Source organism: Temnothorax americanus, unplaced genomic scaffold (genome assembly GCF_048541705.1).
Source record: "Temnothorax americanus isolate GAGA-0224 unplaced genomic scaffold, ASM4854170v1 Scaffold23, whole genome shotgun sequence".
NCBI classification, from domain to species: Eukaryota; Metazoa; Arthropoda; class Insecta; order Hymenoptera; family Formicidae; genus Temnothorax; species Temnothorax americanus.
This window is the reverse complement of record NW_027509371.1, coordinates 760354-832442: the sequence shown is the minus strand read 5'-3', so window position 1 is coordinate 832442 and position 72089 is coordinate 760354. Positions and strand designations below refer to the sequence as shown.

At 39.0% G+C, this 72089-nt stretch overlaps 1 long non-coding RNA gene across 1 annotated transcript; it reads right to left on the bottom strand.

Moving 5' to 3' along the window:
- Nucleotides 1-36865: 36865 nt before the first annotated feature.
- On the bottom strand, nt 36866-70947 carry LOC143898411 (uncharacterized). Its single transcript, XR_013257198.1, has 3 exons — nt 70474-70947; nt 69464-69554; nt 36866-37327 (listed from the first exon to the last, which is right to left on the bottom strand). It is a non-coding gene; the product is annotated as an uncharacterized LOC143898411 (long non-coding RNA).
- Nucleotides 70948-72089: the final 1142 nt, after the last annotated feature.

The following is a 72089-nucleotide window of genomic DNA, read 5'->3' as shown; positions in this document are numbered from 1 at the left end:
CCGTCAACCGATCACGTTGTACGAGTACTGTAGTTTTCGGGCAATGATTTCTCCGCTCGTAGAGTAGCGATACATTAATAACGAACGTGTCGATACGGATCAGACGACCGCTAATGACCGATAAAATTGCCTCCTTATATGTAAGGAACGTTTCCCAATTCGACAATCTGTTACGCGTATTGTTCGAACGGTCATTTCTCATCGCGAAATTAATTATAATAATTGAAGCGTGTTACACATTACGTCAAGAGTTATTTTAGCAAAACTTTATCTATATATATATATACATAGATCAACAGTAAAAAAATAAATAAAATAATAGATAAAAAAGATAAAATAAAATAGATAACATATATTTAAAAAAAGAAGAACTTAGATTTGATAACTTCATTAAGGAACAAAATAATTTTAACCCTCCATTTGTAAACGTTTTTTTTGCACTCTCGGAGTGTATACGTGAATCTTTCACGTTTGACGTTATTTTTCCCTACCTTAAAGTATTTAAAAAAATCAGAAAAAGTTCACAAAACATTTGTCTACGTTGTAGTTGACAATTTTATAGCCATTTTGATAAACATTGTTTATTTAATATTTTCTGACAGGCTTGTAAGTTTCATAGTTATAAGCAGATATCATTTTGGCTTAGCCGCCGTAGACCCACGTATACAGACGGAAAGTTAAGACGTTTGGTAAAGTTCGTTATATAATATATATCTTTATATATATATATATATATATATATATATATATATATCAAACTTAAATGGTAGAAAACATTCAAAATAAAATTGTATTATGAAATTCAAATAAACTGATAAAAGCTGTTCGCGATCGAACAAAAACCAGTCGGCGTCTCGAGAAATTAGTTTTACGTACGTCACGTTGAACTCGAGGCCGGCGACCGATCAGCTGTTTTGAAATATTATTTGCTCGCTTTGTCCCGGGGTATGCCTCGCGCACCGAGTCCCCGAGACAAAGGAGCGAGTAAATATAGGCCACCGTGGAACTCTGTTTTTCTGTCCTTCGAATGTATACTAGGAAATATACCGATATTTCCGCGAATTTGGTCGACTTTACTCTGAAGGGCAGAAAAACCGAAATTATTTCAAAACAGCGGATTGACTCAGCTGAATTTTCGGCTCGTTACCGGGGGTCCGGAAGATTCGAGAGAATTCGGAGGTCGTGGGTATAAAACTCCGGACCTTCGCGCGCGAGCCCGAAATCGTACGAAAGTTCTCGGAACGAGCGTGTTAAAGTTACTCGCATTTTCGAAGTCTTATTTTCACGCGCGGGAATAGCCGTCGTTCGTGTGTATTATACTCCTGTAAATACTGTACATTCTTGGATTATAGAAATTTCACAAAAGACAACTTGCTACGAATTCCTTCCTTCCTTCCCGCGACTCCTTCGACCATTCGCGCACAAAGCTCTATCATATATATCAGCAAGTATCATGTATCAAAATTTTTATTTCTAGTTTAATTTTTCTGTTAATATATTCTTGCGCACTTATTATTATTGGTTAAAGTAAGAACTGGATACATCTGTGACAGCCATTGGACGTAATTGAAACGGATTTCCGGGCGCGAAGTAATATTCTTTCTTTCTGCCGGCACGATGGTTCAGAAAACCAGATTCAGACGCGTTTGCCAGGAGCAATCCTACAATCGTGGTCATCGAAGCGTCATAATTGGATTCGATTGTCTGAGAAGCCAAGAATATGCAAATGAATCCATAGTTCGTGCCCGATGTCCCGGTACTTATTTCTGATCGACAACGTGAATGGGAAATAAAAGCTAAGAATTCTCTCGCTTTAAAAATCCTCGCGCAAAAGTATCACGAGTAGAAAAGTTACTCGGAATAATCCGCGCATAATGAAATTTTCACGAAATTACTCTTCGCGATTCCATATAACTTCGTTCCCTCTTCAATATTCTTTAGCTGTTATTCGGTATAAGATCTAAAAAAAAAAAAAAAAAATCACCGATTTCCGCACCTGCAACTATTTCTCCCTTTAATATACTGTCAGTATCGCTAAAAATGGAGATCCCGAGAATGCGCAGCGAATCGGAAGCGATTTAGAATTGTTACAAATCGCAAAATTATTTACGTCCACATAATGCAGCCGGCTCCCGCTCGAGTATTCGCGGCACGTTGGAATTTTGCTGGCAAAATGTGAATTTTGTTTTCTAAGCTCTCAAGAGCGATATTGTACGGAACGCTTTTCCGCGGCGTATATCGCCGCGCCGGCCATTTTACAAGCTTCCCCGTCTGAATGCAAACAAGTAAACCTGAATATTATCGATAAAACGCGTTCTCTGGTGCGCGTTCGCACGCGATAAAGGCGGATTGTCGCCGCTCGCTATAGCCTTCTCGACGATAAGACGTCGAGTAACATAATGGGTTTCGTCGGAAGAGGGGTTTGCTCCGGCAATTTAGATTAGATCGAGTCGTCAAAGTTGACGAGTTTAACGACGCACTTTCGCGATGTTCGACGCGAAGATAAACAGGTAGATGATGAATTGAGGGATGGAATAGGAACTTTAATAGCTCAATATATGTTAAGTTTATGCTCCCTACCCTACTTACAAATTCGCAAGTCTTTTTTTTTATATCCTAATATCCTTGCCTTTCGAGATATTGCATTTTAAAATACACAACTTTAATATTAAATTGATATAAAATTATAAAAAATCTCTCGTTCGCTCATCGCCCATTCCACTCATGCGCTTCTTCCTTCATTGTAGATGAAATGGTTTGTATTGCGGAAAGTCACTCAGAAATTCCATAAATGTATAATTCAGTAACGTCGTAAAAGCGAGTTTCTTTCTGGAGGGTTAAAACGCGAAAAGACTGGCAAGGGAAGAATGGCAAGAGGTGATAAGTTTACGATTCCGGTGAAAGAATAATTTTTTCGCACTCTTGGGGCATCATCAAAACTAGCTTAGGATCTCTCCGCCTCTCTCTCTCTCTTTTTTTTCTTCTACCTCTGTTTAGTCGCGTGCGGTCGATGAACCGCTTAATATTTAAGATACGTTCCTCTCGCCGAATGATACTCTCGCGTATCTCTCGCGCGCACACACCTAAATCCAGAACGCAGTTTGTGTACGTCGCGTTTTACGTTTGCGAACACGACGTGACCCGGGTGCGGAACAACGCTAACCGAAAGACGGAAACGTGTCTAATAGCGTTTTCGGCTCGCACTTAAGGCCAATTCCCACGGGATCGTGATTCATTCGAAGCGCATTTGGATTCCAATCAAGATCTAAGGAGTTAAATTCCGAACTAAAAACCAAACTAAAGTTAAACGTAAACTGGAATCCAAAATACTTAACAGTCGTTCTTTCGTATGTGGTATATAATAAATATGTGTTACCGTTAAACCTCACTCTTCTTCGCGTATTCTGATAAACTTAATAAAGAAACAATAAGATTAATAAATAATATAATTAATAATATAAAGCAACAAATATAAGGATGCGTGATATAATGTCAGAAACAATATAAATCGATAAACGTCAGGTTCTCTACCCGCGAGGAAAAAATATTGCCGTGCGACGAAGCTGACACACGTTATTTCAAATTAAAGGTTTTCGGGTATGTGTTTTATTGTAGTACGTGTGTTTCCACGTTTCGGCCAATATCTGTAATATCCGACCCTCGGGAAAGAGACTCGCACGCAACGCGCTGCGATTCCATTCGCCGCGCGGCTTACTCGAAACTTCGTTCATCGCGACAAAATAACACGCGACACACGTGTATCGGGGCCCACAGGCGCACGTGCATGACTGGCCGCAGAAGCAAAAAGTTAAAAAATGATCAACCACGCGCGCGAATCAGCCTTTCATCACGTCGGGCAACTGCGACGAGCAGCTCTCTCAAATTAACGAGCGTGTTAAAATGAACCGTGGTTACGGAAACGTAATGTGCAACGTTTTACGCCGCGTGTTTAAAAAGCTCTGAAAAATCCGAGAATTCAAAGATCTTGTCTCAAAATCTTGAAATATAAAAAGACCTCAACTTAGGAAGCATATATAAATTTTGAATCAAGTAAAATGGAATTTAAATTAGAGTCCGAATTAATTAAATTAAATTTTTTAGATCCATGATGTTAAAAAAAACTCATAAATCTAGCTCTTAGAGTTTAAATCTTTTTCTTAGAGTTTAAAAATCCGAGGATCTTTACGGATGTTATAAATAAAAATGAAGAAAGAGCACATTAGAAATTGAAATATAAAGGAAATATACAGAGATTCTTAGATACCAAGATAATCTAACAAAAATTAGTTGAATTCTATAAGATCGAAAGATACAATCAAGAATCTTAACAAGTTCAGAAATTTGAGCGTAAATCATCGATCTAAAAGAATTTATACCAAGAAACTAGATATTTGATTTGTATGAGATATCACGAGCGTTAACCGCCTTTCACGTTAATCGTCGCGACGGAATGAATGCCGACTGAAGGCAAAACTGCTCGTACGGACACAAGTGACCGCCGCCGCCGCCGCGAGTGAACGGTAATCCTATCGTTAATAGAATTGGTCGACCAGCGGGATTCCATTAGCAATATATAAAGGATCGGTGTTCTATTCCATCGCGATAACGTATACGCTCCTCTTTCTCCCTCCAACTCCTACCCTTGTCTCCTCTCTCGGACGCGGTCAGACCTAGGCACCTTCGGAGAAGCAATCGATTCGATCTCCTTCCCTTCTGCCGAATGGATCGGCCCTTTCGCCCACCCACCCTCTTTTGCGTTCGAGCTTTTAATGGGCCGGGAGAGCTTACGCAATTAAACCGGGACCTCGGGTTAAATGAATTAAATCCACTCGACGGTAAGGCACCTCCATGTACGGGTCGTCTCCGCGACGCAGTCCAAGTGGTCAACGAGAGATACGATAACGTAACTCAATCGAATTCACCGTTTAACTTTCCTATGCAAATACTAAAGAGGGAGGAAGGGGGAGAGAAACTGAGAGAGAGAGATTTCAGAAAGAGATAAAAGGCATGGGATGCAAGATAAAGTTCGCTCAGTTCTGAGAACAGTAGTTTCTCTCATTCTCTCTCTAACTCCTTAAAACTGAAAGCCATTTCGGACGATTTATATAGAATAATCCTAAATTCATGATAAGTAACATAAAAGTAATAGTATAAAAATTCGTGAAGAATCGAATAATTAAGTATTAATCGTAATTCACTATAATTATATTTATGACATAAGAATAATATAAATATAATATGCGTTATTATTATATGTATTTATCATCTAAAATTTTTTTAATATGCTCATAAAAATTTTTATTGCTAGAAGAATATAATTATCAATGAACGAATTATATATTCTCCAATTAAATATCGCAAATTATTCTTCACAAACTCGTGTCAGTTCAATAATCCTGTACACTTTTCTCGAGATGCTCATTATGATATAACAAATTATTAAAATCGATGTTTTACATTTACATCCGGATGCCAATTTAATTTTCCTTCTCTCGAGGTAACTAGGTCTCCGAGAATTGCGCGAGTTCCTATCCCCGGGCAGGTGGCATGAGGAGTAGCGCATAGTTCGAGTTAAGTGAATTAAATTCAGCCACACACACACACACACACACACACACACACACATACACACAAAACACGCAAATGTGAAGAAGCGAGAGAACAGAGTTGCTGGAGTTGGCCGCCGGTCGGTCTGTCGGCAATCGATGCCGCGTGTGGTCAAAGGAAGATATGATTACAAGATAACGGTAGACCGATCTCGCAGAAAGCTACGAGTTCTCCACAATTCGCGTTGCGTATGTAAATAGAACCACGCGCGGCCAAACACGAACAACGGTGGCATACCTATACTTGCGAAAAAGCGGCGGTTCAACCGCGAATCGACTCGAGCTCTTTTTCGATCGATAACGAGAAACAAGCGCTCCTTTCCTCTGTTTCTTATCTTGACGAGTAAGAATTGAATTCAAGTATTGCATAAGTGCGTCGATCGATTATACTAATTCACTTATTTTTACACTTCTACGTCCCTCGGCGTTCGCATTTCCATTTCGGTATCAAGAAAATTCGGACTACGCGAGATCTAAATTGAAAAGTAATTTCAAAAGAGAGAGAGAGAGAGAGAGAGAGAGAGAGAGAGAGAGAGAAAAAAACACCTTTTTCTATAAAATTCTTATAAAAATGTCCATCAATATTTTATAACTTTTCTACGTAAAGAAGAACTTCAATATCGTCTATTTTTTTCCTATAAGTTTCACATTTCTTCGTCGAACGTTTTTAATCTTTCAAAAATTATTTCATTATAATATATTTTTAATAAATTCGAAGATCTCCTAATTTTAGTTTTACCAAGATTTATCCACAAATATCTTAATTAAATAGTATCTTAATAAACCTTAATTAAAATATGATAAGATCTTTCTAGTAACCAAGTACCTATATACTATTCGTCGACTTGAGAAGATTGCGAAAAGTAGCGTTTCTCGGAAATTACTGGCAATCATGCCCCGTTTTTCATATTACACACATCACGTAAAATTACAAACAGAATTCTATCTTAGAATCTGACACAAATAATAAATCAACCACCACAATTGAGGTGGCTGCATGAATGACATTCAAAGGACTGCGGAGAAAAATTGGCTGCAGATAGCAGCAAACCGAGACTCATGGAAAAGGATGGAAGAGACCTCATCCAGAAATGGATGATGATGGGCTGAAGAAGAAGAAGAAGAAGAAAAAGAAGACGATCAACACGAATTATAGAGCAAGTTTGTAATTAAGACAATTTCGTTAAAATTTTAAAAAGAGATAGACGAGGCAGACATGAGTGAAAAAAATTGTTGCAGAAACGATGTATAATATCGTTAGTAATAATCGCAAATCAATTCCTCGCGAATGCCTGCTCCGTTCCTTCGTATATAGATTCGCGTATCAGTCTCGTCCCGCGACAAATGTAGCGGAACATGTAATTCGTGCATTCAATTGCAGAGACGGCTGAGTTAATTGCATCCGGCTGCTATGCACAAGCGTGTAAGCAACAAACGGCGTAGCCGTTACATCGTATTGACCCTCTCTCTGTGCGTAGCCCAATGTTTAGCCTCTGCCTATGCCTCTCTCTCTCTCTCTCTCTCTCTCTCTCTCTCTCTCTCTCTCTGCCTGTGCATTTACACATACCTACATACGGATGTAATATCCAGGTAGCCTAGTTCTAGAGAGCATGCAATTAATCACATACTCCAAAACGTGCTAAATACTAACAATAAGATTACAATCGTCGCTTATCTTGTTATAGTATAATAATAATTGTAGCAAAATCAATATTTCGTGTTCATATTTTGATCACGTGTGTATCCTATGTAAATATTAAATAAAAATTTAAATATTTAACCAGTGCCATTATTGTCTTGTTATATTATTTGACTTTACCCGTTTTATTATTTAGTTACATACTCGTAATGGCTTTGTAATGGTCTCGTTCTCCTGGCTATCGCGGGTGAGTTTTACAATATCATTTAAAACGATTTGAATTACAGTTAACATTTTTACAGACATCAATTCGATAGTCAATGTCGTTTTTGGATCTTCCAATCGTGAAACTCACTCTAAGAATGGAGAAGAGAAGCAATCACTAATTAATTTTTGTATATTTCGCTGAAGATGGCTCAATCCCGAGCCGAAACGTTTGATTATATAGACTGTGAATAAATCAGTGAATTGGGTTCTCAAGTAAAATTTTTTTATTAAGCGGTATTCATAATTAATGTAGAGAATCTAAGCCAATTTTTAGTATACTTTTTGAATTTAAAAAAAACCCAAATTTGAGAAAGTTATAGCTTTCTAAAGTTTCTTTGATGACGGCAACTTCAAAAGATTTCGCAACAACATTATGACGTCACGCATATTTTCGTGTACTATATTTTCTTCAATTTTGAAGATATTGCAAAAATTCAAAAAGTTTACAAAGAAAATATGCCATGATCTATCAAAATATACTGTTAGGTAAAAGTCGGTTGAAGACCGAATTGGATCTTCTAATACGCACCGATAACTGCGTTTGACTCTCATAGCCATCCTTTATCAGTTTATTTAGTCACATCTATTTACATTTGTGAAATATTTCCATGTCGTCACGGTTAATTAAATTTTCCACATTTGCCGGATATCAAAATTAGATGTCATATTTTGCACACCGCGCGCCCGCGCCGGCGTATTCGAAGCTACATACAGTAGATGGTGTTAGTCGTATTATGATATTTAATAGCGACATAAATTAAGGCGCGAATACCTTGAATAGCTCGGATAATTAAATTTTAGCAAAGTAAATTTAGCTGGATAACAAAATTTGTATTATACTGTATAACTTTTACAACAGTTTTATTTAAGAATAATTAAGGAAAATATATAATTATTTCTGAAAAAATTTTTTACACAATAAAACTTCATTTTAACACACACACATAGGTATAAACATAATAAATTAATAAAATTTTTTAATATTAAAATTCAAAGTTTAATCGTCTATCCTTAGATATGTAAAATAACTCGGCGCCACAACTTTTATTTTGACGAATGTCAATAAATATATCATTAAATCGGTTATATACATTAAAAAGACTCGTACTTGTAACGAAATTTCGTACATATAATGCGCATAGCGACGGAATTAAACGAAAGCCAAAGCTAATTTCTGTTCACGGGCTAAACTTCCTGCAAATTAAATGTTCGTTCTTTACTTTTCCAACGCGCCTCTTCGGTGAAACATTCAATTCTCTCGATGGCGGACGATAACGTTTAATTAAAGGCGAACTCGAAGAAGTCATAGTATTTTATGTGGAAAGTTTCAGTCAAAGAAAAGATGTATCTCTCTCCCTCTACGCTATATATATATAAAGCGCGGGACGGAGAGGAGAAATGCGAGAGAGACTCGCCCCCTTGTGCGAGTCGTTCGCTCTATATACGACCTCCGCCTCGTTTCCGCTTCATCTTGCTCCGGTTAACGGCAAGTTGTAAGCGATCGCGGAGGTCGCAATGCGATTACATTGTCGATACCGTCGTTGATTCTCCTCTCCCCGTCGGGTTTTATTTTACTTACTACCGAGTGGGGCAAACTCGGGTTAAGTACCGACGACCACTTCGGTACAACGGGGGAGAATACCACTCAAAAGGCCATCGTCGCGACGCCCGGGCCCGTTCGTTCCGCTACTATTCTACTACTATTCAAGGGATTCAGTTTAATCTTACATTCTCGACGCGAAACTCGCGAGTAGAGCTTTCGAGGGTCTAAGTTAATTTAATTCCGGTTCGGATAGGATTTACGGTGGATTAAATAATTATTGAATGTAAAAAAAAAGATGGCAGGAATATTAACTAAATAACGCGTCTATCTATAGTTCGGTATATGTCGCTTGTTAATTATACTATGATAAAACACTAACTGCAAAAGTTGTTAAAATTATAATAAGAGTTTTGTTAAATAAAGATTGCTTTATATAATTATAAACGTAAAATACACAAGTGAAGAAGTAACGTGATTTTACAAATATCTAATTATATAAATTCTATTTAATAAAACTGTTTATAATATGATATATCTATTTAACAAAACGCCCATCGATGGTTTCTTTATGAAGGAACATTATTGCTATCGTTCTTTTAAATCAAAGTCGAATAATGTAAGATCAAGGATGTGATATACACAACGATACAACAAGATAAAAACCTGATCAACGCTATCATGGACGTCCGTTTTAAATTTACACCAAATCTGGCATCTCGACGAGATCAAAGTGTTTCATGCAATTATCTCGATGGAATCAAAGCTGTCGCACGGTGGTACCGTGGAATACATCATTAATGCGATTATACGATCATCTGATTTAGACGAGCGCGACGTGCCTTATACCACCGGCATCTCGGCTGCTACCCGCCTTCCCGCCGTAATTGCGCGTTAATAAAATGTAACCGATATATCCCGAGAGAAAAACAGACAGGGAGAGAGAGAAAGGAAGGGGAAAGGCAGAGATATCTTTTCCCGAAATCGGCGCTGCGCAAAGCGGTGCGTTGCCGCGGGCGCACAATGGCCCGCTCGCCGGTGATCCGGTCCGGAGATTACGCCACGCCGGCTACACGATAATCATCTGGATATTGCTCCTGCGTACGTACTGCGTCCGAATGGCGTACGGAGTACATACGGCCAATACGCGGGATCAGATAATTGGCATTCAGCTGAACCACGACCGTCGATGCGATGAGCTGCCCGTCCCTATCACCCGCAATCTCTCCCTGTCTCTCTATCTCTTTCTCTTTCATGCGTATGTGCACATGAGTGTGTGTCGAGGAAAAGAAAAACTGAATCGATAATCAACCGATAATCAACCGATTCATTACGATATTTTTGTTATTCCAATGTAATTAAATATTTCTGAAATAGAGCAAAAGAGATTATTATGAGCTTGGTTCATAATTTCATGATGCTGATTTGCCCGATAGAGTTATAAAAGTTCAATTTTTCCTTACTTTAGATAAATCCGGGCGTTTTTTAACAAAATTCTGAAACTATAGAGGAGACCGGCGGGGCGAAATTGTTGTGTGAACTCGCCATTAATACTGTAAACGCGGCTTGTGGTGCCCACGTGACCAACGGAGTTTAGTGAGGTTACGATATTCATAGTTATTTAAGACCGTCTTAAGTTCAATCTTAAGATGTCATGAACCAATCACAGAGCCGTATTAGCGTCTTAAGACATTACTTAAGACAATCTTGAAGACTATGAATACCAGCCTGTGCCATGTGATTCTTATCGAAGCAAACGTGTTTTCGCAGGTCGAAAGTAAAATTTCTTCCGCGTCAAAAGTTTGTAATATCTTAAGTATTATTGTCTCTCCGAATCTCAAAGTAAGTGATTCTAAAGAGTAATGCATGCTGAACACGAATCCAGTGCAGTTTTTTTATTTTCATTGATTTCTATTATTTTATAATCGACCAAACCTAAAACTTGCGTGCGGGGCAAAGTCGTTTCCAAGCCAAAACGAAGTCAAGAAAGCTAAATAATATGTGCTGCGTATGCTCGGAGATAATAGAAAACAGAGCCGATGAAAAACAGTGCATTTCGTGTAGGCGTAAGGCACACAACGAATGCGTGCGCTCGTCAGACTCTGTTTTTACATGCTTTAACTCGGAGCAAAAAAATTGATTTTCTTGAAATTATTTTCCGCTTTTATTTTTCTACTAAAAAATAATAAATAAAATGTATTCTATTATTTTTTATGATCAAAATTATGTATCTTTATTTAAAATCCAGTCCGAGAATATTAAGACATTAAGACACGACTCCGCGCCCCGGGAATTTTGACTTTTTGATATTTGCACCTTTGTCGTTTTTACTCCATACCGGTTGAACAAAGCGACGTAGACCAAAAATGCCCGTATAAATTTTGTAGCCAAGGGTTCACTCTTTACAACGGTATACCAGATTTTACTAAAATTAATTGTTTTGTTGTTAAAAATCGGCACCAAAAAAAAGGGCCGACTTCGCCCCGGTCTCCCCTACGCTACTTTAGATTTTTAATCGCAATTAATAAATCGCATAAAAAACGTGCGCGGCGGTCGCCCGGTAAGAAGCAACAGGTTTCGATTAAATGACATTCTTCGCGATGATGGCGAATATCGATTACGGTTTGAAAGTATAAGCGGAGAGTTAGACACGCGGGCGCAGGAAGCTACAAATCGCGCGTACAAACGTAAATCACGAACGACGAGTTACTGCACTTTGGTCGGTGGACCAAAGTTTGGGATATTCCAAATTATTCGCGGGACACCTTGCCTTTGATTTAGGGACGCCCGAGTGCGGTAGGATTGAACGCCGATCGCCGGAACACATTCATTATCGCCGGCGCGCCAGGATGCCCGAGGGACACGGTAATAACTTCAATCATTCGCAACAAAAGTGCATCGGTAAGCGCACGGTAAATCGGAGAGAAGTGTGCGTCGGATGCCAAAAGTTCTATTTATTACCTCCGCCTCTTTATAAAGTTCGATTTCCCAAAAAAATATTTCCTCATTCCCGATTTCTTATATAACTTTAAAATCACCGACACTTAATGACGTTCTCTCGTCCTTATACTAGAGAAAATCGATTTTCTTAGGATTTTCTTGAAACTGTAAATATACGTTAATTTAGATGTGGTTTATGCGTGGTATAAATTTCAGTACCTCTTCCGGTATAAAAAATAAAGATACTGAGCCTCAAAATTTAAAAAAAAAATTTAAAATTTAATTTTTTTAAATTTTGGCATTTTTTCCTTATAGAACTCGACGAGAGGAGCAACTTTGGTTCTTTTGGCCAACCTCGTATTTCTTACCGTTTAGCCTGAAAAACCTTATTTTCATTAGTAAAAGTTGAAACTTTGAGGCTCAGTATCTTGATTTTTTATACCGGAAGAGGTACTGAAATTTATGCCACGCATAAAGCACACCTAAATTAACGTATATTCGCAGTTTCAAGAAAATCCTAAGAAAATCGATTTTCTCTAGTATAAAGACGAGAGAACGTCCTTAAATTGGAAAAGTATTTTGTTAAGAAAAAATCACCCGCGAACTGCGATAAAGCGATACGTCTACCAAGTTTCTCTAGGCACTTTAGTGATACGCCTTAAGGTTGATTCACACTATACGGCACGGACTGTCACGTTCCGACAACGACACATACGTTAGACAAGGATACCTATTGTCTACACCCTTGTCTAACGTACGTAAACGTACGTGTCGTTGTCGGAACGTGACGGTCTGTGCCGTATAGTGTGAATCAAGCTTTATGTGTGCGCTGTGAATATGATTCGATACTTCCCGCATGAGAGCGTCGGTGCTGTCGTTATTCGTATCGCTGCATCTAGGTCGTAATTTCCAAGACTGTTGACAGACAGACAGCGCACGAACGGAAACGCCAGAAACACGATGCGGTTTCGTTACCGAAAGTCAGAGGATGAAGAGAGCGACAAAGAGGAGGAAGGGGGCGGAGGAGACAGACAGAGAGAGAAAGAGAGAGAGAGAGAGAGAGAAAGAGAGAGAGAGAGAGAGAGAGAGAGAGAGAGAGAGATTTCATGGCTTATTCTGAGCGTATTGCAGTTTGTACACACGTCCACAGATCGGACGGCTATGAAAATCCGTGAATCAGATATTCCCCGGAAGTCTATAGGTCTCACCTCTCACTCTAGATCTAAATTCGTTCGAAAAGTGTAGATATAATACCTACAATAGTAATCTTAATAATTTTAAGTATTACATAAGTTGTTTATCACGAACACAGACAGTAGGAATTATTAGCTGTTTGCAAGACTTTTGTCGGGAAAAATTTTCACCTTTGACAAAATTTTCGAATAATTTATCAATAAATTTCTTTTTCATGAAAATTGCCGCAACATTGTTTTAATTGATTAATTCGTTATGTATCTCGATACCTCCATTCATTTCCCACACGCTGTCAATTTGCTCGTATGGAGTGATCACTTTTTGCCTCTCCGCATACCAGCTTAGCTTAACGATGTGGCATTTAATTACTGGCCGATGGTTTAAATTAACACATCTGAACCGCCGAGAAGCAAGAATTGAGAGAGAGAAAGAGGGGGGGGAAGGGGGCGGAGATTGACGAATCGTGCGATATCCATCACTTCGGCACTGCGAGACAGACGTTAATTGAAATCTGACCAGTTTTAAGCGCAGACACAGTTTAGCCGATCAATTAATTCGTAATTGCAAAACGAGACAATAGGGAAGCACACAATTAAATGAGAAATCGGATATTTTTTTGAAACGCATGATATCTGACATGATATTGATTAGTATTGTATCCGTTACAGGAAGACAAAGATATATGATTTATGTGAGAAAAAAAAGTATAGGTACAAAAATTATGGGCGTGTTCGGCGAAAGACGTCAAAAGATTATAAAAATTTATAAAAGTAAAGAAAGAGACAATAAAGAAGTAAGATAGATAAATAAAAAACATAAAAATGCGTTTTTATTTAATGTGACATGAAAAGCTTTCATAAAACATTTACTGTTTTAATAATTTTTAAACATTGAGATAAAAATAATAAAAACTTAGTAAAATAACAGTCTAAAATTAGTATAGTCAACGTTCAATTTTAATATTTATTTTATTAAGTTTTTTCGATATTTTGCTGAAAAATATTTGCTGAAAATAATATTGCTTTTGTGACAATTATGTCACACTTTATCGCAAAGATTCGGCACGTATGTACATAGTCAACGACTAAAATATGTCTGGTAAAGAGTATATATTGCCGCGAACAACATGACCTCTCCATTTTCGTCGTCCACCCCATTATCTCGTAACTCTCATTCCCCTTCCGAGAAAATAAGAAGAAAATTGGAATGGCGAAGAATCCCCGCAAAAGTTGTCGTTTCGTATCGCCGCTCGTTTGTATCAGCTCGTTTGCAACAGCGTAGCTGAAATTTTTAGGCCCTTCAGTTGTACGCACACAAGGTTCTCATTTCTTCTCATTACTATTAATATCTCTCATCTTTTTAAATATATCCGGTAAATGTAAAATATTATAACGTCAAAAAAAATGAAGTTATATCCCCTGCAAAATAAGTATGCATGTAAAGAAAGCACATTGCGTTAAACAATCATAATGTGATTTGATATTTAAATAAACTCATCCTAATTAAAATTACCCTTTTGATCTTATTTTCTCCTCTGTAGTGAAAATAGCTGCAAAAGGATACTATATAATTGTCATTATTGCTTCATTTATTTTTGCAATTAGTAGATACGTCCCTGGTTTCTGGTTTTTATTCACGAGTGCGGCTCGCATCTCGTTTCGCCGCTTCGAGACGTTTAATCGGCTGGTCGCCTGATTAACGCGAGACGCTTTAGGCACGCGGCTTCACCGCGAGATAAGGATAAGTTGTCGCATTCCGTGTCCAGGGTTTCGTATACCTTTGTTTCTTCTCGGTACAAATTAATCGAGATAAGACGAAGCGCAGAACACGTTGGTGCCGCGCAAACGGGGAATTTAGCGGAGGTGTTTCGCGGCGAATTTCAAGGAAAATTGCACGATTCACGCAGAAATTTAACGGCGACGTGCGAAGAAAAATAGTCGTCTCGTTGACGCGCGGAACGAAAGAGAGAATGAGACAAAGGAAAAAAAGGAAAAACGTTCAACAAATTCATCGATATCGGTATCTGAGAAGCACATTTTTTTCTCAGGACGCAACGAGAACCGGGGATAAACGTTTCTTGGGTGATTAAAAGAATTTTCGACGAAGGGACTTTTTTTTCGAGGAGCTTTTCAAGCTAGTTAAGTTCGGCGTTAAGACGGCGGCTTTCGCGACGTCCTATACATAATATAAACGCGGAAAACGCTCTCGCGTTTATGCGCAGCTTCGCGTTGCGGAAGCCGAACAAACGTTGTAAAAGTGTCGTAAAAATTTCAAGCCGATCCGAACTTACTCGCCACGCTCGGACTGCGACGCACGTAGTTGGACGAACTACTACGGCGCAAGAGACCCTCGGAAGTTTCGCCGAAAGTTTACATCAGGAGATAACTTTGTACAACGTGTGTGATGCGACGCGAAAAGTTTGTGATTTTTAATCTATGAGCGCGCGCGCGCGCTGGTACAGGGAGCGGCACGGCGCTTCGTCGACGTCTTTTTGTCCCGTATCGTCGCCGCCGCCGCCGCCGCTTTTCTTCATCCTTTCGACGAAAAAGCACGGCCCGGCTTTTCATCTCGCGCGAAAGAAACGAGCGAGTGCATTCAGTCGGAAAGCGCGCGCGTTGCTGCACTTTGTGCTGTGCTACGTCCTGAATTTTTCAAAACTCCGCGCTCTGTCGCGCGGGGCGTCGCGCGATAAAACAAAGTAGGAGTGGCTCTATATACGGCGCCAAACGAAGCGGCGTGGAACAAATTGCATCGCGGTAAAATCGAAACGTTTGATTTTTCGCTGTTGTGACGTGTCAAGGCGTGTCTTGTCGAAAGAGTTGATGAAAATTTCATCGTGTTATCTTCATTCTTTAACAAAATTCTTCCGGGAGAGAATTAAGCCGAAATAACGGTAGTACTAATATGCAATCACGAGGGGAGGGAAAGTTAATTATCTTAATTGAAAGTATGCAACTCGAGGGGGATATTCATTGTTGCCACGCACACACTCTTACTTTTCTTTTTCGGTCTTCGTCTCATATATACCAGAGGAATATACGCGGACTTGTGTGCGGCATCGACCGGGCGGTTCGCTCTCTTGTACCGGAATTAAGTTGTCGAGAGATAGAAACGAAGAGAGAGAGAGAGAGAGAGAGAGAGAGAGAGAGAGAGACAGACAGACAGAGAAAGAGAGAAAGTCGGTGTTATCGCGACACGCGGATCGTGGCATGTGCGCCCACCTGCACCAGCGCGGTGCCGTAGCATTAGCTCCGATCGTCGAGATGCATTGAGGATGTATCCGTATATGCGAGTCAAACAACGGGACGGCGCGGCGCGACGTCGTATAGAATCTCCGCGCGCGCGCGCGCGAAATTCTCTTCTCCGTTTTCTACGAAGAGTACGCGAGCAGATTTTTGTTATTTATCGAATGCGCGGTGAAGATGAAATTCAATGATAAATAATGAGACAAGATACTATAATAACGTAAAGGTATTAAAGATATACGGTAAAATAACAAATACGTCCACATTTCTCCTCTAATGTTTCCGTTCGACGTTAACGTTCGCGGTTAGCAATCTCGCTCGTCACCGTGAAATTTCCGGCGACGGAGAACGACGATTCGCAAACCGTGCAATTTCTCGCCGGTTAAAGTACACGGTTTCTCCCTTGGTATTCCAGCCGATATATCGGCATACACATCGATCGGCGTTTCCGCTCGATAACTCGTCGAAGAGAAAGAGAGAGAAGGTAGGTAGCTTGTGGATTTCGCTAAGCTGTCAGGCTAAATCAACCGGGGCACCTATGCTCGTGCTATACCATTTCGTGCTGTATATATGTTACTTTGCGCAGCTCCCGCGAGGCTTCCCCTCGTTCTATCGATACGATACGATACGATCGATAGAGACTCCGACCACCGGGTCCTATAAACGTCCGTTCGTGGCGGCGACGTCGGCGTCGACGTCGACGGCGGTGGCGGCGGCGAACAATTGAATGCGGTCGTGGATGCAACGGCAACGGCGACTCGGTCGACTCCGATCGACTCGCGAATATGGTAGATTTACACAAGTGGTAAATGTATATCCGCGCCTCGCCATAATGTCGGCTCTCGCGTTCCCGCGAGCACGGCGGAACCACCACCCGGGTGTCCGTCGTTCTCGTTATGATCGCACAGGCCGATCGGGATCGGGTGCGCGAATTCCACACGCTTACCGTCGATTCCCGACGCTGCGCCGCGCGGTATACGGTGTCGGATCACCGATAACGTAATCGCGCGAGATGTACAGGATGCGTTTCGTCAGGTTCGCGCGGCAAACCGAAGAGTAATGATAGCGCACGGTCGCTCGGTTATCCTTCGCTTTGTTTCTCAACGCTATCTATATCGCGTTTCGCCGTTGCGACAGCGAATGGGCATTAATTTAAGTTGGTTTTTTTTCATCCACTTATATATGTACAAAATGTGTGTTAATCGTATATTTGTCTTTCTAGCAGCAATAATTTTCTATATTTAAGACAGAAAAACAAATTTATGTTTTGAAGTTCTTTTTCTTGAAAAAATTCACCGCAATTATCATTCACGTTTGATCTGCGATTAGCGAGCTGCGAGACAAATTAAGTCGCTTGCGATCGGAGCGAGAACGTTTCCTTTGAGATCCTGGCGGTGCAAAAAAACAGTCGCGAATATACGAATGTGTGACGGAATTTAAGCGCGTGTGTTCTTCGCGTGTCCTGTTCTGGTTCTGCGTGGAACGTGGAACCCGCAATTAGAAGCGACGGCGCGAGGATTAATCGAACGGCAATAATTACAGAGCGCGTCCTGTCCGAGAATCTCTTTAATTCGCGCCGTGTGGCATAACTCGATGAATCTTGTCGCGGCCGTCGTCCGTCATCTCTTTCTCCCCGGCTCGGGCAGCGTAAATAACGCCGCTAGTAGTACCTACCTAACATTGTGGCGGTCTCACGAGCGACTCGAAACCAATTAACCGACCGCTCCGCCTGCCCGGTCGGAATCCGCGATCGTCGACAATCAGCAATTAATCAAAGGGCGGAAAGCTTCGCTATCGGGACAGCGTGGAATTAGAAATTGAAGGAGACAGCTGGAGAAAGCGAAGGGAAACGCATTTTATTTCAGAGAATAAAAGCAGCCTGCGATATTTATAAATATCTGTTTTAAAAAGTGTATAAAGTGCGAAACACACACAAAGACTATTTAGTTTGTCTGGCAAATTTTGAAGAAAATTCAATCTCTTCTACATGTGCTCCGCCAAATTTTTTAAAATAATTCAACCAAGTTTCTACTGTTACCTATTTTCAAGCTCGCAGATGAGTTTGCGTGTGGCGAAATACAATATTACGACTTTGAAATAAAATCGCCATCAGATTTAATAACGGAAAAAGATACGAATACCCATTTCACAAAGCAAAAGTGCAAGAATAAATACACATGTTGATCCATATGACATACGTATATGACGATGACGTATTTGCGCGAGCTGGAACGCATACTTAAGACACGCAGTCTTTGTAATTATACGTCCGACAACGACAGGAATTATAAGCGCCTTTCACCGCATCTCACAGATGCAACGTACCTTCTAGATACGATTCAATCGGGCTCGGTGCGATTTTACGCTTTATTTAAAAAGGCGCGCGTTCGCAAAAATATATAATTGCGCGTACGATCCTGAATGACAACGAGCGAACAATGGCGCGGAGGAAAGCGATGTTCTGCGTTTCACGCGGCACCGAGAATACTGATGCAAACCGAGAATATTGATCGATATGAATTTTTTAACATAATGATTTCGTAACGTCGATTTATCCGGGATCAGCCGTGACCGTGCCATATGCATCTTAACTCTTCTCATTGTCAGTCACTTAGCTTAGCGTGATTAATCTCCGGACAATTGTTACCCGCGGTGGATCGGACTTTTTTTCCGTTACGATTATCAGCGCGAGTTCTCTTTCTCTCTCGCCGGATTGTAAGCGATACTCTTAATTTTTCGCAGAGACGCGAATTGTCCATTTTCATCTCAGATAGCTTGATTCACCTTTCCGATATATGAGAGCCCACTTCTTCTTCTTCTGTTTACGAACTGAAATTTTATTTCGCATAAAAGCAATGTAATTGTTCGTTTTCTACTGTCGCGTGACGAATTATAATGTTTCATATAAACGTCATCCGTCGCTATTTCACTTATCATCAATTTTATCTCTAGCAAGATAAATGCTTTTTGTCATTATGTTGGTGTGTTAATATATATGCAAGATTTCTGTGTTTTCACTAGAATGGTAGTCGTATAAAAAAACAGCTATATCTTTGACAAGTTTATCCTTTATCCTTTATACAAGTTATGCTTTTCTTTTTTAAATTAAATTCGTCTGAGTAAACTGTTATTTTGCTGGATGTATCATGTCGTTTGTTTCAACAAAAGTTGAAAGGTCTACCGTATAAAAAAAAAGAATATTTTCTACAGTCTCGCGTCAGACCCTTTCGATAATTTATCCCGAAGCCGGTAACGTCTGTCAATAATCAGCCAATAAAACGACGTCGGCCGGTCGGCAGAGTTTTCTTCACGATGTAGTATTTGTGACGGGCGTAAAAGTGCGCTGAAAAATGACCGGCAATTTAGTTCGGTAGCATGATAAATGCGTCAAGGCGGATACGCGTCGTTCGCTGCAACATAGCCGATACCAAACGAGCCGCTTTTCGCGAGCCGAGGGCGCTTTCGAGGAAGTCAGTAATTAACGTCAGACAGTCGCGTTACGATTATCAGGTAGCTGTTCGTCGACAATCAATAGCGGCGATTCTCTCTCCCTTCCTTTCTCTCTCTCCCTCTCTCTCTCTCTCTCTCTCTCTCTCATACACACACACACACCCCAATCCACTGTAACGAGCGACAAATGTCTCGGCGCACTTATCGCCGCGTTGATATTCATAGAACAATCACGGCGGCGCGATCGAGCAGAACGCAATTACCGGCGACGGCCGGAATGAATCTCTCGGCGCGCGAAACGGTGGCGAATACCACTCGCTCGTCGCCGGACTCAATATTTTCTCGTCGACGAACGACCGTCGGTCGATTTAGAGCCATTTCGTCGCGGGCATGCCGCCGCGAGCGCTACGACGAAGTGGATCCGGGGACTCGTGGGAGTTTCGGCTGGCCGCGAATATCCGAACGATCTGTTTGGGGAAACTGACTTGAAATTTGATTACCGAGATTCCGAATGCCGGAATCGGTATAAAACTCCGCGGAAAGACGATGACCTCGCTTGATTTCACCGAGGGGGGAAAAAAGATTCCGTCCCCCCACCATTATCTGGGAGGATATCCTCCCAGATTGCAATCGAAGGGCGCGATTGGATATCGGGGAGTCCGGAAGCGAGCCCGTGTGTGCGTCTATTAATAATCGATCACTCTCGCGGTTAGCGAGCATTCGCGGCAACAGAAGTCGAGGAACGAACGCGTTAAACTCCATTCACTTTATTCAAATGCGAATCCGCGTGCATGAGTAATGGACGCCTTTATGGATGTGGCGATGTATACACACACACACACACACAATGCAAGTGAATTCGTCTCGTTTTAAATGTTCCCTCCGCGGCACGCGGGAGACACGGGATCATAAGCTCAAAATGAATGGGGAAAATACGGCAAGGGGCGGGGGAGGGTGAGAGGAGGCAAAGTCACGGGATTAATTTCGCGTGATCGATTTTCGAATTTCGGCTTGCCCCTGGGCTCGCGGCTCGCTGTGAATGACTCGCTGACTGAAATTGCAAACACACACCAGCCGTGTGTGTTGCGTGTCACGCTTAATACCGGAACACGGGCGGGATGGAAAACCGATGAAAATATCGCTCATAAAACATCGGCGGACGCGTCGTCGATCCACTGCGACGCGTCCAAGCGCTATGCATAAATATGCATTCGATTAAGCGACCTGCGGCAGGGAGACTCTCGACATTCTCATTATTTCACCGTGCGCGCTCGCGAAACAATTATTTTCAGCAATGGCGCGCGCGGCGTGTTCCTGGCAATAAAATATATCGCTGTATTACTGATGAACCAGATATATTCAGCATGCGTTCGACAATTATAATAATATATCGGTCCGAAGCTTCCGGATGTTACGCGTGCCAGAATAATTAAAGTTTATTTACTAGTTACCTACTCAATTACATTGGTATTTAATACGGAGGCAAAATTGATAATTCGATGCCACTTACCCGAGAATATAAAAGTCCGGTTAAATCAATTCCTACAATCATATTTCATTTTTACTTACTTTTAAAGACGAGATATAAACGACACGCGTTGAAAAGAAAGAAGTTAAAATAAACACGTTGCAACGATTAACGTCTGTATCTTATTTAAGCCCAATGTGCTTCAAGGTTCGTGTTGTGCCAATTCCAACGGCTCATATAACGCTTTATGAGCACGTATTACGGCGCAACAGATCGATTCGAAAGCAGATCAGGCTGGCGTGCGGAAATTCGGAATCTGTTTGTCTGTCTGTCTGTCTCTCTCTCTCTCTCTCTCTCTCTCTCTCTCTCTCTCTCTCTCTCTCTCTCTTTCTCTCCCTCTGATAGTCCATTATCAGGGATGTTTCGCGAGCCCTTTGGCCCTTTGTTCCAATTTCTATGTCACTATCGTTTCGTTATGTTGCGTTAATTATTCATATATAACCGCCGCGTGTATGCAAACCCGCATTTTCGACCACCCTCTGGTTGTGCATTGTGAGAAATGTCGCACGGCATCACGCTATGAATGCACGTAAAACTGCGCGATATCGATCGTATATAACGTTACAGCGTTACCCACCATCATCGCGCATATTTTCGTGCGGCTTTATTTCGCGATGCAAAACGACAGTTGAGAATCCCATGCGGCACAATAATCGTTCGTATAATCACGATAAATGCTACTCTAAATTGAACTTAAGTGTGGCCGTATGTACGCCACAATTTTACATCACACTGCAATTAAACCTTCTATTTCCTTTTATTCAAAAAATTCGCTGGGACATGCCGCAATTTGTGACTAACATGGAAAAAGTTGGTTAAATCTCTCGAAACTTACCAAAGAAACGTTCTCTTGATAAAAATAAAATGCTTATTCTCCTGAAAAAGATTTTCTTAACAGAAAAAAGTACTTCTTACATCCATTCTTCACGTAAAAAAGTCAAAGAAGAAACGGAAACGGTTTCCACGTGAAGGCTCAGAGTAACCTACGTGTTTTTGAGATGTCATCGACATACTTGGACAAATTTCAGCGTAAATTAAAAATAATTGTATATGTCGAACTCATATGTACGCCGTCATCACTTGATTCATTCAATCGGCGCGAGCGTTTAGGGCAAACAAGAAAACAAGTATCGACGAGCCTCGATCCGATCGCAAGCCGCTAGTTTTCTATTCGGCGATATTTCTTTCCCTCTTCCTAGTATTTCCTACTGAAAGAGAGAGAGAGTTTTCTCGGAGGAGGCCCGCTGAGATAAGGGAAAACTCGATGGAGCGGAGCCAAAAGTCGGGCGCGGAAAAGCGAGACGGCCGTCAGAAACAAAAGTCGTTCTCCCTGACAAGAGGAACGAAAAAGAAAGACGGGAGGTTTGCATGGAAGTAATATCCGGCGGCCACTCCTTTCGTCCCGGCTCGCATTTATATAAGGACGTTACTCACGTAACACACATATACACACACAAATACACTGATGCATGTACTCAATATACATTACGCGATGCATCTCAAAGCCGCGTTCGCGTCAGCGAGTTCGAGGACGTCCTTTAATGTTCCGTTCGCGTCGACAACGACGACGACGACGACGGAGTCCCTTCCGCTCTCTCTCTCTCTCTCTCTCTCTCTCTCTATTCTCAAAAAGATTCTATTCCCTTCGACCTCGTCGTGCCTCTCATCGTTTGCAAGGTCCTTCTTCGACGGCCTGTAATAATTCCGCGGAAAAGATAGACCTCCCTTTTCCCAGAGGCGGAGAAGAAATCGTGAGAAGACCGTCAGATGTTCGGTCTCTCCGTTCGTCCTCGGCTACCACTGAAGAATCAGGAATTATTGACGCGAGGCGAACTTGGACTTCCACGGCGCAAAACGCAGCGACGCGGACATCTCGCGGACGCTTCTCCCGGAATCGATACGTGGTGCGACAATAAATGTTGAATAATACGTATTAAGCCTTCCTATCGTCCAACGCAACCTTCGCGCAAGTCATTATTTATTCTCCCGGCATTGTACTCTTCCGGCTTTCTCTGATGGAGTAGATAAAAAAAAGTTTATCTGCATTTTATCTATACCTTCTGTCCTCTCTTACTTTCAATCGGCCGCTCAATAAAATATGCCGCGCTCTCCACCGATAGATTCACCGGGACAGCAGGATGCACTTGCGTGTCCACTTGCGCTTCCGCGCACTCGCGCTGCTCCTTTTTGTCGGCATGAGCGCGCGACTAAATGAAGCTTCCTGGCGGTCGAGGAGCGCGCGATAATGCGCGCTGCCCTCACCGGACCCTTAATCCCTTTGCGACTCCAACACATGTCGATCAGATAATTCCGCGCGTCATCTGGATGAGGCGCAATCATCGATGCGGGTTGAGTATTGGACGCGACTCTCTCTCTCTCCGTCAGTGAATTCCGTGATTGATCAAAGGCGATGCGAGCGCATAAATCAGTATGCGATATAAAGTTCCCCGGGGTAAAACGCTCGTATCTGCTTCAATAAATTTGCGAGGGATAAATTGATAACGAACTGGCAAATGAATAAACAAAAAAAATGTAGTAAACAAGGCAGTAGTAAATAAGGCAAACAAAAAAGAATAAACAGGAAAAATAGAGAATAAAATTGAAATAGACAACGTATATAAATTAAATCGCAGCTGTCTATGCGGATTTACAGTTGTAAAAAGAATATGAACAAATATCATTTGCAAACGGTAAATATTTATTATGTTAAAGTTAATTTATAAATGAATACGTTGCTAATTAAGATTCATACATTTATGACGCTACGTGGAAATATGGAAATTGAAGGGTTATATCACGCGTGTGGTAAATTCATGAAGCTTGCACCAGCATATCAAATGCAGCGCGATAAATACAATTCGTTGAAAGTAATAAATCTTTCCCATCATTTAAGCGACGAGTATATTTTCGCACGTTTTATCGATATATATTTTTCTCCCGCGATTAAAAACCATTCTTCTTATTACATCTCCCATCCAGGTACTGCACCCGAAGCACCCGAAGCTCTCGAACAATCGAGTAAGACCTGAATTTCGACGACGTCAAAAACATTTTCGAGAGACTGACTTCGAACATTAATCAATCTTCCTTCTCGGCTATCCTGAAAAACGTATACGCACAGCTCCATTGCGAGAAACTTCATAATAACGTGAAAACTTTCCGACACAAACTCCATAACGGCGCGCAAACTTTCGTCATGTTATATTTCCTTCGCAAGGCAAAAGCCACATATATCCGATATAATCCCGTCTTTTATATAAAAATTTTAAAAAATATACAATATATGTTCATGTTCGAGCTTCCATAAAAAAAATTGATTATGTTAACATAATAATACGATCGATTCCGATATCCGGCACGAGGCGTCTTCTTTCGAAATGCGAGGGCGTTTAAATTTTAAAATTTTTTAAACTCATATTTTACATCAAGATCATACTTGGATCGACAATGGACTCTGGTGCCCTGTACAATGGCTGTGCCCTAAAAAAAAAGGAAATATGAGACAACGCGAAAATAATAGCACAGAGGCGAGTCGTACAGATGCATCCTTTTAGTCAGTCAGTCGTTTCTCCATTGTTCGCGCGCCTCCATATTTAAGAATTATAAAGTGCCTGGTGGCACATAAAGGACGATCGTCCTGCAACATACTCTTGTTGTTCCCTTTCATGCGCATTGTGCAGCGTCGTGCACTGCAACAACGAGTTTCACGTAGGACAGAAGCTACTGTCTGATTCTTGCATAAAGCTACTGAGAGAGACATCTAGATTTGCACCTACCATGAACTCTGTATCTTTCAGTATTCAGTATAGTGTATTTTTCACCCTAATAACAGTTATATTAACAGTTATATTAACAGTTATATTAACATTGAAAAACTCTGTGAGCCAACTTGGTTTGTCGGATTCACACAGCACTTTTTTCAGATCAATATCGAGACATTATATTATCTACTAGTATTACCAAATCTGTGTTTCCTCTGTGTATTTTATAATAAAACAAAATTTAGTCAAAAAAGAAAATTATAGTCATAAAAATTATAGATTAAAAAATGTGTTTTTTAATAGCTACTTAGTTAAAAATGTTAGATAGTATTTATCGCATCGGATATAACGAGGTAAGCTGCGAGGCAGAGTGGTCTGCAGAAGTTCATTACTTTTGCAAAACCTCCAGCCCACGCACTTTCGACTTGCGTCCTCGTGTAAAGGCGTATTAAAGTACGATCAATTTCGCCGCAGTTGCCGTATACCCGCTCAAAGTTTCATATCGCAATCTCGGTTGTATAACAAGCGTCGTGACTGATGCCCGACGAAGATGTTTCCACGGAGGACACTCGATATATCTGGGCAGGATACGTCAGTCGGCTCGCCTGGGGGAACTGTTATTCGCTGAGGTACGCGAGGCAAGAGATTTATGGCTGCATCCTATCGATTTGCGATATTTCGCGGACCGTATATATATCGTTCGCTTGAAAACAGGTGCACGTCAGTTGCAGGTACAATAAATGCGATGAAATATTTAATTTCGTGTCGCGACGCCGAAGATCAAATTTCGAAGATTCATCAATTAGAGTCGAGATTAAGTAAAATTAATCGCTTCTCGCGCTTTGCTTCACGTCGCGAAAAGTGATCAAATACAATCGTATTTACACGTATACGAAGCTAAATAAGTTGCAAACTAAAACACAATCTTAAGAATGCAAGTAATTTAACTTTAACTTATTACTATTTATTGACACACACACATTGTTCGATTTATTTTCCAATATTTTGAATTTCATGTGTTGGTGCCGTTGGTCATTGACATATTTTTAATCACTTTTCTTTGCCAAGGAAAACATTTCGCTCACGTCGTAATTTAGGACTTGCAACAAAATAAATCGCCGACCTGAAGCCTCGTTGTAGAATAAACCACGCTACTATACCACACTACCGGATACAGTTTTTTCACGTTACCCCATATGTAGACGTTCCCGTCGATCTTGTCGGAACGAGGTTGCGTGCACGTCGTCGAGGAGTTTTGTTGGAAAATGTACTTCATGAAAAGTGTATGGAACGCGCCAGACTTTCGTGCCGAGGGTCGTCGGTCCCCTCTCCCCGCCCCTCTCTCTTTTTCTTGCTTCTCGTGCGCCCCTCTCTCGTTTTGTGAAAACGGGATCCTTCCCGGGGGATACTCGATCGCGGAAAGGGAGTATAAAACTCGTATAAATCGTGTGTGCGACGTGGCCAGGAGTGAGGGTATAATGCGGCGAAGGCAAACCGTTTCTGAGGCTTTCGAGACGAACACCTTGACGAGGAGTACGCGATTGCCCCCGACTGAATATCGACTCGCGATTCCCCCAGACCGCCCCAGTGGTCGATGCACGACATCCGCACGGTATACGGGAGGTTCCAGGTTCAAACCCTGGCTGGGGTAATATTTTTCGCAATAAAATTTAAAAACTATTTAATTTAGAAATTACATCAACTGACCAAAACCATGGTCAAAATTAATAATGTCTCGATATTGATCTGAAAAAAAGTGCTGTGTGAATCCGACAAATCAAGTTGGCTCACAGTTTTTCAATGTTCATATCGGTAAAGTTATATAGTGCCAGTTATACGGTCGATTTAAATTCCTTTAATTGAAAAATATTGCTTCAGAATGTATCGCGCGTTGCGTTACGAAAACAGATGGCTTCTTCTGCGTCACGTCGTTTTAAGCCTGATCTACAATGTGCTTTTTGCTTCCTGTTTTTTGCTTTTAACCTGTTTGCGACTATCCCGTATTTCGCAATTGCGTCGCGTAACGCGATGTTTTTTGTTCTCTGTCGCCCAAGATAAAAATTGACGAACTTCAGATGAGACAAGAAACATCACGTTACGCGACGGAATTGCGAAATACGGGATAGTCGCAAAGAGGTTAAGAGCAAAAAACAGAAAGCAAAGAGCACATTGTAGATCAGCCTTTATTCCGGTGTCTGTTGTGCGCCGAGGAGTATAGCTCAGCGTGTTTTACGCACTAAGTCCAAAGTGTCAGTCCTAATTTCGAGTTATTCTTTATCGTATGCAAACGATCTATTCTCGGACTGATATTCGACTGAAAAAATTCTCGCTTAACACAAAATGGAGTTGCCAATTATAAAAAAAGAAGAAGCAAATTTACCTCGTGGAATAAGTCTGGTAAAATCTCGTGAAATTAAAGTCATGCAGTTAAATATGCTTTTTCATTTAATTTCACGGTTATCTTGCTCAACGTAATTTTAATTTAAATTTTAACATCAGAGATATTTCATTTTTTTTCCTAAATTTTCCATAAGAGTGATTGCAAGTGATTCGACCGGAACCCCTGTGGGGATTTGGCGCCACCCCGCCAGGGGGTAGAGCGAGTCCTGTTTATCAGAATCGTGGTAAATCACGATACGCGCACGATGTCGGAAAGCTCGTTCACCAGTGAAATTTCACTCGGTAGAAAAGAGCTTTTACTCGAGGGGACCGACGACGTTGCGTCCTTGACGCGAATAGGAGAAACGCTGAAACGACGAAAAGGGAAGAATGCAGGAAGTGAAGGGGCAGGCTAAGGGCCCGACAAAAAGGTAACGGTTCGTGTCCGAGGCTAATGCATCCGTGGAGTCCGGAGGGTCACGAAACTAGGCGGCCTGGGAGCAGAAAGAGGAAGACGAAAGAGGAGGAGGAGGAGGGAGGAAGAAGGAGGAAAAGGAAGAAGAGGAAGAGGCGGAGGAGGAGAACGGAGAAAAGAAAGGTCCATTGACCCGGTGGCACACTTCCACTTCCATTTCCATTTCCAGGCGGCATCTCGTGAAGCATATCGTAAGCCGGTGAGAATGCATTTGTGTGCGCTCGCGTGTACGGAGCGTGCAAGCGCGCGGATGCAGGGTTGGATAATTCATTGGGAACAATGAGCGCGGCGGCGCGAAACCTGCCAAACTGCAGATTGGGGCTCGCCGCGGGGATCTGGCGTCATTTTATTTCTTACCCGACTACCTCGGTTACAAGAAGATAAATTCACGGTACGAGATACATCGAGATTTCCTCTCGCAGGAAATCAAGTTCCCGAGTGCAAAAAAAGTCGACGGGGAGCTGTTATATAGTCCCTGTCCTTTTCTCTCATTAGAGCGCTTCTTCGGTTACCGCGCGATATTATTCTGGCACTCTACGTTAACGGCAACGGAAATATCGAGCTCTGATGTGAAGCTAGTATCCCGAAATGCGAATTTTTATAAATTGCAAACGGCATTCGTTATGACAAGTTATGACCAAATTAAAAAAATTTGACATCAGCACCCCCATGAACATTTTTGAAATGTCGCTATCGGCAACTTTTCACTATAGAGTCCCGCTAATAAGAGTCGCGACATCTTGAGTTTCGGCAAAATAAAAGAGAAAGAGAAAGCGATATGAATGTATGTTACTTGTATATCGCTTTCTCTTTCTCTCTTATATCTCTTTCTCTTTCTGTTTCACGTACTTTTGCCGAAAATGCGAACCAATCAAAAGTTGCTGCTACGTGTCGCGACTCTTATTAGAGGGACTCTACTTTTCACCATTCGTTTCCATCTCTTTTTCACGAGACTGCTATCTTTTCTTTTATATCTTTGGTCGAAATAAAGTTACGAAAGTAACTTCTCCAAAATATAACATAAAAAATCGCTAATCAATGTTTACACACGTATAATTATATCGTATAGAATAAAAATTGTACGATCGTCTGTAAATATATCATTTGAATATAGCATCGATGCACGATCCGGTGACAGAACTTTCTCTCACGTTCTAGCGCTCGATTTCACTCGCGGCTATAATCGCCGCACGAGGCTACCGTATGCATGAGACGCGCAGCTCAAAGGCCTTTAATCCGAGCCTGTGCATGCTTGCATATACATACGTGCATACACCGAGAATCGCGGCGGGTACACACGGCGGCGGCGGCGGCGTCGGCGGCGGAAACGACGGTGGCGATCGAGAGTATACAACCATGGTATTTTATTTGCCCGGCCGTGTGTATCGACGACGAACCGACAAACGGCGACAACACACACCGGTCGCCCTCGACGTGCGAATGAAATTGTGTAGCACTGCTGCGCGGGCAGCGCGGCACACGCTCAAATAAGCCCGCGAGGCGGAAGTGTTTGGCCATCGCCGAAATTGGTTTTGCCGTTTCGCGTCCCGACTCGCTCCTCTCCTGGCTCTCGTATATTAACCTTCAACCCCTCATGATCAATATCGCCGGTGTACGATGTGTGGTGCTGCGCGTCTTCGCCAGATATCGCCTATAGTCGTCGTTATTGCGAATTTAGTAAGCTATACCAACCGGGAACATCCAACTTATTTTACAGAAAACCAGTAGCAGAATGCAGATTTCTCTTTCCCTCGCCGCAAGAAACATAAGATCTTTTTTCGATATCGGACATAAGTCATCAGTACTCTATATATACACACGTCGGTGGATGTTTCTTATATCCAGTAAAACTTAAATTCTATCATAATCTGCACCGTCATCATAAAGCACATTAAAAGCGCGTAAAATTATATTTATTTAAATTATTGCAAAAAGAGAGAGAGAGAGAGAGAGAGAGAACGCGATCAAATTATTTTACAAATAAGAAAGTAATTTATATCTTCGTAATATATGAAAGATTTCTGAAAGTAACTGCGAAAAAGGTTTAGATCTCAGATACAAGATTTATACTTTGCGAAACGAGAAATCCAATAATACACAAGTTCAAGAGCTACTTCTCGTTCTGTCGCTCCCTTTCGGTTACGGCATGTGTTCCCTTCGCAAATGGTAGATTCAAATAGAATTCCAGCGGCACGATATTACGGCCGATTGTTGCACATGCGGCAAACAATAAACGTCCGGTTGATCCAGACGTGATGGTAAATTTATCCAGCAATTAAGACTGCCCTAACAGACCGAATACAATGTGTTCCTGTCGGAATTGCCTCCCGCATATAGACCGGCCGCAGCGCATTCTTAACCGTCGGATTTACCGCCGAGTGGATCACGGCGAGCGAAACGTGACTAGGTATGTATGCAGTTTCGAACGAAATCGCGCCATTATCAGTGGTATCGATACCTTGCTTTTATAATTTAAAAAATTATTCCAATAAATTTGTAGATATTTTATTAACTTAATTAAAAACTTGGAAAATATGGAAAATGGAGAATGTGGAGAAGAGTTCTTATCTTGTTACATAATATCATATATGATCAAAGGACATAAAATTCGATATCCAATTATATTTAAACATCCTTGAACGCTTTTCCGGATTTTTCCTGTAAAAAGATTCGGGACGACAAGGGCGCTCATCCGCTTTCTTCGAGCGGGATGAATCGTTCGACGAGAAAAAAACGAAGAATTAGCTGACGAACGAACGAAAGACGGAGCGGAAAATAATCGTGCAGCCTGTCCTCAAGGAAGGTAGGAGGGAAGGAAGGAAAAAAGGAAACAGGTCCGAGCATTAAAATCTTTGAACGCGCCGTGCGAGAAAGATCGTGCCTGAGGTGAAAGCGCGAAGCGAGATTTTCGTGGATTTCGCGCGCGAAATGTTTTCTCGTCCCTCTCGAATTTTCCCTGAGTTGTGGCTTTTAAACCTCGTCTTGCGGAAAATGCTGTTGCGATAAATCCCGGCGCCTCTAAGCCCACTAAATTCGCTAGTCGACGTGGTGAAAATTACAGAGAGCGGCACAGAGATCAGTCGCCTATACAAGAAGCGGAGTTCTAGTTTCGAAGCGAAAAATTATGAGAGGAACAAAGTAGTACAAATTTTTCTCGTGAGATTATTTACTTTATATATTCTTTTCGATTTTGTTTAATTAAAGTAGACAAATTTTTCTTATCTTACATTTCTTTTAATATATCTGTACATGTTCTTATACATGTATATCAAATTTTGCAATATTTCGCGATTTTCGTCTCACCGATATAATATCGCGCTGGTGAGCTGTAAAGATTTTTCTCGACGGTTTCTCTCTCTCTCTCTCTCTCTCTCTCTCTCTCTCTCTCTATCTCTTTTGTTCGGGTTACATTTTTGTAAGCGGGTCGTTTGAAGGAACAGACGGATAAAATAGCGTGTTATTCAGCCCCCGCTTCAACGGCAACGATGCACGAACACCCGAAATCACCCAATTCATTCTCATATCGATTTAACATCCTCCCGCATATATGACGACGACGGGCTGACATATTCCGGGCCATATTCCATGAAGTTTGCAGACTATTCCCCATACATCTGCTTTCCCTCCGAGGAAACGCGCGCAGTCGGCCAATAAAATACCCTTATCATCGCGATATTAGGCGGTGTCAGGTTGTAGATCAAATAGCAGAATTGTATATGAAGATAAATCGATACGTCATGAAACATCTAACGTCGTTGTACGTACGTGTCTACGAATTTGCTACATTAACCTTTCGAGCGCCAAGAGGCTGACCATGTATGACGCGTCTAGATTTCAGTCTACAATTTCACATTATTAATATATATTCCAGATAGAATACACGTATATTTATTATCTTTAACGTAGCTTAAAACGTGATCATTCTTGTCGACTAATGACTTGAGTATAAGTTCTGCTCGTCGAAGTAGAACGAGTACTCAGGGTCACGACGAATGTCAGTTGATGACTCAGTCCTCGGCCTTTAAGGACTGTTCCATTTAACGCTCGCGATAGCACGCGTTGATGATGGAGGAAAGAGTGTTCCGGTTATACCTGTGATCGTCCTAGTGACCCATATCAACAAACGCCGCGATAATATTTCTCTCGACCACTTTCGCTACAAGCGTCAAGATGTAAAATCATAACTTTCACACAAAAAAGAAGAAAATCGATAAATTACTACCGGATTATTGCAGAATTTCGCGTTTTAAATTAAATTAATATAAATATATCCATAAATTTATTAGTTTAAATTTAAATTATTTCAATTCATATCGTTTTCTATAACCGTTTTTTTTTTCAGAAAATATATAAATAATTTTAAAAAAGTGAATTCATATATCTCTCGCTTTTACTTTCTTTCTAATGCACGTGTTGATTAATATATTTCCCTATCTCTGGTTCCGTTTCTTGAAAATAGCACGAGATGCAAAGCGGACCGGAAGAAATCCATCGCGACGAAGTCTAATCTTATACATATATAAGTCTAGTGTCGCGAATACATAGCCGGCGGAATAAAAGCGCGCAGTTCTCTCTCTCTTAGCGGGCCGGGGTGGGACGATTAAAGATGGCGAGTTTTTTCCGGCGTGTAGCCGTCGGGCAGCGTTTCCGCGATCTTCCAAGGAGCCAGCGCACACCGCGAGCAGGAAAAGAATGTCATATCACGGTATATTGCTGCCGACCAACAAAGAGGAGTCCTCGGGTTATAAGAAGAGAGAGCGCGAAGCGTGCTTGCATTCTCGCGGAAAGAATTCCCCTTTCTGTGCCGCGTGCTCTTCTTCCCGACTACGTGTCTACGGATCGCCTCTTTCCTCCATTTTCCCGGTTTTTCCTCGTCCCACAGGAGTGTCTCTTTCAACGAACGACCTGAAAAGGCGTTCATCCTGTATTAAAGACGCGCTTCACAATGCGTTAACTTTTCCAAGATGATTTTTTTTCCCTCTCTCGTCGCGTCAACTTCACGGAAAGACGCGTGCTCTTGCGATTAATAACTTCGCGACGAGTTAAAGCGTTACGATTTTTTAAGGCTATAATATTCTCAGCTCTACTATCGCAAATTCCAATAATTAGAATTAATTAGTATTATATATATTAAATTATCAGACAATTAGCTTTATTTAAATTGGATATTAATATTTATCCGAATTAAATTTAAGTATTATTAATTATATTTTACGTCAACTATCGCACTTGCAAATTACAGTTACAAATAAATACACTGATCTGTTTTCATGTGTCTGTAATATGACATTTTCTGAACTCATTAAAATTATGTTGCAAGGCCAATTGTCTAAAAAATATCCGTTAAAAATGTCATTGTCGTCGTTGCACTTTGAGATTGCATCGGGTACTGATTGTGTGGGTGGCACAATGGGGGCCATGTCGATCTCCGTGGAGTCAACTATCGGCAGAAGCGGTGGAGAGCTAGGATTCGTTGGCCTCCCTTGGCCCACATCACCGCCCCACGGCTGTGGCCTTCCGTTTCGCAGACGGCATTATTTACGGGCCTGTATTTTTCACCGGCTGTACGACGGTGGTCGATCATCGGGTGCCGGCCACGGAAATTAAAACGGGCCCCGGGTTCTTTGTAACGGCAGAAACCGTGCTCGCGAACTAGTTAAAGCTCGATCTCATCGTCAACAACTCGTATTTTTCAACAGGAGATTTCTCGGAATCCGGATCCGTACGTCTTTAAAAAATCAGTAAAATGAAAAATTCTAGAAAAAACTACGTTGAACAATATTTATCAGAAAATTATCTATTTATTTATTTACATATTCTACCTGAGCATGATGACCTGACTATATTCTCATAGAGATAGAGATAGATTAGAAGAAAAGAATATATTTTATGCATCAATAAGATCAGATTAATATATTAATCCAAATTTAAATTTTAATTGCTCTCTCTAATACGCTCTATGTGTGCATTGCTTTAGCTAAAACCGCTCTTGTTCAGAATTAGACGACTATTATTAGAGGCTTAACTGAGGGCTCTCTACCTACTGTGTAATGATACGGGGCAAATTTTCCTCACCTCGGCACGTATGGATAATAATTATTTTCTCTCTCTCTCTCTCTCTCTCTCTCTCTCTCTCTCTCTCTCTCTCTCTCTCTCTCCCCGTCTTTAAATCTTCGGAATATCTGCATAAGGATAAGGAGAGGATGACGTCGCATGGTAGGGTCATAGTTCAATGTTCCCGGATGTCTACAGACAAATTTGTGCACGAAGCCCGCTTCCGTGGTTATCTGCTCTCCCGCTATCCTCTCTCTCACTCTCACTCTGTCTCTCTCGCGATAACGGGCTTCTCTTTGAGCTTAATTCGATATCACGTAGTAGCGATCAAAGCGCCGGATTTCGTGGCTGAAATGGCGGATTGTTCGTAAAGTCGGTACGTATCGGCAACTAGATTTCTCGCCGCCCGTCCACTGACCGCGGACGAAATCCTGCTTTATTACTCGTAACTATACGGTTCGAGCGAATGCGGATGCCGACATACCAAAGGGACACCGACAATTAAAAGTTTCGCCGACGTTGAGTACATTATTCTTTGTTAAACGGAATATTAAAAAAGAGTCGTTAAAATATGTAGAAATATTACGTAATATTTTAATAAATAAGAATAATATATTATTTAAAGTATAAATATCAGATGTGTGTGTGTGTGTGTGTGTGTGTGTGTGTGTGTGTATGAGAGAGAGAAGCTGCACTATATATTTATTATTTAATAAAAAAGAAAAGATCGATTTTGATCGAATTTATCTTTTACCATATTATACACTGAATCATTCAATTTTTTAATCGAATATAGTCAAATATATCGAAGTGGACCATAAATCCATACGTATTTATGTATCACACAGATAATATCCTGTTTTTCTGATACAGATAAAAATAAGAAAAATTACTATTACCAAGCATAAATCACTGACAATTAAGAAATATTTATAAAGGAATACTTTTTTTTATTGATTTTAAGAAAAATAAATTCCGTTTTCCGTCTAATTTCAAAATTCTTCAAAGATACACGTGAATCTATAAACTCAGCTGGCAATATCGTAAAAAAAAGTGAAGGTTTTAGGTTTTCTACATGGTGCATGTCGGTCTCGAACGCCCGCGAAATGATGGAGATTCTTGGTTGTATAACTTGGAGATATAACTTCATGCGACTTTTTCGCGCGTCCTTCGGGAGCGACGACGTGCTTGGAAAAAAAGCCGGAACTACCCGGAAAATGTTCGTCTTAAATCCTGAAGTCCCTATCCGAAATAGCGGAGAAGCATGCAGTAAAAAGAATAAGTCGGGGCGATACGTAAAACTCGACAGAAGACTCGAGAGCTTCTTCGAGCACCGTAACGTGAGAGAGCCGCCCCGCAGTCATAAAATCCCCGCATATATCGTAGTAAAAGAGACGAGTCGAAATCTTATTCCCGCAACGATCGTTGATAAGTCTCGAAAAGTTTCGTACCGTTCGTTACGTTTGATGTCGCGATAGTCTACTTTCCACCGGTCAGGTTCTCTCTCTCTCTCTCTCTCTCTCTCTCTCTCTCTCTCTCTCTCTCTCTCTCTCTCTCTCTCTCTCTCTCTCTCTCTCTCTCTCTTGTCCAAAAACTCGTATAATTAATTAAACTACTGCATTTTGCATCAAAATTTTCTTCACGTTGAGCGGAAACTTTTGAGTGATATTTGGCAGTATCGCGAGATTGATCGATGTGCGGGCATGAGTTTTCGAAATATCGTTATAAAATTTCGTTAGAAAGTGTCTCTTGAGAAAATTGGGAAATTTCAGAGGGAAATCTTGATATAAAATAAAATTAAAAAAAAAAAACATTTTTTATAGTATAGTAACTAACAGTTCTCTCTCATATACGTGTGTATTTCGGAATTGCAATATTGATGTACAACATATCGTTATTAAAATAAAACATAGTTGAATATATCAAATGCTAGTATTAATTTTAATATTTAATTTTTTCTCCTCAAAGATAAATATGCTGTACTCCGTTTTTACTTTGTCGCGCACTAAAACGTAACTTCAAAGACCGAATGATAAAACTGCAAGCCAAAATCGCTTTCACTTCGGAAGACTAATAATATCGCGCATCTCCCGGTAAATTACACCGCGGAAAAATGCAATTGTGTCGTCTACAATGTGTGGTGCCGCCGCTGCAACACGTTCTGCTATCCGTTTTCAAGCGCGCGCGCACACACACACATACACACACATTCGTTCTGGCAGCTTTAACGCGGCGAGATGATACATGACGCGGTCTCGTTGTTAGTTACAGCGGCGTTGCGAGTGTCGGGCAGCACCCCACTGAGAGAGATCGGATAAGAAGAAACGAAGAAGAAAGCTGGAAAGTATGTCGGTGCACGAGCGCGAGAGCGAGCGTTGATTATGGGAGTCGTCGTCGTCGTCGCCGTCGCCGTCGCCGTCGCCGTTGCAACCACGCGCATCTTCTATCGCAATTTGCGGCGCGAGCGTGCCGCATCCACGCGAATGAAACGTTCGCCTTGAATGGGGAATGATTATTATAGATATACGACGAGGCGCGTGCACGCTCTCGGTACCGTAATATTTCTCGCGCCTGTTCCGCGCGCATCTTCCACGATGCTTTGTCGTCCAGCAAGCAGCATTCTGCTCCGGGCGTTTCCTTAAGCCGTATTTTTATGCATATTAAAACGCACCATTTTCCTCGTTTCTTACGCGTTTCTACGTGTAAGATATCTCGATGAGCTGTTGTTACTTTCGCGCGAGATGCTGTGTCGTTAACATTGCAGCAAAACTTTAATATCATCATTTTTATTTTATGAACCATTATCGTTATTTTCATATTTTTATTGTTATTACAATTATTGGATAATTATGGTATGACGGTTGTCTTTTATCTCATTGAGTAACATTTATACTTCTTTTTCTTAATTGTCATAAAATTTATATGTTAATCAATTATAGTGATGTTTTGCTTAAAAGTACTTTGCTAATTTTATACCTTAAGTGTGTTAATAATTTCGAACTCGAGAATGAGTGTCAAAAGGGTGGTGGCAACACACGTAAACGATGAAGATGACTAAGTTGCTGGCGTTCGTGCGATAAGAAGGCACAAGGTAGTCCTAATGGTATCACCCTCAGTTTAAGCGTCTGCCTCTATCGACGCGATAAGCGATAATAATATCTGTCATTGGTAAGCCGACGAGATAAGCCATTTTGCGTTGACAACGTAGTCGAGTTGTGATAATGGAATGCTGGGGCTTTCCAGTATAAACTGTAAAATAGAAAAGAACTTTATTGAGTTCCGTGAAAAACTCGAACTATAGTATTCGGAAAGTGACTGATAAACTAAGCGATGCGCCAAGTTCCTCCAATGCGAGACGTCACGAGGTGTCGATCGAGAACGGCAGGTGGAGGTATATTTCTCAATTGGTCACTTAATTCCCCCTCCCAGAGAGAGAGAAAGAGAGAGAGAGAGAGAGAGAGAGAGAGAGAAAAAAAAGGAAGTTTTAAACTGAGGACACGTTAACCTCCTGTTACCACAATTATCTAAACTGGGCAAAACACCGCGCGCGCGGTCGTGCACGCTGCCGCAATTACATCCACAACTGGATGTGCAACCGCTTTTTGCGCGCGGCACAATCGTGTGTACGCTAAATTCATGGTGGCTTTGGCCAAGCCACGCTATGGCTGGCTGGCTGCCTGCCTCTATCTTATTGTTAGACGTGGGGCTGCAATTATCCTGATTTTTCCGGAGCGGATTACTAGAGCCTTGAGAGTGCATCGCGACACACAAAGCTCCTTTCTCACTAACGAAAAATGTAGTAATATACTTCTTGTCCGATTAACAAAATTTACATTATGAAAAATTTAAATTTGTTCAAAGTTTCAATTTAAATCAATTCAAAGTTCTTAAATCGCTGTTGTTCTAAGAAAAATACAAGCTTTAAAAAAGCTCTATATTAGTCAAGTATAAGTCTTGATTAATAATGTATGAAATGCATCTACAACAATTTCTACGAAGCATTTAATTTGACATATTCGTAATGGAGAATAATAGAATAATAACTTTGTAGAAAATGTTTTTAAAGAAACTTGAACACGTTGCTGCTTATATGTGTATACCTTTCTCTCCTCTCACAGTAACTTGACACTATCGCGGTATACGGCCCATACATCCGCCTGCGAAATGCATCCGCCGGATCTCGAGACCACGTGGCGGAGTATAAAGGGTGTGTATAACACGTGATTCATTGTAAATGAAGCAAAGTATCTTTCACGAGTAATTGACTCGAGATTATCGGCATTTTATCGGTGATATTTATTGAGAGTAAGACACGCGCGGGATATTTCTTTCGTTTATCGACGAGGCTGGGCAGGAGAGACTAATTACGATAAATTTTCCTTTGTCGAGCTATAGAAGATTGGCGTGAGAGAATATATAAAGACCGATATAACAAGAAACAAAATATTCGCATCGTTAACTACGTCGACTTTGCTATAAAAATCTCGATATTAAATTCCGCATCTCAAAATAAACGTTTGTCTCGAGATATTGGATGAAAGTATATATATATATATATATATATATATATATATATATATATAAACACTAAATACTATTAAAAAAATTCTTCTTATAACGAATTGTCTGATCATGCATAAAAGCGTATAAACAATGGTGAAATTGAAGTTATCTATTTAACTTATAATTATCTATTTAAATGGGTAATTGTTTATCTCACTGTGTGTGTGTGTGTATTCTTCGATTTTCTCATAATAGGTATGATAAACAAATATTATTTTTCCTATTGAATTAATTATTGTTATATATAAATTAATATTCTCTTGCATAACTTTTTTTCATAAAAAAAACTCATATATCAATATATAATTTAGAAAATCTTAAAATGTAACAACTCTTCCTATAAAAATCGTATTACCGCTAAATGGATACTCAATGAGTACGAGCTTGAGCTTAACCGTAAACCGACGCATCAAGGATCCCCTGATATCCTCCACGATGTAGCGAGCGTATATATGCAAAAATACATTTCAACTCGGCGAAGCTTCTCTCAGATCGGATCACGACGGATCTTGGGTCGCAACCCCACGCACGACATTCCCAGTCGACAATGACGCCCTGGGCGGCATACGCGAACGTATTTTCTCAAGATTTGCATCGAGAAGGCATCATGCCCGGGGCCTGGCCCGAGTTGTCGTCTTTGTGCCACAATGCGATTAAGGGCCGGTTATTTCAACTTGTTCGTAAAGTAACTAATGGTTGAATCATATAATATGTCTTTGTCTTTCCTTCAAATTATACAAACATAGACATAAGATTGAATTATTAATTAGTTTATTAACAGGTTGGAAAAACTAGACTTAAGACAAACGATGCTTTAATAACGTCATATCTGATAAGATGGTTAGTTAAAGAGTACAGGATATTAACTGAAGTACTTGGATAAATTTCGCAGTACGAATCTGTGTAAGAGGGATTTGTATAATGAATATATAATATACATAAAAAAAAATTCAACATTATAAAGTATTGATAATCAAATAAAAGATAAGACTCAAAAATAATTTCAAGTAAATCTCTACTTAAAATTTCAACAAATTGATCAAAGAATATGTGATTAAAGTGAAATCCTTTCGCCAAGCGCTGTATATAAGCGTATACTGTGATATCCGGACAGTGGCTATGGTTAGCCATTCTCGATTGTATCGATTCAAAGCCATGACGAATACAATTTAGGTCTATATCATTCCATCCATTATGTCTTTCAATTAGCGACCGCCTATAAGCCGCGCGATTTTTTCCGGCTAAAATTTTTACGCGTCGGAGCTTTTGTTTACGATCATCTACGTGGGTGTCTCTCACCCACGAGGCGCCGCGGGTTCGGTGTCTCCTCATGCCCACGTCTGTCCGCATAAAGAAACGGCCGACGCGATACAGACGCGGTTAACGGTACTCGAAGAGTCCCTCTACCACCACCTGGCACTACTCCATCCATGCACGTCCGCCTGCCTGCTTCTTCTTCTTCCTCCACCTGACCTGATTTCCTGACCCACTACCGGAACGAGAAAGAGAGAGACATGTTCTTGGCCACTAATTCAATTACGGGCTTTCGCGTCGAACCTCTGTTAATTTTCAATGACTTGTAGTCCGTCCGATATCGAAAGACAGACATGCGCTATGATATTTCATTATATCGCTACGTCGCACAACGACGTCAGTCACCGCGGTTGAGGGATTAATGATCGGCTGTCCTATATCTCCGAACAGATAATACTGCTTTCTCTTATTGCCAAGTCACGACATAACACGAATACGCGTGCAAGTTTGACGTCAAATAATGATAAAATCGAGAGATTACCCACGATATTCGAAAAGCATTTAGAAGAAAGAGAGAGAGAGAGAGAGAAAAAGAGAGAGGAATCATCTTATTTCAGCCATCAAAATTTGGGAAATATTTAAGAAAAATAAAAAACATTTTTTTTATTTTTAAATAGTTTTACTTTATATATTTATTTATCTCGAAAATGTGCAAAAATTCATGATTCAAGGTCTTTGTAGGTTTTGCTTGAGAGAATGAGCTTTTAACCTGACATCTCTCTACTTTTCATGATATTAAGTACTTATGATAAAGCACTCTTTTCCTTTTCTCACTCTCACCCTCGCGCAAATGGCGGAAATTCGTTTCATTTTCCCGGTCATCGTGAAGTCAAGGGCACGCTCTAAAAGTCGACGAGGGAGAGGAAGAGAGAATTTTTACGGTCGGCCGGGGAGAGAAAACAGGAGAAATCTTATACAGTTATATACGTGGCGTTATCTAAGATTCAATAGAGCGTATATATGGCGAAAAGAGTTCGACGGAAGCAAGCGCCCGACTACCACCGGCAGTTTCCTCCCGCGAGCGAGTGAAAGCGGAAGCGAGACCGTGCGAGACTCGTCCGTGACGAGCTTTTTTGCACCGGCGTCTTTGTTCCCGCTTGCGAAAACTTTTGACTCAACCTCTCATAGCGCATTCAGGAAAAGCTCCTTTTTCCTACCGGTTCGTATCTCCTTCGGCGACACCTCGTGGATTGCTTCCTTCACGAAGCACTTCCGCGCTGGTGAGAAACTTGTAAAACGTGACAAAGTCTGCACCAGGACTCAGAATAGTCGCACATCGCGAAAATATCCGGGTTACGAGGACTTTACTGCACGAGCGCGCGTGACGTATGATGCATGCGATTCGTAACATATTTACTATTAATTACAATAACATCTATTTTATTATTTTATTATTCAATATATGTGAGTGTTCCACGTGCGCATAAAAAATTAATTGCCGAAAACGTATCTTTCAATTTGTACTTCTTGTTTACATATTTTCATTCATTACAATTATAATTCATGATAAATAATAAATTTGTATATCATCCGCACTTTCTATACTTAATTTCGCCTCCAACTTCCTTATTTTGCATACTAAATATCCAGATTCCAGAGGGATTCAAATTAAAAGTCGAAGCAAATTCGTGCGCGTAATGGAATCGCTTTCGAAAAACAACTTCGATTCGCTGGTATCGATCCGCCACTCACACGCGAACCTTCAGTTTGTCAATGTAACTATACATCAATCATAGTCAGAAAGTTTGAGTTTGTCGATGGATTTGTAGGAAGCCAAAAATACACGCTCTTAAGAACATGATAAAGAAGAAGGTTGGTTCAATTTTCTTATATGGCTTTTTAATTTATGTTTTAATCTTGGAAAAGCTAAATGTGTAATCGTGGTTAATTAGGTTAGTCGTCAAATTGCCACAACGAGACGAATAATTCTCAATTTGCCAAATAAAAGATATCTCATAATATCAGAAAATTGAATTATAGCTAAAATAGAGAGCAGCTAAAATAAAGTTATCTAATAATTATTAGAAAGTAATATTTGTTTCGTGTTCATCGTAACCAAATGTTTATTCTTAACATATATAGTCATATGTTGCAACCTGGTGCCCAATATGTGATAAGCAAGTAAGCATCGAGGAACGAGACACGTACAGACTTCTCATACATATCCATAAATATCATCTCGAGATCGTTGGCAAATGTTTGAACAATCATCAGGTAAAAAGCAAACGTTCATGTTCGCTTTTTCTACTAACGTAGAGAAATATTTTCCAATTCCTCTGTATCAAGATAAACGTAAAACGTAACAATAAAGAAATCTCAAAATGTTGATACAACGCTATAAACACACATAAAAAAATGTTATTGTATATACATATAAATATTTGTCTTAATTTTTATTTTATTACAAATTATTCTTTATGATAAAAATTTTTTATAATGTTATATTTTGCGTACTTAACACTGCTCTCTTAATATCTCGTATTTCACGTCATATTATCTTTTAGTGACGATAAGAATCTACATATAACGTAAATTTCGGTCAATTTCGGTTCTTAAACTTCCACGTTTTTCGATCCTGGAGATGCTTGAGAAATTAGATATCTTGATAGATGGGATAGATAACTTGATAGATGGGATCTTACGGAAATTACGCGCAAAAAAGGTGGAGACTGCTGGTTCATGTTTGTGGTGTAGCCTTATCGTCTCGCGTTCCACCTTCGACCTTCTTCTTGTCCATCCTGCAGTCCTTCAACTTATGAGTCTCTTGGGTCGAGAGAACTTATAAAGTTTCTAAACTTGATATACTACAATATATATATAAGAGTGTGACTCAGTATTTTCAAAATAATTCTCAAAATAAATGCTACACGCGCAATAAATGTTGAAAATTCGTATGATAAATTAACACAGCTTTATAACAGAATTTTTCATATCTATAATTTATTTAAAGTAATTAAGTAATTTTTTCATTGATAACTTGCAAAAAATTATCCCCAAATCTTTTAATTTTCATATTTATGGGAAAGTCTTTGTCTTTTGCAATAGATTAAGATCAAACAAAAGTTTATCTTGATAAAAAATGTATTGTTACTAATTACCTAACTATATTATATCGCTTTATCACAAAGTCTCATCTACACAGTAAAAAATTTTGTGTATTTTTGTTAAAAATAAACCTTGTTAAAATTTTTGTGTTAAAAATGTGACATACTTATGTGTTAATTTAATTTTGATTATGTTGTGTAATTTTTTTGTTTTAAATTCATATTTAAGTAAATCAAATGTTAAAATAACACATTTTATATTTAATCGTAAAATTAACATAAAAATAATGTAGTTTTGTTAAAAAAAATATCCTTTTTGTTTATATTTAACATTATACAGATGTCTCTATTGTACATACAAAAATGTTAAATTAACATTTTTTTCGTTTATATTTAACACTAGCATGCCCCGCGGCTTCGCTCGCGACCTCATATGCATGGCTCTCATACGCGTAGCTTTTGCTATATTGCTATTTAGTCTCTACTCAAAAAGAATAAATACCGGGTCACAAAATAACATCACAGAAAGATTCGGTCAATTATTTCCCGAATAATTGAAAACATTTTGGATACCGGTTTCCAAAAAGATAGGTAACAAAAAACTGAAAATTCTACTCCTATTTTATATACTTTTGGTAAAAATTCGGTCAAATAGTTTTCGAAATCATATCAAACAAAAAAAAAGACTACAAGTCTCTTTATTATAATAGTAAAGATAATAGTAAAGATAGTATACAAAAATTTTGTAACCAATTTCCAAAAAAATACCGGTTTTTAAAAAGATCGGTAACAAAAAACTATACAGTTTATAGCATTCCCCGGGAAATTCTACCCCTGTTTTATATACAATTCTTTAAAATTCAATCAAATATTTCTCAAAAAATTCAAAAAACTTCTGATACCGGTTTCCAAAAAGATCGGTAACGAAAAATTATACACTTTATGGCACTTTCCAAGAATTTCCCAAAAAATTCGAAAAACTTCTGATACCGGCTTCCAAAGAGATCGGTGACAAAAAATTATACACTATATGGCACTCCCCGAAAAATTCAACCCCTGTTTTATATACAATTATTTGAAATTCCGTCAATTATTTACCGAAAAATTGAAGAAATTAAAAAAACCGGTTTCCAGAAGATCGGTAACGAAAAACTATACACCCTATAACATTCCCCGGAAAATTCTACCCCTATTTCATATATGCTTGGTAAAAATTTAGTCCATTGGTTTTCGAGATCATAGCGAACAGAAAAACTGCAAACCCTGTTGCTTTATAATAATAGTATAGATTATACAGATGTTTTGGTTGTACAAAATTTTTCGTTCACATATCATCAAACTTTTCTTTATTTTGTGTTAAATTATGGACATAATATTTGTGTCGTAATTTGACATATTCACATTATGTTAAATTAACACAAAAATTTGAGTGGACCGTTGGAACATGTGTTGAATTTAACACAAATTTTTTTACTGGATATGTATAATTTTTTATCACAAGATAATCTTCAAATTAATTTAAAAAATAACAACATCATCTATAATGATCATCTATAGTCACGTTTGAAAAGAACTTTTCACGAATATTTCGCATGTTTGCACTCGCAAATTGAATCACGTGACGTTAGACGAAACGGCCGACGACGACGACGACTACATTTCTTTTACATCCTTTTGAATTTTTGCAGAAGAACGGGGGGTTTAGGATATCGTCGAATCGGATTTCGTCTCGAGTCACACCAGTCGATAGTGGTATCAGTAAGAAGAACGAGCCAAAGAAAGTTTACGCTTATACTTCGCGGTAGATACTGATGCGATTAAGCCTTACGTGCCGCACGGCAACCGAGAGAGCTTTCGCGATATATCCTAATTCGGATACGGTAAATGCTAAAGTTCTATGTTTGGCGTGAGTCGTCGTAGCTATTTCCGTCTTGAATTTATGTGGTCGCTCGCCATATCTGAACTAGGCCGATACGAAAAGAATCATTAATTAACGAGGAAACATTCAGATTCTAATAATTACAGACGAGACAAATCATATGAGACAGCAAAGATTATTGCGATATTAATATTTAATTCTCAAATATTGTCATTAGTAGTATAATTACTTTTCATTTTCATTCATGTTTTATTGTTAATTTTAATTATGTATCTATTAATTTAGCATTTAGAAAATATGTACACCACACTGTATAAATAATTCATATAGGATCTAAACTTTTTTGTAATGTTAACAGAAATCACAAAATCGTCATTAAAACTTTCATATAAGTCCAGTCATTATACTGACGTTGGATTCTTAGCCACGATTAAATCCTTTCTTTTAAAAGATTCCTTTATACATATTGATACAATCGTACAATATGAATAGAAAAACGGTTGAAACATGATTAAAGCTGAGTGACGTTAGTAAAACTGGCCCTTGGAAGAATGTTTTGTCGTCTGCGGTCTATCCAGCGCGACGACAATCTGATGTGATGTCGATTGTGGTCGAACGTGAAAGCGTTTTAAGGCTTAACACTCGCTTTCGCCGCCCACAGTGGACACGTGGAAATTGCACGGCGGGAGGAAAGTCTGCTCCCAATGCCAAAGGGAAGCTGTGCCGACGCTTCATACGGGCGGCGACAAACTGACGACCTCACACATCGGAGCCCCTCTGTCTTTTCGGGTACGTACACTTTCGGATCAAAGATCAATTAACTTAATTAACTTAATTGACAAAAAAAAGAACTTTAAAAAAATGTTAAAATAAAAAATCATTTTTGAAAGATATTTTAACCACATAATAATTTATTACAAAAAATTAAATGAAAATCATTTTATATTTAATTCGTTAAGTAATCAGTTAATTTAATCGATCGCACGTTAATTCAAAGCATTATCTCTGGTAAATATATCGCGTAATATTACTGACAGGTAGGAGGTCGTCCTGCTGCTGTATCTCATATGATTTATCATACTTCTTTTGAATAAGGTAACATAGACTCTAACAGAACTCTCGCGTTTATCTGGTAAAACTTTTTGCTCCCCATGTAATGCCGTTTCTTCCGTGGCGACCGTCGTTATCGCCTTAACGAGAGATAGCTTTTTGCTGATCTTTTCACGACACGCATGATCGGCCAGACAAAATTTAGAACTTGCGGTTTTTTGGGTCGCGCGTGAACAACCAAGAATTTTGCGCCCGCTATTCGACAAATCTTCCGCGTCACTTTGAGACTTTCTGTTCCGAGAATTTGATCCAAGAAAAAGAATAACAAACTAAGTATATTAGAGTCTCTTGAATAAATCAAATGGGAAATAGTGAAAGAGGCAATCAGAGCCACGCGCGGAAATTTATTGCGCAATCAATATATAGTCAATAATAAGATATATATTAGTCCATTATTTCCAAGAAAATCCAAGAAATTGGAAATCTAAAGTTGATTGAAATTGAACGTAAATTTTTCGGTGCTTTAAGATAAATATTTTCATTCCATTAAAAGTGTTCCTCCCTTCTTTCTTGATTATTGTCGCCCTAAGTCCTTTTGAGTGAACCGCAATTTCTGCACTTGATCGGTCTTATGCTCGCAATTCGTGCACAATCGTGCTATCAGCTTCTCACCGCAGAACAATTCGTAACAGATGTTGGCCGTTTTACTTTATTCCGTTAATGATAAAGCGCGCGAAGAGGGTTAGCATGATTTGCCCGCTATGCGGACACGTTTACGGCTTCGAGTACAAAAACGCGAAGCTGACGCCCTGCAAGTCCGCTGACTCCGGGGATTTGAAAGCGACAGCTAGGACTCGTGAGCTTCCGCGTGCGAGCCACGAAGAAAGAAAAGCTGGAAAATTAACAAAGAGTGCTCCGCGGACGTTCATTATTGACACATCGACGATAACAAACGTCATTGTGCTTTTCCCGAATAAAGCAGTTTTCAACATTAAGCTCGTTTCGAAACTAATATATATTTCGATATCGATCAATGAGACGCAATTATGTTCAACGCGAAAGAGAGAGCTTAATTAACGCGCAACGTTTTGTTATTTTACATTTTAATAAAGTACTTTATCAATACACGGTTTTGTTGTCTACGTAAATAATTAAGACCCCGCTTGATATTTTAAATATAACAAATGGCCTCTGTCATTCAACTGAAATTTATACGTTCTGCTAATAAACGTGTTTCGAAAACGAGAAATTAATTTATAAGACTAAATTTAAAATATGTTCAATGTTGCTTTGTTTACAAGAATACAAAGATACGTCGAAAGGTCAAAAACTTGTTTGTATACTTCGCTGATGTATACGCACGAAGATAATTTTATATACAATTCAGACACAATATTAAAATAATGTTATTTCCGTGAGAAAAAGGTTGTCTATACAAACATGTATTACCATGAAACAGTATTAAAATGTACTGAATCATTGAAAAAGATACGATCTCGGTCTATAATACAACGATGGTAAAAGAAAAAGCCGCGAGAGTTGGTGCGCGATCCGCGCGATGCATCGTCGCTTTCAATATGTAGTTACGCGTTACGCGCGCGATCATCAGCTCTATGGAGATTTCCATAATGACTTATTACGCCCGTAATTAAACCGCGGATTTTGTTGTAATCAGCGGCCGTATAGCGGCGGTCCAAATCGGTTTACCGCGCAAACAACGCGATTGAGCGCGCCGCGCGTTTAAAACAGTAATTAGAAATAGCATTCGTAAATTCTGTTCATTAATCCGCTACGCCCCGCGAGCGTGCATGCGTTCTCATTTTGCCGCGAGATGCGCCAGGCCGGTTTATGTTTATCGCGCGCGCGAGCTCTCGAATGAATTTATGCTTCTAGAAAACAGCGCGCTTTTGTAAATCACAAAGGGCGGAATGCAAGCGGAGCGGGCCGTCGCAGAGTGGCATGCTGCTCCCGTGGGTTCCAACACTGAAAGCGCCCGATGGTAAAACTCGCGCGCCGAAACGGCCGAACAATGTTTTCTCCACGGAAGGTCTGCACCAGAGTCAACAGCACTTATTAATTCTGAGTAAATTAAAAAAAAATTGCAAAGAGATAATTAAATTAGAGAAGCGGGAATTCTATTTCCCTCCCCCCTTCCCTTTTGGATTTATTCAATCCTAAATTAATTAAAAATTGTGCGAACGTTATTACGAAATTAGAAGAGAAGTTTATTACACAGATCTGAATATATATATAAAACCAGCATAAGTCTTAACTCTATATACATATTATTTTTCCAGTTGAAATATGGAAATACCACGATGAATCGATTCGTTGTCCGGCATGTGGCGTGAAGGACGTGCCGATAATACTAAAACAGCAGAAATTTATGAGCTCCCGATTGGCTGCATTTTGCTTAATGGGGTTAGTTATTAAAAAAATTATTTCAATTAACTGTGGAACAAAAGCGGCGAAAAAGGGTGCCGCGATTGGATATTATTAATACGTGGCGAAAAGCAATGTAAATTGCGTGTTATATACGTAACTTTGATATCAATCATTGATATTGCGTGTGTACGTGCGTGTATGATGTAAAATAATATTCATATTTATTTACTGAGCAAAATTACACGAAAACGCATGATAAAAATCGATAATTTAACATTAAATAAATAGAGGCGATCGGGGAAAAAAGAGAGATTTTAACGTTCGTTCGCGACCATTATCTCCCATATTTCGCATAAATTCGCGCCGATGAATTAAGCAATACCGCGGTAAAACAAGTTTTCGATAATCGCTTATTAGCGGCGGTAAAAACGACGCTAATTAGCGAGGCGCACCTGCGGATACTCTCTGAATAGTCTCTCTGCTGTAATATACGGGTTTTTCAAAAGACCAACGCGCGCGCGGCCATAGCGCGAAACGGTTGAAGCGCGAGAATCGCCGCGAATCGTAATATCAGTAAATCCCTTTCGTTAAATTTAATTCTGGTCGCGGCGCGGCGGCGGCGTCCGTTTTCGGCGAATTGAATTTATACGCGCCGGAAATCGCGGAATTACTCGCTCTCATAAATCACGGCGACTGCCGATAAGCGTGTGTAATGCCATATTTCAAAATGAAATATATTTACTTCATTAAACCTGATTAGCGAAGTGCAACACGATTTTATGTAGCGATGTAACTCCATCGGGAAATAATCTCATTTACGGTGCATCTACAGGATTTTTTCACTACGTGCATTTATAGAGATAATTCTATCATCTTTTTGTGTGAATTTTTTTTAAATTATACATAAGCCTTTAATTGACATAATGAAAGACATAATGAAAGGCACTTGTGTTATTATCCGCTGATTATTTTAAAATGTACAAAGTTGTGTACTATTTGAGCATGTCATTTATGATTTATTTCGCGTCTTACTCAGAACTACGTTTCAGGATGAGAATCTAGAAAGGTACACATAAAGCAGTGTCAAAATCATAATAAGAATAGATTCAGTATATTAAAAGTTTCAAATTTTTTAAACAAAAAAGAAAAAAACACGCTTATTTTTAGCTTTAGATTCATTAAATTTACAATTCTGTATTCTAAAAATCTTGCGAAATTCTGCAGGCCTCTCTTCTTTTTTAATTAAGTCTTACACGAAGAACTGAGGCGAACATAGCATCGGCACTCTTCTTTTTATAGATGTTGGCCCTTCTGTTTTATACCATTGATGATGAGACGAGACAAAAGCGTGCGCACGCTGTGCCCGTGTTGCGGCCACGATTACGGAATTTGCACGGGAGCGGAGAGCAAGCTGATCGCCTGTTCGCCCGAATGCGCGTCTAGCCGCGGGAAATTAAGTGATTTCGCAAATTCACGAACGTGTCATCTTCGGGCGAAGTGCGGTGGCTCGCGAATGGAACCGGGACGTCGTCAGGTAAATGGTATCACATTGTTGTACGCTAATCACGTCAGCAAATTAGTTCCAGCGCGTTGCATATATTTGCTGGTTATCTCGCGAAATGCTAATATCAACAACACGCATATACCAGGGTATTTGGAGGGGGACACATGATCCAGATGTGAGTCATGTCGTAGACACGTCATCGTTTTCAAGAAATTTTAAAAGCAACTAATTTCTTAAATGGAACTTGATTTTTTCCTTGAGATAAAAGTTGTAGATCTCGTCGAGACGTTTTCAAAACACTGTAATAAAGCTCCTGAGATATTTTAAATTTTGTCATAATGGTTTTAATAGAGAACATATGAAATATCTCGTAAAATGTTCACTTTTCAATAGTTTCACCTGCATAGTTTTATACGTAGAATAATGAAAGAAATCGAATAATAATATTAGATTTTACATTTGTAATTTTGTAAAATTGAATGCGTCTACAAAATGCAATCGAATTTTTTAAAATAATTTTTTTTTTTTTTTTTTTTTTTTTATATATAATTGCTTTCCTCTCCAAACCATGCAACTTTTGTCTAAAACATTTTTCAATAAAATTATCAGTTCGCGATATAACACTGTAAACTTTAAAATTGGACACCCTGTATAAAAAAATTATCAGACAAATCTTGTAGTAACGTTTACAGTGATTTAATTTTAATAATATCTACGTTTGAGATGGAATTTTTATTAGCTAGTTCTTATCATAAATAAGAGATTGCATTTATTGTTTTCTTTGAGATATAACTACCGTTACGTTTGCCGTTAAGTATTCGTCTTTAAAATCCCATCAATCTTTTACTCCAAAAAATACCTTTCTGTAAAATTAATAATATTCTAAGAGAAATTGATGCGTCACACGTTTTATGCGCCTCATTCACTTGTCTCACGTGCGTTCGTTTACGCGTCATTACGTCGACGCGGAGGGGAATAAAAAAAATCGATATCTCTTCCATTTATCGGCTGAAAAGCGATACGCAGATAGTGCTAACGTCAACGACATTTCTCGTATGACAAAGAAAACACTTTCCATGGGTGACGAGGCTGCGAGGACTCTCAGGGTCCCGGAGGAGCGTCCTCGGCGAGAAGAAGGCGAATCTCGTCGCTGCCGGTCGCAATCGAAGCTATCGCGCGGATACGCCTTTTGTGCGAACCAGGTCACGGTGAGTCATCGTTATCGCGGTATTCTATACAGGATGGCCCCACCGGTCGTCGCCGGAAAATATTTTCAGGGCCCTGACGAGGTTGTCGCAGATTTTCACGCGACGGAAATTTGATACGACAACGCTCCCTGTATACGATAGATGTTTCGAAAAGTTGTAGATATCTTTTTAATTAGAAATTTCGCGGAAAATTCGCTGAAGAAGGATCTCTAAATTCGTCAAAAATCTTAATATATAATTTTTCATTTCTTCGAGAAATGCATGTGCATTTTTTAGGTTATTAATTATTATTTTTGTTATAATTATTAGAAAATATCAAATATAATTATTACGCATAATAATTATTATTTATTATTATGAAAACAATAATAAAATTCGTATATATAATTCGCGATCAGCTCTCGTTTCGCTTTGCATTATTTCGATTTTTGCGTAGACGAAACGAAGCACTGTCATCTTTTATACCGCGCTATTTCAAATTCTTAAAACGGATGACCGAAATCGCGTCTTGCAAATGTTCGCAATTTTTATCGTGTGCAGAATCGTGGTTCACCATATGACGAGTATAGCAGCGACGATCACGTGGACGACAAAAGATGGGATCGTCGGCGCGACTTGGACAAATCGAGAGCTTCGAAAGCTCGGGAACAAAGCGAATCCGAAGGCAGCAGCGGCGCGGGGACGGCGACGGGCGATTTTTATGCGAGACAGGTTTGCTGTCGGGAGTGCGGCTAGAGAGGAACGAATGAAGAGAGGATGGCCGAACGAAGGAGGGACGGCGCGAACGGAACAAATGTATTTGCACATCGCTCGCGAAACGCGAACTGTTACTTCGTTATTCCGTGCAAATTCAATTCTGCGGAATTCCGCGGTAAGGCGAGTTCCCCCCGTCGTAGAACTTAAATGGAAACTCGCGGTACAAACAGTTTCACGCTGCAAGAGACGCGATTTGCGTTCCCGGCTGACTGACAATTTCGCGGGGAAACTTCGCGAAACGAGACGAGACGAGAACGGGACAAGACAAGACGCGACACATCGTATTATTGCTTTATTAATCATCGTTAACGGATATTCAAGTACACGCGCGTTTCTTTTTCTGTCCTACTTTTGGAGGAGGCGTAGCGCTTGCTTTTTTGCGAGAACAACCGACGATACATATTTCTTGTATTTGAGACGTATTTACGCCGTTATGTTATTTATTTGTTTTTAGATGAGCTTTCGTGTAAAGAGATTTTGTGACATCAAACGGTGAAATGAAACTTTCTAAAAACTGTGTTAAAGCCTCCGTTTCCGAATGAAATAACGTTCCAGCGATTATTTCTGCGTTATAACTCTGAAATTCTTTCATCTCGATTTTTCATGCTTTTTTTCGAAGCTTCTATAGTTTCATTTTTAATCGTGTAAATCAAAAGGATTTCTACATGATAGTACACAACGTTGCATTTTTCAATTATTTCATCTTGCTATTGCAATTATTTGAAACTTGGAAATTATTGACGCGATTCTTCGCGATATTTGTCCGGCAAAAGACCGCAAGAATTCCGAGAAACTATACGTTAAAGCGAACGAGTTTCGGATAAACGAGGGTATTCTCTAACGGGAGATTTAATAGGCGTACTCCAATTTATCGACGCGTTGCATGAAATAAACGGATCGCCGAGACGAATGAATGGTTCTCTATACCTTTCTTTCTCTCTTTTGCCTCCTTTTTCCGTCGGACAACGACGACATTCGTTTCATTTCCTTATTATCTCATTATCTTACGCCGGCCGACTTGTCTACCGAGTGCATCCGGATAATAATTTCCCGGAATTCTTTGCCGGGGTTAGCTCGTAAAACGGGAAAAACTCGCGCGCGGAATGAATAACCGCGCGAATCCCGCTAAATGCAACCTTGCCGGCATATAAATCGCGGCTCGAAAGTGTAATCGCGCGCGTTGCACCACAATTACTATAATCGGCCGCTTTATTAATTATAAATAGATAAAGTATAGAAGAGGTCCTTTAAAATTCAAATTCGGCTATTCATTAACAAATTACGGATCAAAGTGTGATATAATTAATTTTATCAAGCGCCTTTTGACATAGTAATTAGATTACTATCTCAATTTATATTAATATAGAAGAGCTATTTTATGTTATATGTTACATTTTAATGTAACTTTTTCCACAAATGGTTTTACTCGTGATTTTTAATAAAATTTCCTTTTCATGTAAAAAATGAGGCAATGTTATTAACATTGATATTCAGAAATCTTTACAAGTGTTATCACAATTGTAATTTTCAAGAGACAGGTTTGTTAACATAGCAATTTTATTTATACAACCTTGTGATTGTTTCATTAAAACTTTCAGTAAATCTTTAAAAAAACTTACACAACTAGGATTATTTTAATCTTAATATAACTATCTTATAAAAGGTTCGTTCTTGAGTAACTTTGCTTTAATAACTAGGTGGCAGTCTCTAATGGTTTCTAAAAGTATTTTACGTTCAAAATATAGGCGGAGAGCTGACGACACTTTTGGCCAAGTGATTTTATAAATCACGATTTTCCGTTATAACCTGCGTAGACGACTCTCCTTCGATAATCCAAACACCTGATGGCTGGCCGTACTTAGGGGGTTTAGAAGTACGCAGGTGAGAAAAAAACGGATTTTTAAGTCATAGTATAAGTCTTAATTTTTATCGGATATTGATAATTGATCACTCAGCAACATGCAAATAAATTGCCAGTTCGATTGCTCGGGGGGAATTAGTCGCCAGGTTTAATTAAAAATAATTAAACATAATTATTTTCAAGTCATACTATAAAAGCTGGGATTTTTTACTAACAAGTATAGTGCTAACACATACCATCCAAAAAAAGCCAAGTGAAAATTTTGGTGGCAACATCTCTAAAAAAATTATTGAAAATGCACAAAGCCGGCGGAGGGGTCTGACGGTTATATCCGGCTATTAAGATATTAACCACTATAACTTTAATTTCGCTATTCTCTTATTATTACTCTTATTATTATTTAACTTCGCTATTTATTTGATACTACAATACTAATTTTTCTTTAACTGTAAATAGTCAAGTATTACGACAACTAATTATTTCTAAACACTTTTAAATTCAGACGCAGATCATCAAATACGTGCAGGGTATTCGCTCCGACCTAAAATTCTGGATGGCATATTTTCCACGAAGCTAAAAGTCCCATTTTGCTCAGGTAGCATTTTGACGGAGGCAATGTTACGCGATATTAGAATACTGAAATATCGTGTTATTAAATATAAATTAAAATGCAACGCAAGCCTCTTTATGAAAAAAATTATCGACAGGATCACGATATTTTTTCATAAGGGCCAAAAAGTTATTTTGACATTTCGAATAATAACCATCAGTTTCATTTGGAATAGCAGGAAAAACCATCTCGATATAGCCCATGTGTAATTCTTGATTTCAAAACAATTCGACACTTCAATAATGTTTTTTCAGAAAAGAATAAGATAATTGGACTACCACCACTATCTTCACAAAAAACGCAACGCTGCGCCCAGCAAAGCCATTTTTTTTTATTTTTACATACTATTTATTATTTATCAATTTTTTCATAAATTGATACAATAATGATAGTTAAAATACACGTTTTTAAAAACTCATGGACGCTAAAAACAATTGAGGCCATCATCAGACCCCTCCGCCGCGCGCCGGCTTTGTGCATTTTCAATAATTTTTTTAGAGATGATGCCACAAAAATTTTCACTTGGCTTTTTTTGGGTGGTATGTGTTAGCACTATACTTGTTAGTAAAAACACCCAGCTTTTATAGTATGACTTGAAAATAATTATTTTTAATTATTTTTAATTATGCCTGGCGACTAGTTCCCCCCGAGCAATCGAACTGGCAATTTATTTGCATGTTGCTGAGTGATCAATTATCAATATCCAATAAAAATTAAAACATATACTATGACTTGAAAATCCGTTTTTCTTCTCACCTACGTACTTCTAAACCCCCCAAGTACGGCCAGCCAGGTATTCGGATTATCGAAGGAGAGCCGTTCACGCAGGTTATAACGGAAAATCGTGATTTATAAAATCACTTGGCCAAAAGTGTCGTCAGCTCTTGGACTAATACATATGTACTAACACTAACTAAAACCGAAAATTGTAAAACATCCCAGAATGCTATTTTCTCGCGCGTAATATATATGTGCTATACACAAAAACAATAAGAAATAAGAAGTGTTTACGTTTTGCTGTTGTTTCCTACTCAACTTTACCTAACGCCTTAAGCCGGGTCCACATTATCGAGCCGAACCGCGAGCCGAACTTCGCCGCGAACCGACATTGTCGAGCCGACAAATAAAAGTTCGGCTCGATAATGTGGACGCGTGATCGGTTCGCGGCGAAGTTTGGCTCGCGGTTCTGCTCGATAATGTAGACCCGGCTTTACAGATACAGTCTTGAATTACTGTTTGTATATTTATTTCTGAAGTAAATGCGTGGATGCAGAAAGGACTCCGCTGCTCTCCCTGCACCTTCAATCTGAAAAATTTCTAACTTGATCCAAACCTATTTCTAATTTAAAACTAAAATTTAGTTTAAGTTAGATTAGAATTTTTTATGGGAGGGGTACAGAGGAAAGGGTTCCACTTCTCCTTCCACTTCTCCTACTTAAATATGCAAATATGCAGCTAATGCGAAATTCATACTCGGTAAGGCAGAAGGCTAAAATTATCATATTTAATATTAATTTGCATCAACTTTATTCGTTAATATTATACTCGTTAATTTTTTAACAAATAATGAGCAACGATTAAAAACTTTTTAAGATTACTCAGATCGAATCATTACCTTGATTATATAGTATATGTAGATCAAGATCAAGGTTATATCTTCTGCCCGCCTTCTTGTATAGTTTATTTTTCATGCAGTTTAAAAATTACTGAATTTTAACATATCTTGAAAATATATAAAAGACCGCTACCTAATTGTTAAAGCAAAGTTATTTAGTAATGAGTTTCTTACATACAACATACGTCAAGATGAAAGTGATATAAACTGTGTAAAAGTTTCTCTAAAGATTTATCCAAACAAGTCGCAAATTTCGTCTAACGAATTTACTTATCCGCCACACATAATATCGCGCAACAACATTCACCCTTGAAAAAGGTGCGCTCGATTACGTAATGTGTTTCAAATTATTCGGGAAGAAGGAAGCAAAAAGTGCACCGCAGAAGAATGCGAGCAACGTATGCAAATCGCATCCTCGTGAAAAAAAGCCGCAAAAAAGCACCGACGAGTCTCGCACCAGCCGCCGATTCCGGTGTTTCTAAATGAGTGCTCGGGATTCGCGCTTATCTAAACAATTAGTATGCACCATCACAACCGCATACGTTATGTTCCGTAATGGACGCAGCATATCGCACCGCGTAACTATAAATGAATGCAATTACGCGTACGTTCAGGTTAGGTATATATATATATATATATACCTAAGGTTAGGTATATATATATATATATCTAAAAGTATACTTAATGATTTCCATTGAAATTAATGTTTAAGATTAATCGTGATCAGACGCAAGTTACTTTTATTAATCATTGGCAGAATTGATTGTTATCCTCGAAACAGTTAATTAAACGGAACTCCATCGATTTCGAATTAAATTGAAGTTCATCGATATCTTTAGCAATCCCCGAAGTTCGTCCTCTGTCCGAGCGAATTAACGGCGCTATAATTAGCGACGGTCACATTAAGCACGTAGGAGAAACGCGTGGCTCAGCGAAGTTCTCCATTCCGAGCGTATAAAAGATGAGTCACCCCCGTCGGGGCCGCCACCTCTTCGCCTTTTATTGTCGTCGCCGATAGTACGTCCGCAAGCGCTGATTGGCCGGCTGCAGGAAGAAGGATGAAGGGTCCTCGCTCCTCGTGGAAGGAAAGTTTTCCCCGAGCAGAGAGCGAGAGAACACGGCCAAGCCAGCTATAGCCAGCCAGCGACGTGGCACGTAACGGGCATAAAACGATGAAAGTAATCTCGGCTCTGATCTCGTAGACGGTTACCAGAATCGGCGATCGATACGCCGGAGCGCGCCCGTAAAGATGGCTCGATTTCACTCCATTCACGTTGCTCCTAATAGAGTTTAGTCCCTCTTATTGTCTTCGCGTCGTTGCGGCTTATCTTTTGATGACAAAATTTTTCCGTTTTAAATTAATTTCGAGCTCAGCGATAACGCTCCACAAAAAGTGAATGTGAAATGGAAAGATTTTGAGGTGTATATGGTTATTACCTGTTCTGAGGATGTGCATTGATACTGGGGATTTGAGGGACAGTAGTATTACCTGTGTTATTGTTTATTATATCAACTGGTAGTAGATCGAATAGTCGGATTAGAAATTTGTGGAGCAAAAATCTATTTTAGATGTTTGGATTGGCGAGGCTGAAATATCTGAATCGTGAATCCCTACTTGATAAAACAAGGAATTTTATTTCAAAATCTTCGGATTTTTATCAGATTGGAGGCAGCGATACCATCCCATATCGGACACGCATAGGTAATAAGTGGGCGTAAAATTTATTTATAGATGAGGATAGTGAGCAGAGCGGTCGATTATTGGAAACAGTTGAGTTAGGCACTGGTTAGCTGTTTGTATTTTGTTGTTTATGTGATGTCCACATCGTCGGGTATCTAAAAGAAGACCTAGGCATTTAACTTGCTAATAAGTATAAGCCAAGGAATTGGCGAAATTAATAGTATGAGATGAGGAAACAAAACTTATGGACTTCGAATACAATAAATATCGTATAATCAGGAGAGAGAGGAGAGGCAGGGAGAGAGAAAGCGAGCGGCAAACGCGTTTATTGGCTGAGTTGTGGCGCAATATTTTGGATAATTTGCATCAAATGCAAATTCTAGACATCATAAACACAATATAATAATAACGAGAACGTAAGAATCTATGGAACACATTGCATTAATATAATAGAGCGTAGTTTTAGTTCAACTTGCAAACAGCAATTAACAATTGAGGAGCTTATTTCGGAGTCACTTTAAATCCATATTCTTGAAAAATGTAAATTACTCGCCGTCCCTTCGGGAGTGAATGGGCTTCAGGAATCGCGAATATGAAACACGAAATGCAAATAACGAACTGCGAGTATACGAAATACGTGAATATGAATCTTCTACTGTACTCTCAAACCTCAATCTACCGTGGGAGTGCACAATACCGCTGAAGAAAGAGAGAGAGAGAGGGAGGGAGAAAGGAAAAGAGGGAGAGAACAGAGAGAGAAAGAGAGACCGTTGAGTGAGTTGCACGATACTGGTCGCGAAGATACGTTCGCGGATCACGCGGGGATGAAGAACACAATGCGAGATCGTCAGTTAAACTGGGCCATAAAAGCGGTACCTGAGTGTTATAAGAAAAGCCATATAATTAGCATTGCAAACGTTCCTCGCTCCCGCTCCCTTCCGGTTTTGTTCCTCTTAGAATTCGTTTAACGCCGGTCTCTACCTCTATTCCCGGTTTCGAAAAAATCTAACCATTTATATTCCGTTCTGCATCTTAACAAGCAAATTAATTAGTTTGCATAGAACTTTATTATAGCCCTGACTCAGGGACGTTGGGACGTATTCATAGTCGAACCTCAGGTCGGCACTTAAAACGATCTTGACCAAGGCAGTCTTATCCAATCCAGACTGTCTTTATGTTAGCAGATTTCATCGTGAAATAAGATTATCTTTGCGAAAAAGATTTTGCTCAAGTAAGTCTTATTTGATTCGAGATCGACTTGGCGAAGACGTTCTCAAGACGATGCTTATTCTCGATTCGGATATTTCCGTAATATTTCCGTTAATTCCTTTAATGGGAATATTGAATTCAATGTACAGTTATTGATAAAATAAGACCATCTTCTCGCCAAGACATGTCCGATATCTTAAGCAATAGCTTCTTCGATATATATAAGATACACGTGTCACATGCTGTTAATTTTTTAAATATAATTGCTTATGTGCCGTATTTTTATACATAATTATTAATTTTGTAAATAGGGTTGTCTGACCTACATTCCTGTACTCACACCGCTCTATTTAAAGTTAACTAGTTAATTTAACCTAACCTAACCTCTGTATGGATTACCGAGCAAATGCATAGATTTTCACTAAAGTTCTATTGTAAAAATATTATAGAAAAGGGATAGCGCGTAAGTATAAAGTATTCTATTTCTTAAAGTTCAAACTTTATATATTGATCGTAGTCAAATTATATAAAAAAATATATCCTGGTAAATTACAATCTCATGGGAATATATTATTTTTTCTTTCCTCAGAGTAAACTTACATCACTGGTTATCGAGATTTCAAAATATCGGGTACTCGCAACTTGTCGCGTCGCGTAAAAGATCCATCGTGCGATCTCGCTTCGCGTATACCTACTTGGCGCGAGAGGCTCAACACTCACAACTTTAATGATTTGTAAAAACCATAGTGGAGAATGTGAGTTTTACATTGTTACGTTTTTAAGTTCTACATATATATTACAAATGACATTAATGCATAATGACATAAATTTAAATTTCAATGTCCAAATAATATATAAAATAAAACATTTTATAGTAGTGTTATAAAGAAATCTTTTAAGACCAAATTTAAGGTGGTTTTAAGAATAAGTTCCGACTATGAATAGGGCTCTCTCAATCTCTCATTTTTGTTTTCATAAAAGAAGTGAATGTTTAATTGTTTGGAGAATGCTGACATATTTATGTGTTGTTTACTCCTCTTGTCTTATCGTAACTTTAGTTAGCACGCTAATTGCATCTTTTATTTTTTTTTATATTTAGCCCCAAATCTCTAAATCACCGGAATAAAAAGGAGCTTCGTTATTCATCTATTTCCAAGTCTACTTCTATACATTTTCGAGATCCAATTCGCGAAATTATTTTTACTCTTCATTGTTTATACATAAATAAAAAGCTATATGTTTCTACATTTTTGGAATTTCCGTTTTAATTCCGTTTTAAAATTCGGTGAGGAATTTATTCTAGACGCGTCATACAATATTCGCGAATCATCGAGTATATCTGTCTCTACTCCTCTTTGTCAGTGATATATTTCCCGTTTCACTGGAATATCATTCGCGGTAACAACGTTTTCCCTTTTTTTTTCCATTCGGCATACTTGACTGGTCGCGCCAACAAAGAGCCTTGACCGCCTCCTCTCTCAGCTTCTCCTCCCATCGAGAAATCCTATGCTGTTAACTCGCGGGCCGTCCTGTAATCAATGCACTATCGCCGTCGTTATGACCACCTACGATACCGATATTCTCTTCCTCGTCGGATTTTACGACCGTTGTTCCTTGCGGCGGCGGCTCCGCATATATTTCCGGGAGTCTCTTCTTTTTGACATCTCGGTCTCTCTTTGATGATCTCTTAGCGTTGAATTTCGAAGAATCGAAATACCACAGCACTTCGAGAAAAGGTAATAGAGAAGGAGGGTTCGATCGAAACGTTACTCAAGCTGTAGGAACGTATAATCTCTTTGATTTTCTAAGAGCTTCTAAATAATTCTCAAAGATTTAAAAATTTGCATTTTCTTTCTATACTGAGAGAAAAGTATTTGGTATTTACGACTATAATCGCATAATAATAAAATAATTATAATTGAGGTTCTTATTTTTATAGTTATATATTATTGCTATAATATTAATTAAAAATAATCATATGTATGGATTTTTTGATTATGGTAATTTTTATCATATTTATAGTACGACTTACTATGTATAAATCACAAGTTATAGTAAAATCATGTTACGGTTGAATGAATGCGTGTCAAAGCTATGACATTTTTGGGAATTTCCGTTTTAATTCCGTTTTTCTAAATTTGGCGAGGAATTATTCTAGACGCGTCATACAATATTCGCGAATCATCGAGTATATCTGTCAGCAACAATGTAGTATGAGCCAGCTATAATTCTCATTGTTAAAATAACTATAAAAATGTAGTTGGTATCAAAAATAACTAAAAATTATATTGAAATTGTAGTAACTGCAACTATTTTTTTCTCTCAGTGCACACAGAACGTTTCGTATAATATACCCAATAAGAACCAGTATCGTTTTATATACGTATATTAAACGTAAGTATGGTATAAAACTGGTATAAGTATATGGCTATACGTATATAGAATTAACGTTTTTTATACGATAGTGTAATATACGGTTATAACACTCGTTTTTACTACGTATGTTTAATACGAAACGTATTTATAACGTTGGAAAATAGTTATGTAACCCCAGAATTTCATCTACGTTTTATAATACGTATAAAAATAATATAATATTCTATTTAATAAGCGTTTTTTTAATACGTTTATAATTTGCAAAAAATATCCCTTTAAATAACGTCTTAGGAATAGGATTTTAATATCCAGGTATGATATACTTTTTAAATACGTTACTAAAAGGTTGAGCGTATATTATATTTATATGCTTTTACCCGCGGCAATTTTTAACAAATAATAAACGTATTTTTATACCACATCCTGTGCAAGCTAATTACAAATTCGTTGAAATATTATTTATGAAATGAAAAACATAAAAACATTTGGAGATACGATTATAATCCAGGTACGATATCAATTTAATTATATTCTTTTCGTTATTATATTCTTTTTTCATAAATATATTTACGAACACAACATTTCATAATGAGCCGGCACTGGTTTCTGACATTCACCCGACATTAAGAAATATTATATCATATCAATTCAAATTGTATTTACTCTTTTTAAACTGAATTTGGTTTCGTATATTTGTTGCGCTGGTTAGGACATATTTAACTATATATACGTTTTACATCAAATTAAAAATATTCTACCACTTAGGCAGTTGGCTCACGATGGAGAGTCCCGGTCAAATCGAGTTATTGGTAACTACCAACTTTTATAGTATATATCCCGATTTAGCGTTATCAATTCCCGAAGCACATTTCCTGGCGAATTTACAGTTAATCCTCACTTCGTGGAAATTTATTGAATTACTCATAAATTTTTGTTACAGTAGACTAGAGATAGAAACACATTTTTTTAACTAATCAAAAAATATAACTATATTTGTTATAATTAGATACACTTTGATTTTTATTCGAATATTACTCTTAGTTATTCTTACTATATTTATTATTTTATTTCTCGTTCATCATCCTTGATCTTACAATTTTAGAAAACCAGTAATACATTAATTAAGATAGAATAATAAAAATGTTAGGTCCGCTGGAAGATTTAATTTCGACAAAATATTGGAGAACCAAGGAGAATCATGAACCTGTTCAGCTTATAAACGATCGTCCCCGCCGGTGACGAATGATCGGGCACCCTTTAATATACCAACCACCCGCCCGCGCGCCGTCCCGCGTCCACCGTAACTTCGTGATGGCGGCCACTTTCAGACTTGGCCTCCATTCGACGTTACAGCTTTATATAAATGGGGCGCGGATTAATTAGCGCGACAAATCTACCGAGTCGGGTCGCCAAGCGATCGAACTCTAAATCTTAAGGAAGAATATAAAGAATTACGATTTTCTTCATTACATTACAAAGAATTTTGATTAACCGCTACTCTAAACGCTAATATTGTTGGAATCAAAAACATAACTTTCGACGTAACGTATGGTTTTATAAAAATATCTGGTAGTATTTATTAAAAGAAATCAGATACTTATTAATAACTAGAAATTCGTTTAAATCGGAAATTCATTTAGTTTGATAATTAAATGATTAAGACGAAGTCTAAATTTCCGAATTCATCGAATTGGTTTCCAGTAGTGACAAGTACAGACACGTGAAAGAGCAAGATTACTCTTGACTTCCATCATTCGCTCGCTTGCTCAATGCATGTTAATTACTTATAGGTACGACTCCACGACAGCGAATTAAATTGTACCCTCACTTTGCGCGCGGTATCGGAAACAGTAAGCGAGCCGCGTCGAAATTCAAGATTCGTGGCAAGCCTTTTGCACGCGCGCGTCTAATTAAGCCGCGTTTGAGAGCGCAAGGTACATCGAGTGCGATTTCACAGATCAACGTCAGGGATCGTGCCGAAAGGGAGAGGGAGATTACGTCTAATTCGGTTCCAAGTGAGTGCATATAATCCGCTTGGCGCGTAATTGAGCTTAGATTAGGCGCTCGTGGATTATGAATAGATCGTCGGCAATTGCGTTGCGATAATTAGCACTTTAGAAGCGGGAGAAACGTGCGTCGAGAAACGAGCCGATAATTCGCCAACCCGTCACAGTTCATCGGATGAATGAGCAATAGATTCGCAAAGACGGGATAATGCTAATTTACAAGGGGTTATTAACTGACAAACGCTAACGATGATTTACTGCGAGATTATATTATACAGATTGTTATATATAGTATAAGTATCGGAAAAAACATCATGAGAATATTAACTGAATTAATAATCTTAAGAATTTAACAGATATCGGATGAAGAAATTAAATTTTACTTCCAGCAGGTAGATCGAATGTCTTCAAAAAAAAATGATATAAAAAAAGGTAAAGGCGTAAGGACACAAATATGTTTGGAATCATCTTAAGTGAACTTGGGCGAGCTGCGCTTAAAAACATTATCCTGTCGGCACAAGAGAAGATAAGTCCTCTCTTCTTCGTTCTTTTGCTCTGGCCTAAACTACTTCCCGGTAGTCGCACAGTAATGATTCAACTCCGGTTTAATTAGGAGCGAGACAGATGCCCGGGTATACAGTCTGAACGACACTCTCGCGACGCCGCCGCTTCTCTTTCGTCGTCGTCGTCGTCGTCGTCGTAGTTGTCGTAGTCGACACAGCACTTCGATCGTTTGTCGAGCGTTCGTTAATTAATCGCCCGTCGCGTTCGAGAACAAACGAAGCGAGAGTGGCGAGCACGAGCGGAAAGATATAAACGAGGCTACTAAGTTATTCTATTGGAGTCACCGTTCTTTCTCTCCTTTCTGTTCTTTTAACGGCACGCGGGATGCTCGCGCGATCTGCATCGTCGCGGTTGAGACCGCTGTCGCTGCGCTGACGCGTTGACGCATGGCTTTAAGCGATCTTACAGCAATTTATCATGTAAAGTGTTCCACTTGCACCGCGTTACTTTCTAATGGCAGTTTCATCAATTACAATACGAGATAAATTTTCGTTTTTATGACAATATCGATACGCAACTTGTGAGTAATTTGAACATTAATTTGAGATTGAAATATAAGGGAAATTATTTTAATATTGAAATATAAGGAAAATTAATTTAATATTGAAAATAAATCTTTACCGCCAGATTAAAAAAATATATAAATGATGCGAAACTATTACTTAATTAATTTTAAATTGACGTTATTTTGACAAAATTTTAATTTGCTGGAATTTTTATTTTTATATATAATATATAAGATAATTTCGCAAAAATCAATCGCAATTTATTTTTATTAACGTGAGAAAAAATATTGAGACAATCAGTGTTTTGTTAATTCAAATTACGATTAATTAATATTAAAAAAGCCAATTGACAGCAATATTAAATTCATATTAATTAATATAAAAAAATTATTATTACCCCCCATCCTCCATTGAATTCAAAACCGTAAGCGTGTTTTTGACAGCGCACGTTTCGCGAATCAAATAATTATTTCCATCATTAACGCAAATGAAACGCGCATTTCAACGCAATTGTATCTCGCGCTGGCGTAATCTTTTCAAGAATGTTACAGGATGGAAAATGAAAGACAGCGCCAAGTGTTTTTACCGCATTCAACCATCCCCCCGTGTCGTCGCCGAGCACCGTGAATATTGCCCCGTTGTGATCGTTGCGTTGTATACAAAGAACGGGAAAATGGCCTGCGCGCTTTTACATTGTTGTCATATACAGCTGTCGTTGCCATCCGCGCGGAGATGAGCTTTGCTAGATGAAAATAATAATCGAGATTAAGCGACCGCCCAACTGGCCTATATATTTCTATTTATTCGTCTCACAACGTTTCGACCCCGATTGGGTCCTTCTCAAGTGAGTATACAAAATTAGATATTGTTGCGTAATTTTGTATAATCTCACTTGAGAAGGACCCAATCGGGGTCGAAACGTTGTGAGACGAATAAATAGAAATTGGCCAGTTGGGTCGCTTAATCTCGATTATTATTTTTATCTACGCACTGGCGGATCCAATAATTTATTCCATTGTTTTTGCTAGATGAAGATGAGCGCTCTGTCATTAACGCAGTTTGAACAGCAATGTAACCAACGATAGGTTTATTTCCAGCAAAAATATCGGAAAATTATTTGAAAACAAATTAATGTTTGAAGAAACAGAATGGGGTTAAATTTAGCTTATGCAGCACAATAATTTTATTTTAATAAATTATTTATTAAATTAAGGGTTTTTTTTTATTTCAGAGCTCACCAATCCGTGAGAGAACTAAATCATTTGGCAAATTAATATTCGCTCCTGCTAATTAATTTCAGTATTAATTATGTTAAAAACCACCATAATGCTCGAACATTCGTGAATTAATTAACAATTTAGGAGCAATTTTTATAGAAAATTTTGATTCTTTAATCCGGCTTTTTTATGATACTAACACGTAATAATTAAGAAGCTAAACCGATATACGTCATCACAGTTCGCGTGTTTGATCGCCATCAGAGATTGGCAGAAGTTTGTTCGCGATCGGCGAAAAGAATCGACGCAACACGCAGCATTATGTATGTGTTCATGCTTTATTCGAGATAAGGTTATCCCGAGTTTAGCGCGCACGCGAGATATCTGCTTTCCGATAACAACTTTTTGCAACCGATAACCCATAGCCCAGATCTATCTAAGTAAGTAATAAATCTTTTCGCGTGAAATTCAATGAAACTTTAATTTGAAAATCTAAAGAACGTCCAGTTTGAAATTAACGCCGAGAGAGATTTTATATGAGAACCTGAAATACTTTCGATATCTATTTTATTATTCTTTCCTTAAATTATTTTCCAAGAAATAATCGAACACGGTTTTAATATTCTTGCAATTTTCCGATCACAATTAAAGTTTTCTTTTGCAAAGCTATAAAAATTCCATATACATGGAATAATTTCTCCTTCAAGGAAAAATAGCTTTCATTAAGAAAAAAAATAGCATTCACCTTGTGTTCTATATTTTAATTTATATTAGATGTTTATATTTATTACAGCTCTTTGATGCTGTATGTAATAAAGTCACGGATGAGTTATCACAACATTCAACCCTCAGCTGTGAATAACGCGTTTTCTTACGCAATCTGTGAATTCTCGCGCTTTGCGAGGGCGAGTCAATCCCTCGAGGGAACATTTTCTATTTATTCGCGAGTTAATACGAGGCGGTAATGCCTCATATTGCGAGACGATTTATAAGGTTGATTCACACTATACGGCACGGACCGTCACGTTCCGACAACGACACGTACGTTCACTTACGTTAGACAAAGATGGAGACAATATAGGTATTCTTGTCTAACGTATATGTGTCGTCGTGACGGTCGGAACGTGACGGTCCGTGCCGTATAGTGTAAATCAACCTTTACAGCTCAAGCTTTGATTTCACTATACGCAACGAATGTATAAGCCGACTTTTGCGGGGTATCGAGATTATATTGGGTGCTTTAATTATTAGAAACCGTTGCTCGCAGTTGATACAGGAAAGCTTACCGCTTTTGCGATATTGGTTCCCTGATTTCTCTCCCCAACTTGTCCCACTAAATCCAAAAACTTGTTTGTATGATTTTTCGATTTTTCGAGTAGTTTTTAGATTGTTCCTTGCGGAATCAAAATCGTGGGAAGAGTAAAAGATCCGTTAAGATTTTCTTCAATAAAGTTTGCTGTTCATGTCAAACTAGAAAGAAGAAAGGAGACCAAAGGAGTTCGGAAAATAGACAAAAAAAAAAGAAGAGAAACCGCGAACAAGGTATAATAAAGTTCAACGTATAAAATATGTTGGGCATATGCACGTCAGCGGAACGTAATCTTTGTTGTAACTAAGATTTTCTGTCTTACAAGAAACTCATACCGAAAGGAATCTAATACTACGTTTACGCGAGCGTTACTTCTGTAGTAACTTACGATAATTCCTTCGCGTAAACGGGATTTTGTAGTAACTTACGATAATTTACTCCGCGATAATTTACTAAACGAGTGATATATCGTAAGTTACTACAGAAGTAACGCTCGCGTAAACGAAGTAGTTCGTAGTATAATACGTTTATCCTCGCGTTTATCTCTGTAGAAGTGTTAAATATACCGAATATAATCAAATATTTTATAATCTAAATACCATATTACGCATTAATTTCAAAAATTATTCTTCAAAAATATTTTTTAGAATAACACTCCCTCGTCTATAACAAATTTCCTGTGTGATTGTACATACAGGGTATTCGGGATATATCGGAAAGTATGAATTTTGGAAAAAATGTTTTATAGACAAAGTTGCAAGATATAAAGTGATGTATTTTGTAATGTTAATAATTTGACTTTGGGTTGCGTCAACAAGATCAAGTTAAGATTACATCAGTTTTTTATATAAAAAATTCTATTTTTCATTCCAGAATCTGATAGCTGGGGTCAATAGTTTTTCAAGATACTAAGTAATATGTTTATTTCCCTTTAGATTTATGCGACATTTGCTTTATCCAAGGAGCACCACGTGGAAGTTGCGCGGTCAGATTTACACCTTTGTGTACGTGTGTGCGCGCGTGCGCATGCGTGATTTCATGTGTATATAAGGGTGACACAAATTAGAGATAGGAAACTCATAACAGAGAAGAGGTTTGGAATCAAACTACTTATCACGGAAATGACGGAACCGTGTGTCCCTACCTTTGTTTCTGTCACCCTTACACACACATAAAATCACGCACGCATACACGCGCACATAAAGAGATGTAAATAGAACCACGCAATCTCTCCAAGTACACTTTGGGCAAAGCGAATGCCGGCGGTAAGTTAATTTCGAAAGCTCATAACTCGCATAAATCTAAACGGAAATAAACATATGTTATATTAATGTTTTGAAAAGCTTCTTAACGCCAGTTATTAAATCAAAAATAGGATGTTTTATTTAAAAAAATCAATTTTACTTTGATCTGATTGGTGGCATAACCCATCAATGTCAAACTACTAATATCACTAATCGTAAATATATCACTTTTGTACCCTGTAACTTTTGTGTAAGATACTTTTCTCAAAAATGCATACCTTCCAAAATATCCAACTTTCCCCGAATATTACGGACATGTACCTATAATCTAGGTATCTATATTCTAATATTCTATGCATCTAGGTATGTATATATACACATATTACATGAAAGACCTATATTAATATTAAAATATTTGAAATTATTTCATATAAAAGATTCGGCAACCTAGACTTTTAAAAGATATTTTTCAGAAATAATCTTTTTTTTTTAATTCTTACATAACAGAGTATTAGATTACATATCACAAAAAATAAAACTAAATTAGTTTCTCACAGTCATGTGTCTGTATGATAATTTTTGAGAAATATCTTTAAAAGTAGGTCACCGAATCTTTTATATAAAATATTTTAATATTAACACAGGTCTTTGATGTAATATGGAAATCTGCATATTTCTCCCTCGGAGAAATTTAAGAAACCGTCTGTGGCGTCAAGACATATTTGCACAAAAATTTTCAGATTACAAATTCCTTTCGTGAAATGAAAGCGCACGCCGCAAATTTCCCGTCTCGCGCCACGCGAATATTATTTCGCGCGCGCGCGCTTCATTTGCCGGAGGAAATTTTCGCTTTTAGGATTAACTGCCGCGACAAGAATAACCGCATTCGCGTGAATCGCGAAGTTCCCCGTTCTTCGGTATGCAACGCCGGGCGCGCGATACCAAGTAACAAGCAATCGTAATTGCGCCAATTAGAAACATCGCCGTCGCTCTCTCGGAAGTCGGCAAGCGCGCGCGCGCGCGCGGCGGGGAATGCATAAATCGCGCGAAAACGCGACTTTTTGCGAGCGAATACCCGATAAAGTTAAAACGCGGCGAAAGATGTATTAAGAGTACCGGCGGGGATAACGCGGTTCATTCTTCGCGAAGTTAATTAAGTCGCGCTTCCTGGGAACGAGGAAGGAAATGGAGAGTGTCCAGAAACATGCGGAGGTTCGTTCCGCGGCTCCAAGTTTTTAATTAGATTCCAGCTTCTTTTCTCGCGGAAAGGTCCCTGCGGATCGCGAGGGAGAGAAGAGAAGAACGCGCGATTCTTTGCGCCGGGATAATAAGACAGGCGGTTTAGTCTAATTTCCTATTTATTCAGCAGCAAATTATCCCAGCGGATAACCCGGAAAGTATAGTAATTCGTATAGTGAAATATGTAACATTATTAGCAACACAATATTATCCCGCTGTATATCAGCTAAAAGCTAACGACTTACTGTGTCCTTACTTATGGTTGAAAACATATACGTTGTCGTAACGCAAACTGCATCTCGCGTGCAAAAGCGGCTGGTGGCGGGAATTACGTACCTGGAAGAAAAAAAAGAAGGCAGAATGAATTAATGATCGGAAAATACGAATAAAAAAAATTGCGAAGGGTGTCATGTAGTATAAATTGCGCGCTCGACGCGATAATAAATAACGGGACCATGTCAATGACTTAGCTTCTCGGCGGCAATAAAGGATTAAAACGCGCGCCCGATACGGCAATATCGCGCGTTTATATCGGCGCTTAACGCTCCAGGAAGCAGTGACAAAGCTGAAAAGTCGTCGTGTCGTCGAGTTTCCACGATTCCCAGCCAATTAAAACAACTTTTTATCGACCCGGCGCGGCCCGGCAAACACGGCGGAGGTTCGCCGATGAAGTGAGAGAGAGAGAGAGAGAGAGAAAAGAGAAAACTCCGTCGACAATGGAAGTCGTCTGTGCGCAAGTCCGCTTTTTTCAACAAAATCAGTTATTTACCATTTAGTTCACTGAATACCGGTCTATCGATTATTGAACGGATGCTGAAAGACACGTTTAAATGGAATCTAGCAGATGTAACAAAGGAAGCAATATGTTACAGTGAAATACTCGGATAAACTTGATGAAAGTCTAGTCTTTGATTTGTCTTTAATAATCAAAACTATTGCAACATTTAACAATTTATAGAGACAGGTAACCTATATTATCGTAATAAGTAATAAATCTTAGCGTACTAGATAAGAGAGCTTTTAAATGAAAAAATTTTCCCCAAAAAAGAGAAAGAATCTCTAAGAGTGGCATCTATTTCTTTTCCTCTGTTATTGAAAAGATAATCCACGATTCTCTCCAACATTTAGCTCTAGCACGGTCCGAAACGAGATTTAGGCTGCTGCAGCTGCACCCTTGTACCAATGCACATAGTGTACCACCCATTGTTCGCCGGGATTCTCGCGGCGCGAACGGTGTGTAGGAAGGGCGTATCACCACCATGAAGACGAAGAGGCGAAAGCGGAGGAGAGTCAGTAACATTGCTCGTGCTGGAACTTTAATGGCGAAGTTGTCCGCGACTGTCTCCGTGATAAGTTCATAATGCGGCAGCTCCGACGCGACTGCCATTGATAACCGACGTGGCATAAACTTCGCCAACGACCGCGCAGCCAACCATAAAGAGGAACAGCGAGACTAAGAGAGAAATCGAGAGAGGCGAAGAGAAGAGCGAGAGAAAGGGGAAAGTTGGGGGAGGGGGAGTCACGCCACTTTGGCCTAATAGGTCTCGCAGTTGCGGACTATCGACTAACGCGCTCGACTAACTTTTCGGCGTCAGCCTAGCGGCGGTTGATTCCGTGACAGGCGATCCAGTGACGTTGACTGACGTCATTCCGCGTGTTTCGAACTTGCTCTCGCCGCAGGCAGATATCGCAGGCATCTGTTACTTGCTTACACCTGCCCGCTAACGAGACGAACAAGAACGAAAGATAAAAATTAGGGATAAAATTGGTGCAGTCGATCTGCGTTGATGATTAGAATTAATTTCCTCGGAATATTAAACTCAGAAATTTATGATTTAAACTTCGTTAAAATAACTCGCTGTGAAGCTATGAGTCAATGGCATCTAATAAAAAATGTTCGTCACGAAAAAATCGATTTTTAAAATTGATTTAAGAATATGGCTTTGGAGTTTTGAGTCCTTCTCTTAAAAATACGCATAAATAAAAAATTTATTTAAAGAGAATGAGTTTTATTGCGTAACAGTATATGTAATTGCAATATATAATTTCCTAATACTTTTATAAAAGATTTAATTTTATTCTCGATCCTTTCCAGAACGAAGCTTTCGGTAGCTAAAGCTTAACTCGCAAAAATCAGGAATATCTGTCACAATTTTTCTCTCTTTTTTTTGCGCAAATCCGCGTTTGTTTGAATGTGCGCCAGCTTAATTTGCAACGGACGATTCAAACGCGTTTCGGTGAGCTCCCCAATTAGCGCGACTTTCACTCGTCTGCAATTGAGTCAGAATTTCGCTGACGGAGTTTCAGAATTCGAGATTTTGATCGGAGTATCGTTCAATAAAGGATTATGCATTTCGAGCTCGATGAAATGTATCCGAGTATTTCTAGGTAAAAATATATCTGTAATTTTTATGGCAAAATACATGTACTGCACAAACTCTGATCTTTCACTTAATGATCAATTTAATAACACAGAAGAAAGAGATAATAATAATGATAGATAATAAATTTCTATCGTTTTCTCTTCTTCTTTTTCCTTGCCTACATTTTTGCGCTCTTTATCTTTTTATATCTCATACATTTAAAATCCATATCTAATAATTTTTTGTTAATATCTACTTTGCACACACACACACACACACACACACACACGCACGCGCACGCACGCACGCACGCACGCACGCACGCACGCACGCACTCACTCACTCACTCACGCACTCACGCACGCACGCACGCACGCACGCACGCACGCACACACACACACACACACGACACTTCCCTTTCACGTTCTGAAAGGACTTGCCCAGAACGTACAATATAAACTTTATATCCCATTCAATCCAATCTTATATTATTCTGCTTTTTCTGCTG